Source organism: Polypterus senegalus, chromosome 2 (assembly GCF_016835505.1).
Source record: "Polypterus senegalus isolate Bchr_013 chromosome 2, ASM1683550v1, whole genome shotgun sequence".
Classification (NCBI taxonomy): domain Eukaryota; kingdom Metazoa; phylum Chordata; class Cladistia; order Polypteriformes; family Polypteridae; genus Polypterus; species Polypterus senegalus.
The window spans coordinates 235,366,938-235,439,026 of NC_053155.1; positions in this window are offsets into that span (position 1 = coordinate 235,366,938).

Here is a 72,089-nt window from a genome sequence, read left to right on the forward strand (position 1 = left end):
TTTGTATGTTAAAGTATTAGAATAATTAATTTCTTGAAACATTATTTGAGCTCTGGGGAAGGCTTTCTTGCTAGTTCTGATTAAATACTGGATTTGTTAGGTCATAGAGTCCAGAGAACGCATATCCCTGTTATTTGTGCCAACAGAAAATAGAATAGATTTTCCTTTTTTTTTTATAATTTTGCCTCCAGGATAGTAATCTATCTGTATGTTGTAATGGTGTCCCGTTATGTTTCTGAGGTTAGAATCCCCCATTGTGATAATAGGTTTATTCACATCCAGGATCCAGTCTTTATTTTTTCCAGCAGTTCTTCCATGATTATTGGGGAGGAGTTTTTGTGTTTGATTATAGTGTGGATTTATGGGTTCATCCTCTGTTATTGTGGTTACACATTTAGAATCCACAGTTACATCTGTATTATAGTACTGTTGTGACTGAATTTTTGTTGTTATTTCAGATTCATGACATAGTTGTGCTTGTACTTCTGTAGTTACTTCAGTTGGTTGAGACTCAGTGAATATTTCTAATTCATGAAACAATTATGGTTGTGTTTCAAAAGTTACTTCCAGTGATTATTTTTTTGTACTTTTGGGGTTATTTCTAATTCTGGGGATCCTTTCTTTAAATTGTCCTCTGTTTGTTTTTCTGTGATTGGGCTCTTGTCTAGTGTCGTCATGGTAGTGCTTAGACTGTTCGGTGATAACCCATTATAATGTATGATTATATCACCAATATTTTCCTTTATCTAATTCATCTGAATGACTACTGGGGCTAAAAAATTCACTATTCTGCTTTTGGGTTTCACTTCGGTATCTGGTGGTGGTATTATTTTTGTTTCATCAACTGAGATAAAAGAATAAAATTCTGCTGGTTTATTATATTTTACTGACATGTCTACAGTTTCTATTAGATCTTTTGGCAAAGCACTGGGATCCCCTATTTTTATCAAGGTTTTGTCCACCTTAGATTGCTGTTGTTCGTTTTCTTTGGGAAATGGTGTTAGGAATAAGTGTTTTACAGGGGTAGATTGGGAATTAGGTTCAGACAGGTAGACACTCAGGTCCAATTCCCCTTGCAATTGGATGCCTCCTTGCATTGGCTGATTTGATGGAGATGCTGTTGTACATGAGCAGAGACCGACATTCAGCATTATCTGGGTAGGGGTTGGGGTTTTAAACTCATCTGGTTTCTGTGGTTGTATCCTTACGTTAACTTTTGACTTCTTTTAGGTAAAGGAGTAAATTAGGCATTAGGCATAATGTTCTTCGTGTTGTTTCCTTTTCTGAGGGGTCCGAATGGCCGCTGCTAGCGTCTACACTGGTTCAGTGTTTCTCAATCTACATGCTTCCGTTAGGTCAGATTATCTCAGAGCACAATGTGAGCTACCACAGCTATGCTGATGACACACAGCTGTACTTATCAATAGCACCTGATGACCCCGATTCTCTTGATTCACTAACACAATGTCTGACTAGTATCTCAGAATGGATGAATAGTAATTTTCTCAAGTTAAATAAAGAAAACTGAAATTTTAGTGATCAGCAATAATGGATACAATGAGGCTATTAGAAATAAACTGGATACATTAGGATTAAAAGTCAAGACGGAGGTAAAAAGCTTAGGGGTGATTGTTGACTGTAATCTGAATTTTAAATCACATATTAATCAGATCATTAGGACAGCATTTTTTCACTTAAGAAACATAAGTAAAGTTAGACCTCTTATATCACTGAAGATGCTGAGAAATTAGTTCAGCGTTTGTTTTCAGTCGACTAGATTACTGTAACGCACTCCTCTCAGGACTACCCAAAAAAGACATAAATCACTTGCAACTAGTGGAGAATGCAGCTGCTAGAATCCTAACTAGGAAAAGAAAATCCGAACACATTTCTCCAATTTTAATGTCACTACACTGGTTACCTGTGTCATTCAGAATTGACTTTAAAATACTGCTTATGGTTTATAAAGCCTTAAATAATCTCGCCCCATCATATATATCAGAATGCCTGACACCTTATATTCCAAATCGTTACCTCAGATCCTCAAATGAGTGTCTCCTTAGAATTCCAAGAACAAAACTTAAAAGAAGTGGTGAGGCGGCCTTCTGCTATGCACCTAAAATCTGGAATAGCCTGCCAATAAGAATTAGCCAGGCTAATACAGTAGAGCACTTTAAAACACTGCTGAAAACACATTACTTTAGCATGGCCTTTTTATAACTTCATTTTAATCTTAGTTTAACTTAATCCTGATACTCTATATGTTCAATTTCCTCAAAATAACTATTCATGGTGGCTCTAAAATCGGTACTGACCCTACTCTCTTTTTCTGTTTCTTTTTCCGGTTTCTTTGTGGTGGTGGCCTGCGCCACCACCACCTACTCAAAGCTTCATGATGCTCCAACAATGATGGACGGATTAACAGGCAGAAGTCTACGTGACCATCTTCATCAAGTCCTTCCGTTAGAACCCTAAATCCAAAGAGGACTGTTTCATTTATGTTAGGTAGAATGCCCAGATGGGACTGGGCGGTCTCATGGTCTGGAATCCCTACAGATTTTATTTTTTCTCCAGCCGTCTGGAGTTTTTGTTTTTCTGTCCCCCCTGGCCATTGAACCTTACTCTTACTCGATGTTAATTAATGTTGATTTATTTTGTTTTATAATTGTGTCTTTCATTTTTCTATTCTTTAATATGTAAAGCACTTTGAGCTACTGTTTGTATGAAAATGTGCTATATAAATAAATGTTGTTGTTGTTGTTGTTCAAGTGGAGTTGGATCTGTTTAGACCCTCTGTTCTGAATATTAGACTGTTTGGTTTGAATATTGGGCTTCTTCTCTGGGCACAGGAAGTCCCTCAAGATACAGTATTTACACCTATTAATAGGACATTTACTTCTTGAATAATTTTTTGTGTTGTTTCCTTAAATTTGTTTTTTTCATTCTGTTTCTTTTGTTTTCTTTAATCTCTATTTTGTACAGTTTCTGTTAAAAAGGGCTCTTGATCCTTGCCTCTATATCTGTTCTTAATCCAATTTTGTGCTGTTTGTCAGCTTTCCTTCCTTTGTACTTCATTTTTGAACATATTTAAAATTTATTTTTTGATCATTTTGATTTTATTTTTGTAGTGTCCTTGTAAGATTTGTAAAGTTGCAGCTTACCGATTCTTGGAATTGGCCTCTGTAAGTTCCCGGACCTCAACGTCCAGAAAGGCTGGCTTAATGATGTTAATTAGTAAGCCTGTCTGTCTTTCGATAGTAATGGGTATCTGCCCTTGGAATGCTTCTTGTATAATTCCTAGATGTCTTTTAACTTGTGCCCATCTACACAATAGTTTAGTAGATCTACAATAGAGAAGGAATTTGCTTCTCTCTTTCATTCTATGTTTGAAAATATCTTGTTCTGTAGTTCCTCTCCATTCCTTGTCTTTCTATATAACTTTGTACTTTGTGTGGTTTAAATTGAGTGTTATATCATTTATAGCTGTGGTAATCACTTCTCTATTTGGATGTGTTGTATCTGTTGTTAATTTGTAAACCAGGCATATACTGTATGTACTGCTTGTGTTGTAGTTGCTTTTAAAATATTGTGAAAGGATTCAGTCTACACAGGAAAATTTTTCATTTTCATTTATGTTAGGTAGAATGCCCAGAGGGGACTGGGCGGTCTCATGGTCTGGAATCCCTACAGATTTTATTTTTTTCTCCAGCCGTTTGGAGTTTTTTTTTGTTTGTTTGTTTTTTCTGTCCCCCCTGGCCATTGGACCTTACTCTTATTCTATATTAATTAATGTTGACTTATTTTGTTTTCTTATTGTCTTTTATTTTTCTATTCTTTATTATGTAAAGCACTTTGAGCTACTGTTTGTATGAAAATGTGCTCTATAAATAAATGTTGTTGTTGTTGTTGAAAAGGTTTGGAGGGCAGCTGCCCGTATACTTGAAATAGGCTGCTGAATGTGAAGGTTGTAGTTCAAAATTGACATGGTCATGACAGATCCAAAATAGAACAACACAGATAGGCAAACATGGCGGTTTTAACACTAGAATCCCTGAAGCCTACAAAAAAACTGTTAATCCCTGCCCACCTTAAAACCCTTCACACCTCTCCACCAGCATCTCCTTATCTGCATGTGAGGTACCTGGAGTTATATAGGGTAAATAATACAGTATATCATTTTTTGGAATACATGCATTTCATGTGTGTTCCGTGTCTACAAAGATCTGGGTAAGTGTAGGATGAAAGAAAATGTGAGAAATGCAAGAAATGCTGAACATATACCTAAAGCAGAAACTTTTTCCATGTTTTACTAATATTAATGTGAAGTGTGCAATGTGTGAATGCTTTAGTCCAAATATCAAATAAACACGTGCACTTTTATTCAAGATTATAACCAAAGAAAAAAATCATTTGATTATATGTTGCTGTCAATGAGTTAAAAATTCAAGCTCAAATGTCAGTTGACAGGAAATTGATAGACATTCTTGAATGGTGTAGAGGTAAGAACTTCTGCCTTATAACTCAAAGGTACCGGGTTTGAGACCAGGCACTCCGTGTTTTGAGTAGTGAGCTACTATTATTACTATTACTATAATATAATAAAAGCATACATTTGACTTGAGTCTGTAACACATGGTGTAAATTTTGGCTACTTTTAAAAGTTAGCCCTTGTTTTTTTTTTATATTCAGTTTTATTCTCCCAGTGACATTCACATGGTACAACAAACTTGCTTCTCTATCTCTGATTTGATAGCATTTATCTCCATTCTTTTCACAACAGCATCATTGTGCCTGATGCATGCTCAGAACTATTTTTGTTGTACCGACAATCAAAGATATGATGTCCTGTGACCGCTATCAGACTGGACAAAGGCAGGACTGTAACAACAGACAGCTTCTTCACAGCACTTTTGCTGGCTAATAGACTGCTGCAGTCTGCTTCACACCATCAAGTAAAATGGGACTTCCACCTGCTGCTAAAGTTACTTCAGTACGTGAGCAATTTGCCACGCTAGTGTTTAGATCTAAAAGTACCATGCTTGATGGTGTATGATATCTTGAAATGCATTTGAGGTATCTGAAATGGATAGGAAGTTCTTTTGAGATTTCTGGAAATGTATTTGGTAGATCTTAAATTATATTATAGATATCTGAAAATAATATCAAGATATCTCAAAATAGGTTATGTCATTTTTAAAGGTATCTTAAAATGTATATGAGGTATCTTGAAATAAAATTCTCTGTATCTCAAATACATTTCATGATATTTTAAAATAGCTTCCTGTCCATTTTCTGATATTTCAATGGCTGAGCTATATAAACATTTTAAGAATGTTGGTAACAGGGACTTCAAAATGATGGCATGAAGCAAAACAATAGAAGCAGTCAATATACCAGCTGAGAACTTGTCATACCTGGCAAGGAAAGCTAAAGAAAAACAGAACTGTAGCTAGTCATATGAATAGAATCCAGAAGCAATTTATAAAAGTTGCCTTCCACAATAGCAAATGTGCTTCTGATTTGGTGGGAATAAAGACTCTACAACAGATATAAAAGCAAATAACACTGTAAATCCCATTCTATACAGTAAGAGACCAAACTGAAATCAATGACTTGCAATAGACCTCAATGAAATAATAGCATTGCGAAAGAACAGGAAGAGGTTATAACCAATGGAGAAGTGCAGCACTGATTTAAATTAAGATCAATACAGTATATGAAAAATAACTTGAAAGAATAAAGAGGTCATTGGACAAAAAATGGTTAGCACACATAATAAGCAAAAACACTTGTATTCTAGTAACCATTTAAAACTTTTCATAGTGATTGGTATCGTCCGATGCGAGAGATGGACGTCTGAAGTGGAGCTCCGCTAGCAGTGGTGCTATTTTTCATATTATTTGCTTATTATTCTGAGATATCCTGTATTTATTCAACCCGAGAGGGACCGCTACAGTATATGTAAACACATATAAACATGGCCAACAAGAAGGGGTCCAAAGAATCAAGACTAAAGCTACATCCAAGCTGCGATCAGCAAGCCCTAGTTCGAGATACGGCCTCTCAGAGACAGACCTGGATCAGATGGGCGAAAGTACAGACTCCTCGGGACCACGGTCCGCTACATCGTCGCCGGCTGAGAGCGAAAAGGGGAGCGAAGGTGCGATCGTGAGTGCAGATGTGGATAGCTCGCCGATTGGAGAGGATTACCTGAAACTGGAAAAGGCCGGGAGGTCCGCGGCTTCAGTTACACAATTACGCGGGACTGGAGCAGCGGGGACACCAGCTTCAGCAGAGTCTGCTGCTTCATCTACGGTACAAGAAGGCACATTTGAGCTATCTGAACTGAAAGTGTTGCTCGCTGAGCTCACGCAAGATATAAAGAAAAGCGAGAAGGCTAATGAGAAAGCAACGGCAAAGGCACATGAGAGACTGAAACAGGAATGAAACAGGAGATGAAACAGGCCAATGAATGGCTGCGACAGGAAATCCAACAGGCAAATGAAAGGCTGCGACAGGAATTCCAACAGGCAAATGAAAGGCTGCGTCAAGAGGTACAACTTGAACTTCGACAGGTGCTGGGTAAAATTGAAGAGCGCATTGAGAAAAACTCGGTTAAACTGAGCACGCTTGCTGATCAATTGGAGCATCTTAGTGAGACATTCACGAATCGGATCGAAATAGCCGAACATCTAGCTGCCAGTGCCGAGGAAAGAGCAGTAAATGTCAGTTCGGAATGTAAAAAACTCGGAGAAAAACTTGGAGACAGACTGGCTGCTTTAGAAGATGGGAATAGAAGGTATAATGTCAGAATTGAAGGCCTGCCGGAGAATCGAAAGTTTAAACCCTGTGAAATTCGAACTGAACTTTTTCTAAAATAATCGGGGCGACTTTAAAGCAGAATCTGAGATAGCAGCGCTTACGCGACGCTGATCAAACACCGTCAGACCCGACCAAGATCTTTTATAGTTCGTTTTGAACGATTATCATTTAAGTTAGAGGTGATGGAACTCCTCAGGAAAAAAAAAGGAAGATATTATATATGAAGATTGCCACATTCGTCTCTTCCTGACTTCTCTCCAGCAACAGCTATCAAACGCGCGCCTTCTATAATATTAAACAGCTGCTACGGCAAGCCAATGTCAAATACGGCCTCCTGTATCCGCAAAACTGAAAGTGGAATGGCAGGGTCATTTCTATGTTTTCGCTAGCAAGGAGGAGGCAGAAATGAATTAAGAAAGCTGATCCCGGACTATTCTGATACATAATTGTGAGTCATGGCGGTAAATGATAAAGCTAGGATTAATAATCTACTGTCTGATCTATTTGTTTTTAAAATACGGGTTTTTTATCAGCATATATTCTCATATTCTTATATTATTATTATTATTATTACTTACTTATTACTTATCATTACTTAGTATTACTAGGGCTAAATGTTTATGTTTTATTGTGCTTAATTACGTTTTCCTCCTCTTTTTTCTTTTCTAATTATTTCATGTGTACCCTAAATGAGACTGTTCAATATCATACCCTTGGTTTGCTGTTATTGCTATTACTGCATTAAGACTTGTTATGCTTGTTTTGGACACATCTTTAACACCATCACCTGGGTTTATTATCTGGGGATATCATCTTAATGCACTAAAATTGATGAAGATTATATATATATATATATATATATATATATATATATATATATATATATATATATTAAGTGCAAAATTCTTTTCTTTTTTTCTTTTTCCTCTTTTAAAGACTATATTGGTAACAGATATCTCTATCTTTTAACCTTAAAGCGCCACTGCATGGGGGCTTGATGTGCTTTGGACGTGCTCTGTCTCTGGGTATGTCAGAGGACTGGGACTGCATGAAGTGGGTTTTAGCCTCACCTGGGGAGGCAAAAAGGGAGGGTGGGGGGTTAAGGGGAAGAGAAAGAGAGCAGGCTTGATCTATATCTAATCTATCATCTCAATCTTTATAATTATAACTATCAACGTAATAATAAGCTGCATGGCAACAACTCTTGGGGGAATAGGAAATTAAGACCTAAACTATTTCACTTCCAGTTAAGACTATAATATGACACCAAAAACTCAGAATCAGTGTCTCCATGATGGGACAGTTAACTTCGTAAGCTGGAATGTTAAAGGCCTGAATCACGAATTAAAGAGAAAGAAAGTACTTTCTCACCTAACAGGTCTAAATGCTAAAATAGTATTTTTACAGGAAACCCACTTACTAAGTAAGGATCAGTTCCGCTGCAAAAGACTGGACTGGCCAAATGTTCCATTCTAGTTTTACAAAGAAAACTAGAGGGGTGGGAATTCTCATACATAGAACAGTACCATTTGTAGCATCAGATGTAGTATTGGATCCTGAAGGGAGATATGTGATGGTCATGGGAGACTTATCTAACTGTAAAATGATTTTGATAAATGTTTATGCACCTAATGTTGATGATAAGGAATTTATACAAAATTTATTTGCATCCATTCCCAATCTGAACACTCATAAACTTATAATGGCTGGGGACTTTAATTGTGTTCTAAATCCACTTTTAGATAAGACTTCCTCCACAGGGGAACGCAACTAACACCGCAAAGATAATTACAAAGTTTATAACTGATCACAACTTATCAGATCCCTGGAGGTTTTAAACCCAAATTCAAGAACATATTCTTTCTACTCACCAGTACATCATTGCTACTCAAGGATTGATTACTTCTTTATAGATAATAACTTCTTGCCTAAGATTAAATCTTGTAAATACGATGCTATTGTTATTTCAGACCATGCTCCGATGATCTTGGAGCTGAAATTACTAAGCCCCATACACTCACCCCAGCAGATGGCGCTCAATCCGCTTCTATTAGCTGACGAGAATTGTACTGAATTTATATCCAAACAAATTGAATTCTTTCTAGAGACAAATACATCCCCTGAGATCTCTGCAGGAATACTCTGGGAAACTCTTAAGGCCTTCTTAAGAGGACAGATTATCTCATATCTTTCCCACAGAAATAAATCCGCGAAGAAAGTAGCAGAGATAAAAAGCGAAATTACTAAAATAGATGAAGAACATGCCAGACTACCAAGCGAGACTCTACATAAGAGGAGGCAGGCTCTACATTCAGAATTAAACCTCTTGACAACTAAAGAAACCGAACAACTAATTTACAAATCCAGACATCATTATTATGAACATGGAGAGAAAGCTAATAAGCTTTTAGCGCAACAAATTCACAAGCAAGATGTACGCAACGCAATCTCGTAATTACTAACACGAACGGAGATAAAATCATCGAACACAAAAATATAATGTACACTTTTAGAGACTACTATAAATCCCTATATACTACTGAGTTTAAAGAAGACAATATACAATCTAATGCATTTCTGGATAAATTACAGATACCACAAATTGACGCTTTTAGTGTGGAGGAACTCGATAAACCTCTGTCATTATCAGAATTACTGGATGCTATAAAGTCACTCCAAGGTGGAAAAGCAGCAGGCCCTGACGGCTACCCTGCAGAGTTTTACAAGAAATTCTCCGCTCAGCTAGCTCCCTCCTATTAGCAACATTTACAGAAGCCAGAGATAACCAATCTCTTCCACAAACCTTTCCCAAGCACTAATCACTGTCTTTCCAAAACAAAATAAGGACTTATTACAATGTGCATCATACAGACCAATTTCACTTCTGAATAACGACGTTAAAATACTCTCTAAAATCATAGCTAGAAGGATGGAGAAAGTGCTCCCTCAGTAATATCACAAGACCAAACTGGATTTATTAGGGGCCGACACTTATCTTCAAATCTTCGACGCCTGTTTAATGTAATATACTCACCAACTAAATCAAACACCCCAGAAATATTATTATCATTGGATGCAGAAAAGCATTCGACATGATTGAATGGAAATACCTTTTACTATTTTGGAGAAGTTTGGGTTTGGCCCAACATTTGTGCATGGATTAAATTACTGTATACTAACCCAGAAGCTTCAGTTTGCATCAATAACATTTGCTCAGACTACTTTAAACTAGAACGTGGCACAAGACAAGGATGCCCTTTGTCACCACTGCTGTTTGCAATTGCCATTGAACCACTGGCAATACATTGTCGAAATACTGATCAGATAAAGGGGATTAGCAGAGAAGGACTGGAACAGAAAATCTCATTATATGCAGATGACATGGTACTGTATATATCGGACCCAGAAAATTCTGTGCCTGCAGTCTTAGCAGCACTCACAGAATTTCAAAAGCTCTCTGGTCTCAGAATTAATCTGAATAAAAGTGTACTCTTTCCGTGAATTCACAAGCATATAATATTAGATTAGACACCCTTCCTTTTATCATTGCAGAACAGTTTAAATACCTCGGGGTAAACATCACAAGTAAACATAAAGCTCTTTATCAACAAAATTTCGTGTCTGCATGGAAAAAATTAAACAAGACTTGCATAGATGGTCAACCCTTCATCTCACACTAGCTGGAAGAATTAACACTGTTAAGATGAATATTCTTCCTAAGCTCCTTTTTATTTCAAAACATACCAATATACATTAATAAATCGTTCTTTAAGCAATTAGATTCAACAATAACCTCATTTATTTGGAATTCTAAACATCCACGCATCAAAAGAGCGACCCTACAAAGACAAAAGGCAGAAGGCGGCATGGCTCTACCTAACTTCCAGTTTTATTACTGGGCGCAAATATACAGTCGATAAGAACCTGGACACAAATAGAAGAACATACACAGGCATGGACCGCAATAGAAGTAAAATCCTGCAGTACTTCTTTGTATTCCTTGCTTTGTGCTCCAATAAACACACGTTATCGGCAATACACTAATAACCCAATTGTGCTCCACTCACTTAGAATCTGGAACCAATGTAGAAAGCATTTTAAGACGGAGAAGCTTCTTTCTGTGGCACCCTGCAAAAGAACCACCTCTTTCAACCCTCACAAACATATGCAGTTTTTAATATCTGGAAAAATTTGGAATTAACTTGCTTAGAGATCTTTATATAGACAACGTCTTTGCATCCTATGAACAATTACATTCCAAATTTAACATTCCAGCTACAAATTTCTTTCACTATCTTCAAATCAGGAACTTTGTTAAACAGAACCTTCCAGATTTTCCTCATCTTGCACCCTCATCCACGCTGGAAAAATTATTGCTCAATTTCAAGGAGTTAGACTCCATCTCTACAATATATAAAATCCTTTTACAATCCCTTCCTTTCAAAGATCCAAGAGGACACTGGGAAAATGACCTCTCAATTAATATATCAGAAAAGGAGTGGAAAGTAGCAATGCAGAGAATTCACTCAAGCTCCATATGCGCAAAGCATACAATTATACAACTTAAAATTATATATCGAGCACATCTGTCTCGACTAAAACTCCAAAATGTTTCCAGGGCATGATCCAACCTGCGAACGTTGCAACCAAGCCCCAGCCTCACTAGGTCACATGTTCTGGGCCTGCACCAAATTAACATTATTCTGGACAAAAATTTTTAATTACCTCTCAGACAGTCTTGGACTCACAATCCCTCCTAACCCATTAACAGCTGTGTTTGGGGTTCTTCCAGAGGGTCTTAAAGTGGAGAAAGACAAACAAATTGTGATTGCATTCACTACACTGTTGGCACGCAGACTTATTCTGATAAACTGGAAGAACCCAAACTCTCCTCTTTTAAGTCAGTGGGAAACTGATGTGTTATATTATTTAAAATTGGAAAAATCAAATACTCAGTTAGAGGATCTGTGCAGACTTTTTCAAAACATGGCAGGATCTAATCAGTAATATTTTGAAATGTTTATAAAGCACAGAGAATTTGTTGATTTAGGTATTTTTAAAGCCTTAAATTTTACACGCATTTGGCTTGCTCTCTCTCTCAAGGGTGGGGATCGATCTGTTCTTAGCATAATTCTTTTTTTTGTAAAAACTTGATTGCTATGTATTGATTGTAATAAAATTAATAAATAAAAATTAAAAAAAAAAAAAAAACTTTTCATAGTAAATGAATTGTTCCAATCAGGGAACATAAGAAAAAAGTATAATACTGTGTATATCTCTAAATAATTTATATATAGATAGCAAAGATGGAAAGCCAAAAGCAACATCATATATTGATATTTACATAGTTGAGAAACTAAACCTCTAAGTGTATAGAATGTAGTGAAACGCTAAAACAAAGCACACGCAGAGAGCTCTGTGAGCAAGGAAGGGCAGGTGCGAAAATTAAAAGTAAATAAAGACTAATTAAAGACAGAGTCGGAGCTGTGAAAACAGAGCAGACCATAACTTAGCAACAAGAGACATTTTCTTAGATCATTAAAAAATAAATGTCAGAATTAACAGATTGTTCTTTCACGTGAAACCCTTTTTAAAGTCAAACAAGATATGTTATTTCTGAATACCGGATCTATCAAATATATCTGAAGATTCCTTCAAAAAAACAGTCAGCCACAGCAATGCCAGTACTTTTCATCCATCTTACCATTCAGTTCTAATAACACAGACTTCTACTTAAAGTCCCAATGTGCTGTATAATATTATAAATATAATACAAGTAAAGTACAAAATTAGATACAGCAAGATTACAAAACACAAATATAATGTTGAGCACAAAAAACCACTGGGCTGTATTTGTTCAGAAATACTGTGACAAGAACTGGAATGAAGGATGTGGTTGGAGGGAATCGGGCAGTGATGCATGAAAGGAGACCCAGAAGGATGTAGCCTTAGAAAGGCACAGGAAGGAAGAGCCAAATTTTATCATTAAGAAATCTGTCAATCAGTCTGCTAAGCAGGATTAAATGTTTAGTGCAGAGTGTTCTACCCTCTTATTGAAATGGGTGGCGTTCTTCATTTTAGTAATTTTTTCAACCCAAAAAAAAACAACTCAATTTTAATTCTATTTAGATAAAAAAATACGTAATCCAAATGCTTTAACATACTCTGCCACTCAGGATAATTTGACTATGTAATCATTGGTAAATGAATAGTAATTAGGTACCACTCACACTAATAAAATTAAGACCATCAATGAAGGAGCCTTAAGCAATGGAATTATTGAAAGTGTCAGTCTGCTCCTTAAGATTGTTGCAGATGTTTCTCATCAAGAGGTTATTTCTTTCTTACTTCTACAATACTTGGTAAAACTATAATAATCGATTGTACTATGACTAAAAAGTCATAAATCTTTTTTCAGAAAGGAGGCTGGTGACATGATTTCTTGGCAAAAATATGTTGTGAAAATTCTTGAAAATAGTATGGATGCCTTAATTTTGTTTTTGTTATTTAGTTTCTAACATTTCTAGTCAGTATACATAGTATTCTCATGTCTTTAGTATGGAACAGTCTCTGGAGTTACCATCATGTTGCTTTTATAACTATGGAAATGATTTATTACTCCAGGTACACTTACTTTTGGGAAAAGATATACGTAAAAATAAAAGCTATGGAAAAGTATATTCACCAAAGTGTAGCTAATGGATTTATCATACCATCTAATAGTCTAATTGGTGCTGGATTCTTCTTGGTTGAAATGAAAGATGAATCCTTAAGACAATGCATCAGTTACCAAGAGCTGAAAATATCACTGTAAAGAAGAACTGACCTCTTTAATCTTTTCCCTGCTTTACCAAATTACCCATTCTACGATCTTTATAGAATTTAAACTCTTTAAAGCTTACAAATCTCCACCATTGCTGGGAAAGTTTACAAATGAAAAAAAAAAAACTTTTCTAACATTTCATCTGGTACTTCTGAATATTTAGTGCTGACCTGTGAACTTCCAAATTCATACAGTGTTTGTTAGTCATTTGTGAATAATATCTCTTGTAAGTCAATGTTAATGGAAGGTTTGGATTGTATAAAGGCAAATGTGTGTTTGGAGATGTATGCTCCTGATAGAATTACTCATTGAAAAATTTGGCAAAATGTGGGGATCCAGTGACTTTAATGGTAGTCTCAAATAAAAAGAACAGCACACACTGAACAGGTACGCTGGACCTCCTCCTGGAGCCAGCAAGTGCCTGACTGATGGAGTCTGATTGGATTCTAAAAACCCCCTGGGAGTCCTGATGTCAACTTGCCAACCACAAGGTGATAGAAGAATGTCAGGTGTAATGCTAGTCAGTGGGCTTTTATGATGTGAATTTATTTATTTTTAACTAACGTTCTCCTTCATCTTTTTTGGTGTAAGTGCCACTTTTTTGAGGCTTGAATACATAGAGAAGAGAATTAAATTTTGTATCTTAGAAAATTATTCTGCCCTTCCTTCCAAAAAATTCTGTGTACTTTATAGATTTAGGTGTGCTGAATCCATTTCTGAAATTGGAATTTCTCTACCACAAACTTGATTCAGTAAAAAAAAAAACCGTTTTGAAAAAAATGCTGATTTTTTAAAATAAGTTCTGTTTATTGTATGGCGTAAGTATTTTTTACACTCAAATTTTACTTGAAGTAAATTCTAAGCTGACAAATGGCACTCTTCTTTGTTTTTAGTATTAGCTGAGGTAGAAACAACCAAAAATTACAAATTTGCTACATATTTTTTGTGCTTATTCAGTATTGTTTATCTCTTTTTATATCCCTTCAAAATAGCCAGGGACTGATATTTAGAAGGTTTAGAAAGATGCCTTTTTATTGTCCAAAAGAGAAAAATTGGTTGAGTAAATGTTTAGTTTATAGAAATATGAATGGTTCATTGATCCATCTAGTGTCCTGACCAAGTAATAGGTATGCCCACAGTAAAAGAAAACACATCCTTCCTTTTTTAATAATACTTTTCTTAGGAAACACATGTGGAAAACTATGAGTATCTAGTTGAGGAGCTTCTCTCTTCTAACCTAGCACCTGGGTGTATGCATTTGCTACTCTGTCATGTAGATCATGTGGGCAGTCTGATGATCATGAGTTGATGTTTCTGCAGGACATCACTTAAATAGACAGACGTTACTGTAGAAAGTGGAGTCCGTCTATGTTAGCAGACATCTGTTGGTCATTCAACGGTGAAACATCTTCAGAAGATTATAAGAGGGATAGAAACAACCAAGTGACTTCTTTTTGTAAGTAACAAATATATATATATATATAGACTAGCAAAATACCCGCGCTTCGCAGCGGTGAAATACTGTCTGAATATTTTTATTAATAAAAAAGTAAACATTTTTAGACTGAACGAAAATGTCAAAAATTAATTGTTAAGGATCTCTCTGTATACCACGTTGTCAGTTCGGCCCTCTGGTTGTAATATGACTAAGCTGTGTGCTGAGCTCACTCTTGAGCATGCAACATACAGTTGGCCATGTGAAAAGCAATCCCGCCTCAAATAAATGCCAACCTTTTGTAGTGTTTGTCCCTGAGACTTATTAGTTGTCATTGCGAAGCAGAGCCTTACTGGAAATTGAACGCGTTTGAATTAAAATGGGAGATTAGATGGTATAACGGGGATGCGAGAAATAAAAACTGTGTCACTGAGGAACTGCCAGTAAATATAGTTGCTTCAATTAGGTTGTTTTATAGAGATGTGACCTGAAGTCTTGTGCCGTTACAAAGTTTCGGTGGTTGTAAGTTTCTGCTTCCTTGGCGAAGGTCAGTAAACAAAGAAGACACCGCAGTGACACACAGAAGAGAACCCGTGGATTAAATAAAACCTACACAATAACTGTAACAATCGTAACAAATGAACAATAAAATAGAAGAGAACCCGTGAATTAAATAAGAAGGTTGCTTACGTTGGTGAAGCAAGGAAAAGCACTTTCTTATATGTGTTCGTTTTAAAACAGTGCAGAAGCTGTGAGAAGCTGCTTCCTTGGCAAGCTCAAAGCGAAAGAAGACACCGCAGTGAACACAGAAGAGAACCCGTGGATTAAATAAAACCTACACAATAACTATAAAAATCGTAATAAATGAACAATGAAACAGCGGAGAACCCGTGGATTAAATAAAAAGGCTGCGTCGTTGGCGAAGCAAGGAAAAAGGACTTTCTTATATATCGTTCGTTTATAAAACAGTGCAGAAGCTCTGAAAAAGCTGCTTCCTTCGCAAAGTAAGGAAACGACTGAAGAGACGGCAGTGACGCGTAAGTGTTCGCAAGGCAGCTGAAGCCCTGCATTATGGGATCTGTAGTTTATTGTGTTACCAGTGCTTCATATCCCGGGCCATTAATAACAATAATACAGTATATAAAATGATCTCACGGGCGGATATAATTACGCCGGGCCAGATGTTGCCTCGGGCCTTGAGTTTGACACATATGGAGTAAATAGAACTTGAAAAGATGTATTTTTTCGTACATCGAGCTCGCGTGCTATTGTGGTTTTGCTTGCATGCCTCAATAAGTCATCCTCCCCTCGCTCTTACTTTTTTACCGTTCATCTAATGAATACACTGAGTATGGCTTTACCAAAACAATCATTGATGGTGAATAAATCATCCATTATTCGAGTATGTAGATTGGGATATATATATATACTAGCAAAATACCAGCCATGCGAGAAGTAGTGTGTTAAAGAAGCAATGAAAAGAAAAGGAAACATTTTGAAAATAACGTAACCTGATTGTCAATGTAATTGTTTTGTCACTGTTGTGAGTGATGAGTGTTGTTGTCATATATATATATATATATATATATATATATATATATATATATATATATATATATATATATTACACACACATAAACATGTATATATATATACATATCTATACATATACACATATATACATACATATATATCTACATATATACACACACATATATACACACAAATACATATATATATATATAGCAAAATACCCGCGCTTCGCAGCGGAGAAGTAGTGTGTTAAAGAAGCAATGAAAAAGAAAAGGAAACATTTTGAAAATAACGTAACATGATTGTCAATGTAATTGTTTTGTCACTGTTGTGAGTGATGAGTGTTGTTGTCATATATATATATATATATTTACACACACATACATAAACATATATATATATATACATATCTATACATATACACATATATATATATACATATATATATCTACATATATACACATACATATACACACACACATAAATACATACACACATACATACATAGACACACAAATACATATATATATACATACATACACACACACATATATAAACATATATATACATATACATACATATCTACATATATACACACACAGCTATTTCATTATCAGTGCAATACGCTGCTTGTTAAACGGATAACTCCCGCTCTTACGTGCAAGTCTGTGGATATTATGAACTATCGTATTTGTTCAAGTTCTATTTAAATTTTAAATAGAAGGAATTTTTATTTAGTCGACAGAAATATCTTTGGTAGGAATGGTAAAAACAGACAGGAATATTATTAGTGAATAAATCAACTCAAACCTTAAACAACTTATAATATTTTGCTCTCCATAAAAATTTATCCTGTCTAAATTATACAAGTTAGAAATAAAGTAAGCGTTAAAAGAACAAACATTCACATTTCTTTACTCTTATGTAATTTTATATAAAAATAAACTTAGATTTTAAATATCCCAAAAGATTTTGCTCTCCATAAAAATATATCCTGTCAAAATGATACAAATTCAAATATGAACATGCTGCATAACAAAACTTAGAAATATAAATGAAATGTGTTCTTTTCAGCAATAACAAATCAAATCATTCAGTTTTCTTTGCTCATATGTCATTTTAGAGCTGGACGCCTGGCATCTTTTTTTGGCCACAGGTTCGTTTATGTTTGGTGTGAGGTTCTGTGTTGTGGAGATTCTCAGGATGGATTGCAAGTGCTCATCAGTGAGGCGACTCCTGTGTGCTGTTTTGTTAGTCTTTATCACTGAGAAGAGCTTCTCACACAGATATGTGCTACCAAACATGCACAAGGTTCGAGCCGCATGTAGGCGGACTTTTTGTTCTTGAAGTCACCAAAGCGGCGTGCAAACTCAGTGCTCTCAGTTTATCAGCAAAGTGCGTATTTGGGAACACCGTAGTGACGACTTGGTTTAACATTACTTGGCAACAGGGAAAGTGAGGCAAGGTGTACTGGTGCATTTGTGTCTCCCATAAAAGCAGCTTCACTTGAAATCACTTTGTGATTGTGCACGGGTTAAAACGTCCGTTGAAGTGTCAGATTCTTATTTAATTATGCTGCTTTCTGTATCTTCTGCATTGCATTCAGGTTAACCTGATGTTTTGTCTCATAGTGCCGTCTTAGATTAAATTCTGTAATTACAGCCACATTAGCTCCACAAATGAGACACACGGGTTTAGTAAACATATACTCAGCCTCCCATCGGTTTTTAAAGGCTCTATTTTCAGAATCAACTTTTCTCTTCAGCATCGTGTGAGCTAGCTTCGCAATAACTTGATTAACTCGGTAAGTGTTGGCAAGGCAGCTGAAGCGCTGCATTATGGGATCTGTAGTTTATTGTGTTACCAGCGCTTCATATACCGGGCTTTAATAACAATAATACAGTATATAAAATGATCTCATGGGCGGATATAATTACCGCGGGCGGATGTGGCCAGCGCCCTTGAGTTTGACACATATGGACTAAATAGAACTTGAAAAGATATATTTTTCAAATGTGATCGCAATTCAGATAGAGTTGGCCTTCTACAGCCTGCATGCCTCAATAAGTCATCCTTACCTTGCTCTTACTTTTTTACCGTTCATCTAATGAATACACTGAGTATGGCTTTACCAAAACAATCATTGATGGCGAATAAAGTATCCATTATTCGAGTATGTAGATCGGGTTATATATATATACATATATATATATATACCCGCGTATCGCAGCGAAGTAGTGTGTTTAAAAGCTATGAAAAAGAAAAGGGAACATTTTAAAAATAGCGTAACATGACTGTCAATATACAGTATTTGTTTTGTGAGTGTTACTGAGTGTTGCTGTCATCAAGGATTTGATTATCATTATTTCTTTCAATCAGGTTCGTATTTGTAGGATGTGTTGTGTTCAAATTACATTCCGTGTTTGTCAATCGTTGTAAAGATGACAGGTTTCATTCATCGATTAGTTTCTTACTGCATCAATAAACAGCTCGTCTTCTTCTTTATCTGAGACCTGACACACTGCATGCACGGTTTTTTACACTGTCTTCCTTTAGCGGGACATTGACTTTTCCAACGTGTGCTTTGTTTTGGATTTATGAATATTCTTGTATGTATGAGATGCTTCATATTTTTGCTGCCTTTTCAATTGTGTAATTCGGTTTTGTTCAGCGCTCTTTGGAACTGTTGCTTTTATCTGTGCACTGCGTCCAGTTCACGTGAGCCGCTTCGGTGTACATGCATCGAAGTTTCCCAGCTGTGCTGGTGCCATCTCGTGCTATGTCCATGGCTGTATTTAATGTTACCTTAGTCCTGGCACTTAAAACTTTCTCTCGCAGTTTCGCTGAGTTTGTACCAAACACCACCCTGACCATCTCATCTTCCTCTGCATAAGCACAGTCCTTAACCCGTGAATATTTAGTGGGAGTTTGCTATTGGATTGCAGCGGACGGACTGACCTTATATGGGCAGGCACTAAATTACAAACGCCAGCGTGCAGCCTGTCTATGAACTTAATTTAAAGTGTAGGTTTACATGCGTGCTTTGTTTCGAGTAGCAGAAGTCATGAATATGGTTGTATATGTCACTTTCGCTCGCTTCTTATTGTTTAAGCTGCCTTCTCAATTATATAATTCATGTTTTCTTCAGCGCTTTTTTTAGGTCTTCCTGGTTTTCTATGTACTGCGTGATTACGTGGGAGGCGTGATGATGTCACACGAAACTCCGCCCCCACGGCGTTGAAGCTCATCTCCATTACAGTAAATGGAGAAAAACTGCTTCCAGTTATGACCATTACGCGTAGAATTTCGATATAAAACCTGCCCAACTTTTGTAAGGAAGCTGTAAGGAATGAACCTGCCAAATTTCAGCCTTCCACCCACATGGGAAGTTGGAGAATTAGTGATGAGTCAGTGAGTGAGTGAGTGAGTGAGTGAGGGCTTTGCCTTTTATTAGTATAGATTATTTTTGTATTTTATAATTTTTAAGTGTAAATAATTAATTTTAAAGATATATTTAATTTTAAGCCTTCATCTTTAGAAATCTGGATGTGATGTGCTGCCAGATTTGGATTTAGCACCCTTAAATCTATAGAGAACACCTCATATTTTTAAGAGAAGTGAAAAAAAGTTTTTTGCAGACCAGTATTACTGGATGTGTATTTTAATACATTAAAATATTAGCATATTTAACTGTGTTATTATTTGTCATAGGCATCGCCATTTTGTTTACTGTTGCTATGGGTTTGATGCCTGAGAATGGGAATACATGTTGCATAATATCATATACGCAAAAGATTAAAAGGTCAGCACGATGCACTTCCTGGTCATCTAAGATTGCAGCTAGACCTTGAGTGCATTTATTCTGATCTTTGGCAGTGACTTTTTCACAAGGATTTCTAGTTATTTATTTTGGCTTATATAAAAGATAGAATGGAAATTCCAGTAACATAGTTTAGCTAGGTTAAAGATAACATCTCATTTTGTGTCCCTTCCATTAAAAATTCTGCTTCCTTTCACTGAGAGATAATAGTAGACAGGTAAGAGTGGGACAGATCTACACGTGCTAAACCTGAGCCTCGTCTAGTATGGCTGGAAACTGTATCTTGAAGGAGGTTGAAAATTACTGGCTCTATAGTCAAATTCTGTTCTAGCGACGTAACTGGGGTTTTGAACCAGATATATTAATCAGAGATGGTCTTTTTCTTTCTCAAGAGTTGGAAGTGAAGAGTATTGCCCTGCATGTTGATTGTTGACTTTTAGAGAAGACAGCTTTAATTGTCCAGAGTTTTTAGACATTTAGGGATAATACATTATGTGCTCAAATGGGTCCTATCAACTAACTGTGTGATCCTAATGGAATTCCTCATGGCTCGTGTAGAGAATGATACAATACCTGTAAATGGTGTGATTTGGAGGAAGAAGTAATGATAATAATAAAAAGAAGAATGAATTGTGTTTATAAAACATTTTTCTTGCACATAAACCAGTAAAAGCCTCAACAAAAAGTACACAAATTGAATATAAAATAGTATAAAAGAGCAGAACAAGTCAAAGTACAAACAATTTATAACAGGCAATGTAACTATACAACATAGTAGAAACATTGAAACAGAATAAAACATATGCAATTATGCAAATTAAATTCTAAATAAAAAAGACACAAAACTCAAAAGATGTTAAGAGTTCATAAAGCTAGTTTGAAAACAAGGTGTTAAGCAGTCAAGAGTGCTGTTGTTTCTAATGCCTGTTGGCAGAGCATTCCAAAGATAAGAGCACTGCAGGGAAAATTCCTCTCCTCCATGGATCTCAGTCTTCAGTGGGACTTGAACGGGTGAAAGGAAACAGCAGAATGGAGGAAACATCAGGGCATGTGTGTCTTGCCTAGTTAAGTGGTATAGTTAGGGGATGTGATATAGACTACTTCTTATGTAATGATAAGAGTTTTGAATGGATGTATGCACGAACAGGTAGCCAGTGTAAACAAAATGCATTCCAGAAAGTAGCAATGAATATAAACAAAAGGGATAAACATTTCCTGAGCCATACAGATGTCATACATTGATTTGTTTAGCCGGCGACAAATATTCAAACCTTAAACTTGTGATGATGAATTTTTCAAGAATAAATAAAAAAAAAACAGACCAGAGATGTGGTTCCCACACAAAACACATAGTCATTCACTGACGAGCAATTCCAAGAAAAGCAGGAGAAAACAGCCAACTCCCTACAGCACCAAATGACCATCAACACCACACTGAAACTTGGAACTGATGGTCAAATGGAAAGAAACTACCAAGAATTAAAACATTCAAAAATATTGTAGATGCAGTGTGAATGATTTGAAGTTCCTGTGAGGGGAAAAAAGTTTCTGGTAGAATATTGTGATGTGTGGGTCACCGACTTGCACAAGAGAGAAGAAAGTGAGTCCAGGTTCCAAAAAAAATCAGCTGTATTGTTGTGAACACATGAACATTAATAAAGCATGATTCAAATGGAAGCTGTCACTCAAACACTTGTAGCATGCAAGAAGGGACGATGATGTCATCCTACATTCGTTCCCTTCTCAGATCAAAAGAACAGAGAGCATTCCTGCACAAGCGAGGAGGCAGAAAGTGATCACACGGCCAGGTCAGCGGGGAACAACCAGAGGGGAACAGATGTGTTATGCAGGGAGCCTCTGAACTTGCAGTTGCCCCAGTAGTGGATAACCAGCCCCTGCCTGCATTAAGTGAGTGTTAGCGCACATAACAGCTGGGGGGTTGTCAGGGTCTCAAAAAATTTCACCACCCCAGCTTTGTTGACACTGGTGTGAATGAGCAATACTCTCCATTGGGTTTGGCCAGATGAAAGATGACATCAGCATTGACTTGCGCCAAACTGGGACAAACATCAAAATCAAATGACTATAAGCTAATAAACCACCTGGTGAGCTGTGAATTCATACTGTTCTGCCTGTAGAGCCTCTGGAGCAGGACGTGATCAGTCACCAGGTAAAACTGTCTACCCCACAAATAGTAGCCAAGTGCCTTCACCGCTCACTTGATAGCCAAACATTGTTTCTTATTGCTCAAGTAATTACACTCCCTGGGAAGTAACTTCCTGCTCAGTAATGTAATGGGATGTTCTTGCCCTTCAAAACACTACAAAAGCACAGCACCCAAATCAAACCCACTTGCATCTGTCTCTAGAATGAACTCCTGGAAGTTTGGAATGAAGACAAAGCAGACTTTAAGTCAGTGAAGGACCTTTCACATTTATCAGTCCAGACTATGCCATGGTTCTTTCTGCCCTTCTGCCCTTCTGAGAGGGACGACTCTATGTACAAAATTCGCAATGAAGCTCCAGTAATAACCAGTGAGAAAACCAAGAAAAGCACAAACCTGCTTCTGCATTTCTGGACATGGATACGCAAGCAACTAACCCACTTTGTCCAATTGTTCCCGACAGAGTACCCTAAATAATGCTTTTTCAATATCCCCAGTTTGCACTTCATAGTGTTAACTGTCAACCCAGCCAGCCTTAAACTGTCAAGCACTGCCTTTAGTTGGTTGAGAATATACCATGAATATTCAGTTAGACTTTACATAATACAAAGTGCATCTATTACTCATTTACTCTCATGTAGCAAAACCCTAGCAATGGCTTACTTTTGTCTTCATAACACTTCTAAAACAAACATCAGTTGTAAAGGCTAACCCCGACACAGACAGGCGTAGGACACATCTTCAAAGAACACACAATATTTATTTTGTTTTTTCTCTTGTGGGAAATGCCTTCCCACATTTCCCACAAGCCAAACACAGTCCCCAGCACACAGCACAACACAACCCTTTTCCTCTTCTTCCTTTTTTCTCCACCACTCCTCCAGGCAAACTTCGTCTCCCATGTCTGGCTCCCAGAATGGTGTCTGCTGGCTTCTTTTATAAGGTACCCGGACGTGCTCCAGGTGCTTGTTGCCCTACTTCCAGCAGCAGTTCTGAGTGTGGCAGAAGAGCTGTTCTCCAGGGCTCAGCAGCCGTTGCAGCACCTTCTGGCGGCACCTCCAGATCCCAACAGGGCTGTATCCACCTCCAACTCCCATGACGCTCTGTGGGAGTCCCAGGCATGGCTGCAACTCTGGATAGGTTGGCTCCACCGGTCCTTCTAGCGTGGAGGTGTCCTGGCCAGGCAAGTGTCCCAGCCATCCGTCTCACAGTACATAATTAATTCATCTCTGTACAGTGTGGTATGTTGGCATGATGGTAAATTACTTGTTAATATGAAGGAATATCAAGAATAATGTGTCTCAGTTAAGCCACCTCAGAACCCTGCAAAATGAAGTTTTGTTAGTGGGTCACATTGCAGGGATGAATAAAAACTTTACTGATTGTTTGTAAGAAGAGTTTGTTAAGGTTTTGTTACATAATAGTAAATGCAAACAGATGCATTTGAAATGGTGCAGAGAAGTTTGGCAGTAACTAAACTAAAGTGTTACAGAATATTCAAAAATTAAAAGCTATTGGTTACTCACTTTCCTTTGTGGTTTCAGGCCACTAGTCTGGTTGGTTCCAGGTGTATTATTTCTTATTTCAAGTGTGAATTGTTATTTGACCAGGTTTGAAATGGCTTGGGCTAGAGTACAACAAAACCTGAAGAAAAATTAGAATTTTGTGAAAAGTTTTGCTGCTTGTCAAATGTGAATATAAAAGCTTTGGAGATAACATAATTCAAAGTAAATCAACTGGGGACTTTTTCCAATTTTGATAAAACAAATTGAATTAATTAGGAATGGAAAAATATCCTTTTCTAAATAAAGGGGAAAGTAAAAAAGAATGCCCCGAAGGAATCCAGTTTGGAGCACTGCAGCATAATATTGTAAACCTAGAAGGTCAATGATGTTAAAATCTCAAGATTCTGGCCTACTAAAAATTCCAAGCATTAATAAAAAAAAAACTGTGGGAGGTTGAACTTTTAGATACAGAGCCCCAAAGCTATATAATGGTCTGCCTGGTTATATACAGTAAGATAGACCCTTTCCATCTCAGCTTTTAAAAGCAGGCTGAAGACTCACTAATTTTGTCAGACAAGTCCTGATTAATGGCACTGATTAACCATGCATATTGCATCTATGCTTGTTAGTCATTTCTATAAAAATATAAGTAATAGAAAAATTGTGAACCGTTACTAATCCTCCACTTATCTATTTCTCTTCTTGGTATCCTGCTGTGGCACTTGGTGCCACTTCTGTACTTCCAAGCTGTTTTCCTGCCCTTGAAAAGAGTTCTGAGATACTGGGAGCCTTGGAATTAATGAAGGGAAAAAACCTGATGGCCCAAAACAGACTTCACGGTAGAATGCCCAAGAGAGTTTGGGTGGCCAAGATCTGCAGATGTTGGAATGTGTTTGTTATTACTGACCATGGACCTACAAAAAAACCCAACCCCACTCCCCCCACCATAGTTCAACACTTAATTAATGGACAGATGCTGTTAAGTTCCATTTATGGAAGCTGTTTTGGAACTGTGTTTAAACAAGTATGTGTCTATATATATATACTACCGACAATGTGTGAAATTAGGCATTGGGTATTCTGTAGAATACCTATATGGATTTCCTGGGCATTCTATACAATACCTGCTTTTCACACTTGGCCAGTAACATATATAATAATTAGTTAATTAGTATTTTGTAAATGTGGAATTGTATTTGCTTGTAAACTTGTTACAGTACTGTGAAACTGCTCTCAGTGAAGACCACTGTACAAAGTTGAGTTGAATTAAATTTTGGGATCAAAGTTAAAAGGTCAGTGGAGAACCCCATGGCAAAAGACAATAGAGAAGGTCACACCACCGTCAATAATAGTTGCTAATCACAGAGTTTGTGCTACCACATGGTGTGCATTTATTTTTTGTTTTACTGGTTAATATTTGGACCTCCCCTGCTTTTCTGGGGTTTTGACGGTAGATGTTAAATTCTTTTATTTATTTCTATGAATCGCCTTGTTTTGAAGGGGTTAAAATATCATTATGTTTTCCTGCAACACCATCTTGGATTTCTTGAGGACCATCATTTTATGGTTAATTTTGTTAGTGGTTCCTAATGCATTGTAATATAGAACAACCAGAGATGTAACAGGTTACTGTGTAAAAGACAATGTGAGTTACTGTATATCCACAGTCTTCTAAAGCAAATCCGGCTTGTATGAAGCTTTGGTTATTTATGTTTTAAAGCATTGTGAGTTGACTTTCTTGTGTTGATTTGTCTTTGTTTTCTTGTTATACATCTTTTTCCTGGTCTTTTCCTATTCTGCCCATGTGGCCTGCCATTATCTTCCCAGTGGGAGAACAGTTCAAAAGGGCATGAACTTACATTGCATGGAAGGACACTCTTCATCTTTATGATGGATAGTGCAGGCGTGTATTGTAACATAGAGAGGCTACACCCGATATTAATATGAGTATGCTATAACACGTGACACTCTACAACAACAACATTTATTTATATAGCACATTTTCATACAAATGGTCTAGCTCAAAGTGCTTTATAAGATGAAGAAGGAAAAGTTTATATGAAACAAAAATAAGATTAGGCAATACTAAGGAACAAAGAATAAACTAAAATCAGATAGCTAAGAAGTGAGAGAAAAAAAATAAACTCCTGATGCACTGCAGAAAAAAAAATCTGCAGGGGGTCCAAGGCCAAAAGACCACCCAGCCCCCACTGGGCATTCTACCTAAATGATTTAAATGAGTCCTCCTGGTTTTCAGGCTTCACATGAAAGAATTTGGTAATGATCAATGTTCTGAATACTCCAAGTCATGTCAACTTGTGTGTGCACTCATGTTTTCAACAAACTCCAATGAATCTTCTACCCAAACCTCAGTCCCAGTATGTTCTTTTATTAACATTTCACTAGTTTACACATTATGTGTTATTAAAGTCATCCAATAATATTATTCTACCTTTAATTATAGCTAACTAGCTGATTACCCAGTAGCTTCGCTCACTGAGTGCAAGGGAATGAAAATAAAATGTAGTATATAAATTATTAAACAGTAAAACATTAACATGTAAGAAGTAAAGATACATTGAGCAGTACTGTAGTGCTTTCGGGTAAAATACATTTTAAAGGTGCTATAACACAACAGGTAAGTAGCACTATCAGCAGCTTAAATGTATTTAGATCATCTCTCGGTAGCGGAAACTTGTGGTATAGAAATTGCATTTTCTATGCGATCCTGCAAATTTCTGCCTGACAACCTTGCACTACGTGCCTGTGATTTAAGATTAAAATTATACTGAGAAATGTGGACGCTGCCCTTCCGTGCTTAATGGGCAGAAGGTCCAAACAATTCCCAAGTCCAAAACTTAACATGAAGAGGTCGGTACATCTTCTTAGATGTAAACCCTCCATCTTCTTAAAAGAATTAATCACAATAGCAACCTTGAATGTTGCGGGATTTTAATGACCTGAACCCACCTTAAGGGACAGTAAGTGCATGTGAAGCGCAATTTACAAAGAGAGTTTTGCTTCGATAGCGCCGATCACACTCATTCGCAATGATTTCCACTCTCCCAGGAGCCGACGGGCCACTCGAAGTGTCACAAACAGTGTGAGAAGAGAGGATGCCGCCCGAAACTGCAAAGCTCTCGACAGGGCAGAGCAGCCCAGCATTCCATGCCTGTGAGCGTCCACTTTGTTCTCATGGCCCCTCGCTGCTGAAGGCGGTGTCGTCTTCACATTGTTAATAATAATACATTTTATTTATATAGCACCTTTCCCATGCTCAAGGCACTTACAGAATATAAGAAAGAACGGCAGGTTATACAGTATATAGCAGAGTACAAACCAAATAAATAAATAAAGGAGATTAAGACAGTAAATTCAGAGAAAGCCTAACAGACAACATAATTGATGGTCTCGCACACACACACAGGTTACATGAGCATCTTGACAGAGAGGTAAACTGAGAGAAGGGGAATAAAGTCAAGTAGAGCTAAAAGCCTTCCTGAACAGATGAGTTTTGAGTTGTTTTTTAAAAGAATTCATGGAGTCAGCTGATCTAATTAATTTCGGTAGGACATTCCAGAGTCTGGACGCTTTACAGCTGAAGGCCTTGTCACCCATGGAGTGTAGGTTAGTGTGGGGCACAACAAAATTGCCAGAATCAGAGGACCTTACAGCTCGGCACAGTTAAAAAAAGATACAAAGCTGTTTTCCTCATCTCTTCTACTATCAAGTACTGCCAATTAAAAAAAAGTTATAATGTGGCAGTTTCCGCGACAGTCACGTGGACGAATAAATAAAACTTCTCTGTCAGAACGCCTGGTGGCGGACGGCTCAGTCCAGACAGGAGTGCTGGGAGGGAGCACTTCAATGGGATAGATCAGCGTGTTTGTGTTTACTTCTTTTCAATATCAGTAAAATAACTCTGACACAAATAAGAACAATTCATAAGGATGATATAAAAATGGCGTCCACAAACAAAGTGATTAGTTCCTGTATTATAATATGTTCTGTGGTCATACGTAATTTCTGTTTCGCGTGGTCATATGTAATTTCCGTTTCAAGCGCGAAAAGAATTTTATATATATAGATTTACTTAAAAAGGTTTGTTACCTCAACTAAGAATTAAAAAAGAAGGAGCAGGGACTGTAAAGTAATGATGTAACATGCTTTGTACAGTATTTTTTATTGTCAGATATCAAGAGTTTAATGTATGTAACATCCTGAAGCTATTTTAGAAAAACAACATTGAAAATCTCTCCAAGTTAACTTTCTTGGCTTGTAATGTGTGAATTAAATTGAAAGGTAAAATCTCCAGGTGAAACGTCAGTTTAATGAGTGATTTCTAAGGATAATAATAATAAATTCTATTTATATACTGCCTTTTCAGAGCTGTAATCCTACCTTCAGATAAACTGATGAAATTAACTAGAACTGCTTTATTTCCTAATGAATGGAAGTTTAATATGCAACATGGCATGACGCTTTGATATGATAGAATCAGTCGGGTATCTGAGACTATAAGATGTATCAGATTGCACAAACAGACAGCCCTCATGTTTCTGTATGCTGCCTATAGTTTTCAAATGAAATTGATTTTCAATCAGCCAGTTATTTTTCTCATAGAAAATGGCTTGCAGTTTACAAAGGCAAAATAGATTTGATTTAGCTGAAGACTGATGCACGTATTGAGTTCACTATGAATGGATTGTAGAACTGCTTTAATAAGTGACATAGAGATTAGCAGAAGTGTATCACTGCTGCAGGTGTTTTATTTAAGGTTGCTGTTATAATAACATTTTCACTGCAATATAATGTAGCAGAAGTTCAATTTATTTTGATTATACCATTTATCTGTTCTCACGATTTTGATTATACTATTTATCTATTCTCATGGTTTAAAGAGTTGTTGTGAAAACAGTTCGAGTGTTTGAATGTGTGCTAGAATGGTTCCTGGGTTTCACACATTGCTGCCAAAGCTGAACCCTGTTTTCCATCAACTAAATTAAATGAAGTGTTTAAGAAAATTGATATTTTAAAACAAATAAAAGTAATATATCAATAGTCTCAAAATTAAATGTGGAAATATGTTTGAGCAATTAACGTCTGCAGTCATATGCAGAGAATTAAATCAAAGTAAATAGAATGCTTTCATTATTGTAATTAGTTGCTTTCTTTCAGCAATTGTTCCTAAACTGAAACTGACAGGTTCTGCTAGGCTGAGTGGCCTTTTTGTGTCGAAAAGGTTTTTTTACATACTGTAAGTGGAAGACACAAAATATTTTTTTACTAGATGAAAATCTCAATAATGCTCCTGAAATCCATAATCTAATGAATGGCATAATAAAAACGGAAGAAATTCTTCTAGTTCTGACATTGTCTTATCTTTGGGGTATCCAAGTGTTCTCATAGATAAAATGGAAGAGATTACTTTGAGGGGAGTTCATTGTAGCATTTATTGTAATTCAAAAGCTCTGTAGAAGTTGTTACATGAGAAAAAATCCTTGAGCCACTCTGGAGGTAGGGTTCACGTTTTGAAGTTAGAACAACCACCACACGTTGAGAATGTCTTGAATGAAATGGGGTCAAATGAACATCCGTTACAAACATTAGAAGGGCTAGTGGCAGGTTTTAAAAGACACTCTAAACTGGCTTTGTTTTTATGTATTAGAAAAAATGATGGTGCAGGCGCCACCTTTGCTCCATAATCTTGGGATCAAATTGTATCCTTTACTCCATCAGTGTGGCATTTCTGAATATTTATGGTAAACAGCAGAAGTAAAGGATGTTGTTTAAAAGCTTTTAGCAACAAGATGGTCTAACCGAAGTGAGAATCTGTAATGATTCTCCTATCCTTTCTGAGGCCTTTGCCAAAAATCAAATTTAATTTTAGAAAAGCAGACAGTAAGACAGAGTAAAAAAAAAAAATTGACCTCTAAAACAATACAGTGCACATGGAGATCACAAATTAAAAAATAAATTAACAGATGGTGCCAGTTTAAGACTACAATATTTTGCATCTTGCAGGTTGTTTATTTTTATTTTCTTTTCACTTGCTCTGTATGTCTAGAATTTAAATGAATGTACTGCTCTTCAATCTCTGGTACAGTGACTGTAATCGCCTATTCTTCATGAAGATTATAAAGAAAGGAGACTTCCAGGTGCTTTCATCTTCTTGGTATACTCTCTATGGGTAACGCTTCTTCCCCTAGCCTGATCCTGAATGCTAACAAATAAAGCAATTGTTGAGGTTATCTTGAGGGAGGTCCATCACACTTTGCACCATTGCAGACAGCTAGTTGTCCTTTTAAGCATATCACCCGGTATCAGATTAGGAATTTAGTTGTTTCCCTTTTACATTTTCTTGCACTTGATAATGTCACCCTGTCTTGATCAGATACTCTCACTAACCTCAGTGTAACACTGCATGCTGCTTCTTTGTTTTCAGCATCTACGTATGAAATGTAGCCTGGCCTTGTTTTACCAGTACCACTCATCTTCTCATTTTCTGGCTTCTGGGACAAGTTATGTAAGAGGCATACACGGCAACAACAGTGCAGCTGTCCTATCAGGAGATACTTCTAACTCCCCAGTCAACACCCACCTCCCAACCTGACCGCTCAACTGAAGCAAAGAAGAAGAAAGTCCAAGAAACAAATGAGAGGAGAGAAGGAGAAACATTCTTCAAAAGAATGGAAAGAAGCAGGATTGAAAACTAAAAGAAAATAATTTACTGCAAAGGACTCTATTTAAGGGCAACAACAAGTATGAAAATTAACAATATATGAGTGAGGCACTGCAGCAGGGTCTAATCTAGATGAGAATAGGTTATTCAGTCCAACAAAGCTCACCAGTCCTATCTGCTTAATTCTGCCAGTTAGTTAGCCGAATTCTCTTTGACTCTATTTTCTCTAATTTAATGCATTTAAATTGTTTCAAACTTCTAAACGCCCTATAGTAAAGTTAACATTAGCTAGCAAACAGTGAGTTAAAGTTTAGCTAAGACTAAAATGTAATTTTGTCCATGTTCTAAAGTGAAAAATGGAAAATTAGCAGACCAAATAAAGAGATGAAGAGAACAACTCATAAATCTTAGTCATAAAAAAGGCATTCCAGACAACCTAAAAGACCATTGACAGAGATTTGAGAGTGTATCTACAAACTTGAACACAGAAGGTAGTGTGCCTCCATCTTATATGGCTGGGGAGTCAGACCATAGACCAGCATTTCCCAGTCTGTGGGCTACAGTGGCATTGCAGGTGCATGAGCAATGGCCATTCCAAACAAAACCTCACCCCACTCCGTCACTACTTTGATGATCCTGGAAGACCTCCCCAAGCCCAATTCTGCTGATTGTGCTTGATTCATCAAGGAGGAAAAGCATTGACGATCACACTTGATTTATCCAACTCTCTGATACCCTGGGAAAACTTTGGCAATCATGTGCGATTCACCAAGGGGCACCACTCCATTCCCATTCCCCCAAAGGCAATTGAACTAAATTCACGGTAGGGATAATCTACCGCTAGGTCGCGCTAAATTCATGGGTATTGAACGCACTGGCATGTGAAAAACTACAAAAACCCAAACTTATGACGATATACGAGGTGTGGCAGAAAAGTAATGAGACTGATTTTTTATTTACCAAAGTTTTTATTTTTTTCAAACATCAATGTTATCCCCTTCAAAGTAGTTCCCTTGGGCAGCTACACACCGATGGAGACGTTGTTCCCACTGTTGGTAGTAGTGCTGGAAGTCTTCAACCGGTATGGTCTTCAGCATGTCCGTTACACTCTTTTGGATGTTTTCTAAAGTCCCGAAATGACGTCCTTTGAGGACACGGACTGAGGTCAGGTGAATAAGGGGGCTGGGGAACCACAGGAATGCCTTTTGAGGTTAAAATTCTGTTATGGAGAGGGCAGTGTGACATGGGGCGTTGTCATGATGGAGCATCCATTTGTCTGCAATGTCTGGTCTCACGCGAATGACCCTTTTTCTGAGCCTTTCAAGGACGTCTTTATAAAAATTCTCCAAGCTTAACACAAAATTTAATGGCACAACGTTGCTCCAAATTCCGCAGTTCCATTTTGCGTGACGCATAACCAAAACACCACTTCGCTAATAGCAGTCACAAAAATCACGTAGTTAACGGAAGGAGTTGAAACTCGCACTGAGCTATGGGAGGGTACTGATACACGTGCTCTATCAAGGACAACAGCGCAGCGTTGCCAGATCGCTTGCAGTGTTGCCAGCCTCATTACTTTTCTGCCACACCTCGTATGTGTTAGATGACACATTCTTAATTTTTTGTTAAGATTCAGCAAAATACAGAACCTGCAGAGCAGTGGCAGGAGGACAAAACAGCTGCTAGAGTATTAAAGAGACTCGGAGAGAGCTTGGCAGGTGAGACACAGTGCAGCATTTGAGCAGCTTGTGCTTTTGTGTCAGGGAGTACACCATTTTTGTGTAGATGCACTGAATGTTCAGGCAACTACAATGGCCTAGTCTGGACAAAAGTCAAAGGTCAGTTTTTGATCTCATTCCACTACTGCACTGACCTGCTAACTTTATGAGCAAAACACAGTGGATATGTATAAACAGGAATATTTAAACTATAACTAATCTTTTTCAGCACTTTGTGACCTTAGAAGTCAGTCATACTGAACAGTGGTCATTCAGGTATGTTGTTTTGTTTTTCCTAGACAACATTTTAATGTGTTTTTCATAAATCATGCTCATACAATAAATAGGGACATTTGTACTTTAATATACATATGAACACAAGGTGTGGCAGGCTGGTGTCTATGAAGGCTTTAAGGAAACAGACTGGAAGACTGGCCAGGCTTCTTAATTTAAGGGATTTAACTTTCTTTAAAGTCTATCATTCATCATTTTACAACTATTGTAGCATAAACCTCCAGATTTGAGACTTTGATTGAAGGTTCAGAGTTTTGAGCTTCATAAATCGGTAAAAAATGCATGCGGCTCAAATGTAAATGAGCTGTCAGTGTTTGGGATCATCAGACCATTATAGGTTAGTGCGCTTATACAGTGTTTTCAGGTTGTCCTTGTGTTTCCATATTGCCTATTCAATAACCTTCTCAAGGTCATACTTGAGTATGTATTGTATAATAATTCATGACCCATATTCTCCTACAACATTCCCAGACATCTCCACAGCATGGGATATATTCATTTATGAATTTTAAATCTTTCTAAAATATATTTTGGATCAGTTTATTTGCCTTGCTATATGAAATTCCTCCATGCGCTTCCTTCCTAATGACTTTTCCTTGGTTTCCGAGCTTGTGAGTAACACATTCATATCACAATTTGGTTCCTCTCATATGTTAAGTCTTAAAGGAGTTGGTTTATCATAATCCTAATAATAGAGGTTTTGTTTAAATGATAATGAAGAGCTGCAACAAGCTTGGTGGATTCATACAGCAGCTATTTTCCTCAATACAGCAGATCAAACAGCACTTTTAAAACTAGTTAACCTCTGTCTGTTCAATTTATTTGCCAAAATTTAACAACAATAAAACAATGTTTTTATTGCTATTGAATCAATTTCTTTCTCATACAGTATAGAAAAGTAGGTAGTATGACTGAAAAGAGTTGGGATTTGAAACCCCATTAGTGATCATTGTAGAATATGTGCAAAACACTGCTGGTGATGGCCCGAGCACACACTCAATGAGTTGTCCAACTTTCATGGCCATTAGATGATCATTATGTCAATAGTAACTTCCTTTTAAGGGCAGGTAATGTGGTGCAGATGGACAGGTAAAGCTGGTTGGTTATCCTGGATCTTTCGACGGTATTGAAACTAGGGAACAAGTAAATACAGGGATCTCTATGGATTTTCTGCAGTTCTCTTCCATGAACCGTCTTGATTAGTCCTAGTGGGCCTGTGTGAATGACAACATCCTTGTCAGCGGGCAAAATGAAGCAGATAAGATGTCATCTGTGCTGTAGAGTATCATACATGTTGCAAAGCCTATTATGTCTCTAATCTTTAGCACAGCTGACTGAAAATGGTTAATTTTTCAAAATCCTAGCATTATTGCATTTTTGAAAATCTAACACATGATCAAAAGTACAGATCAGACATTTTTATGAGTGGCTAAAACAAAAACATACATATGTACTGTAACTGTCCAACAATCTATGGAGTTAAATGTATAGAAAATGTCTTTCTGGCAGCTTTTCCAGGTCAATTGCCTTCAGCTGCAAGTCAAGTTGATTTCATTGGTATTTTTATAGGGCTAGGCTTTTTGTTTCTTTGTGATATTTTGTTTTGATAAAGCATACCATATTTTTATTTACAATGGGCAAAGGATGTATTTTATAGCAGGAATTCTATCACTAGTTTTCATCATACCATAATGTATCTGATACTAAACTTTAACTTTAAGTGGTGTGGCACAGAAAGCATTGCAGCTGCATTACAAGTCTTGACAATAGCAGTTTATCAGATTATACAGGTTTATATCATGAAACATTTGCCTTCTTTACCTGAAATAAATACTTTACCTTGGAACATGTGCCTTCCTTACCAGGAAGATCTCAGGAGACAGGGTGATTGCTCACTGGGCAAGTGTGAAATATGCATGGCCACGTGTTTTAGTGTGGTGTCTTTTATCAGCCCAGAGGACATGCCATTTTCTGGAATGATGAGTAAAAATGGTCCCAGTGTGAGTATTTATGTGTGTGCCCTGTAATGGCCTTCCGTCACGTTTAGGGTGGACTGGCACCTTCTGCCATTTCTTGTAGGGGTAAGTTTTAATTTTTTTTTTATAAAATTAATATTTTAGATTTATATAATACTAGGACTGCGGTGGGTTGGCACCCTGCCCAGGATTGGCCCTGCCTTGTGCCCTGTGTTGGCTGGGATTGGCTCCAGCAGACCCCCGTGACCCTGTATTCGGATTCAGCGGGTTAGACAATGGATGGATGGATAATACTAGGATATGTAAAGTAAGTGTACAGTTTAATTACTAACAAAGCATGTGCTTATTCTTGGAATTATGTCTTTGTCCAAAATGATGAATACATATATATATATATAGTAATCCCTCCTCGATCGTGAGGGTTGCGTTCCAGAACCCCCCGCGATAGATGAAAATCCGCGAAGTAGAAACCATATGTTAGTATAGTTATTTTTATATATTTTAAGCCCTTATAAACTCTCTCACACTGTTAACATTATTAGAGCCCTCTAGACATGAAATAGCACCTTTTAGTCAAAAGTTTAAGCTGTGCTCCATGACAAGACAGAGATGACAGTTCTTTCTCACAATTAAAAGGATGCAAATAGATCTTCTTCTCTTCAGGAGCAGAGAATTTCACAGAGACAGAGAGCGCTCGCAAAGAAAAGCAAACAATCAATACGTGTGCTTTTAAGTTTGCCACAGCATTTTTTAGAGGAGCGTCAGTATCTTCTAAGCAAACAGCCTCTGTGCAAACAGCCCCTCTGCTCACATCTCCTCCGTCAGGCGCAGAGAACGTCCGAGAGAGAGAGAGAGCGCGAAATTAAAGCAAACAATCAAAAAATCAATAAGTGTGCTTTTGGAAGCACCGCGATAAAGCGGTCGGCATTTCTTAGAGGTGCATTCGTATCCACTAGGCAAACAGCTTCTGTGCAAACAGCATCTCTGCTCACAGCCCCTCCGTCAGGCGCAGAGAATGTCAGAGAGGGTGAGAGAGAGGCAGAGACAAGCAAACAATCAAACTCCGCGCGGGATGTATATCTTATAGCATTGAGGAGTTTTAGTTAATATGTAATACATGCTCTGATTGAGTAGCTTCTAAGCCATCCGCCAATAGCGTCCCTTGTATGAAATCAACTGGGCAAACAAACTGAGGAAGCAAGTACCATAAATTAAAAGACCCATTGTCCGCAGAAATCCGTGATCCAGCGAAAAATCCGTGATATATATTTCGATATGCTTACATTTATAATCCGCGATAGAGTGAAGCCGCGAAAGTCGAAGCACGATATAGCGAGGGATTACTGTATATATATATATATATATATATATATATATATATTGTGATAAGTTAGTCAAAAAGACAAGCATAAAGGTTTGGGGAATGGCCCAGTATAATGATTTGTTGGTCAAGGATGTTCACTTACTACGCCATGCACGGACAGAATAGCGGACTCCAACTCACTTTTCTGTCTATCAGATAAATTCCCACCGAAATTAAGGGGTTGATATTCTTTGAAAAGGGAGCGTGGCTGACCAGAGGGAGGCTCTACCTCTCTATCCTTCCATGTTTTCAGCAGGTTGATATGATAAACACGCTCGCTTGGCCGACAATTAGGTTGTTTAACTAAATAGTCAACAAGCCCTTTTCTCTCCTTAATTTCATAGGGCCCTTGCCAATGAGCCAATAATTTAGAATGCGAAGTTGGAACGAGCACTATAACCCGATTCCCCTGGAGCGAACTCACGGAGGGTGGTGTTACGGTTATAATAACGCACCTGTGCTGCTTGAGCCTTTTCCATATGTTCTTTTAGTACAGGCCGAATTTTGTTTAACCTATCGCGTAATTGAGCGATGTATTCCAATATATTTGAGGTTGAGAGGACCTCCTCTTCCCATCCCTCTTTTAACATATCCAATAAACCTCGGGGCTGTCTTCCATATAGGAGCTCAAAAGGAGAAAACCCCGTGGAGGTCTGTGGGACTTCCCGATAGGCAAAGAGGACGAGTGGGAGTAACTGATCCCAGTTCCTCCCATCCTCGCTAACTGCCTTGCGTAGCCTCTTTTAGGGGTCTGATTAAATCGTTCTACCAGCCCATCAGTTTGAGGGTGATAGAGCAACGTTTTAAGATGTGTAATTCTGAGTAATTTAGCCACTTCCCTGAACGTTTCTGAGTTGAAAGGAGTTCCTTGGTCAGTTAAAACCTCTTTGGAATTCCCCACCCTAGAGAAAATCCCTACTAACTCCCGTGCGATTGTTTTTGAATTGGCTGAACGCAAGGGAACAGCTTCAGGAAAACATGTGGCATAATCTACAAGTACCAATATACTGTATATTTATGACCTCGTAGCAAAGTTTCAATGGGTCCCACGAGATCAATTCCCACTCTTTCAAATGGCACATCAATTAGGGGAAGAGGAATAAGGGGACCATGGTCTTTCTTAGGAATCTGACGAATCTGACACTCTGGACATGAAGCACAAAATCGTCTGACCTCCTCATTAATTCCTGGCCAATAAAATCTAAACTTGATTCATTCTAAAGTTTTTTCGGTCCCCAAATGGGTTCCAAGTAAATGCAAACGAGCTAATTCACACACCTGACGACGGAAGGTGCGTGGAATTAACAAAAATTCTTTTATAGCACCCTCATGTTCTGCCACTCTATATAATAAATCATTTTTTATGACAAAGTAAGGCATTCGTGGTACAGACTCTGTGGACCCATGTCCATTTACTGAAACTACTGCATTTCTCGCAGATTTCAAGGAATCGTCATTCCATTGCTCCCTTTTAAAGGATGAAGGTGTAAATTTAAATTGGGACGTTAAATCAGTAATAGGATCAGGGTTTACCGCAAGGGGCGGAGATTCGAGTACCGAAGGACTTACAGCAGGGGGAATACCTACTGTAGTGCCTGAGGTGCCTTTGTCTCTGTTGTCTATGGGATCAATTTCACTATTTTTGGTGTTATTACACGGCATGAAGGCAAACGGATTAGTTGAATTAGCATCCATTATCAGGCCCTCATTTATTACAGGAGCAGTTTCTGTTTTTCCGCTATTATTTTGTGACCGGTCTCGTCCTAAAATTACTGGATAGGGAGGGTCTGTCATTACGGACACTGGTGTAGCCTTCATGACGTCACCTACCGTAATAACACAGGAAGCAGCGTGATAATATCGGGTGTCCCCATGTATATATTTTAGGCTAATTCTATGATTTAGCCATTGTCACAGAAAAACAAAACGGCAAGCAACAATGGAAATGTTACTCCTGGAATCAAATAAGGCTATCACTTTATAACCATTCACAATCACTACCCCTGTACATGGAGAAGATAGAGGGTTAACAACAGCACAATACCTCTTTCCCTTTCCCAGAGAACAATCCATTGGCTCCGGTATAGGGCAGGCAGTGTAGATGTGTCCCAGCAATCCACACTTGAAACATCGCGGATGGATGACGGCTCATTCTTTCTTCTTAGCGGAGACGTCAGACAGTTGTCGGATGGGCTCATTAAAAGGCACACGAACCTGTCGGGTTTGGTGAGAGAATCATTCTGATCCGCCTGATTTACGGACACCCCAACGTCGATCTACTACTTCTACTAGACTATCCAAGGAGGTTACCTCCTGTTTGCAGACCTGCTGGGCGAGATTATCTGGTAGTGCATTTATGAAGGTCTCGATGGTTAGCAACTCAGCCATTCTTTGGGCACTGTTAACATCTGGCCTTAGCCAGTGGCCCACTTTGCCAAAGACTTAGTACACTTGAGTACATATGACTCTCTCGGGGTCAAATTTCCATTCACACCACTCCCTCGCCTACTGTGCCGCAGACACACCGTAGCATTTAAAGATTTCCTGTTTCAATAGATCGTAATTGGATGCCTGCTCCTCAGACAGATCATAATAGGCCCTCTGCGCTTCCCCCTTCAGATAGGGAGCCAGAATGTATGCCCATTGCGATGGCGGCCAGGCATTCCTTTTTGTGGTTCTTTCGAAGATAAGAAAATAAGATTCTACGTCATCTCCTTCAGTTAAATGAGTAAGCAGAGGTGGTACTGACCATGGCGTCTCCGCTCGGACTGTCGCTGCAGCCCGTGCCTCTGCTTCCCAATCGAGTTTGGGTATCTCCCAGCTGAATCTTTACTTGCTGTATTTCGGCTGTGAAAGTGTTCAACACACTGTTTAGTTCTTGTCCCTCTGACATTTTCCAAGACCTACTTGGCCAACTATGCCAATTGTGATAAGTTAGTCACAAAGACAAGCATAATGGTTTTGGGAATGGCCCCATATAATGATTTGTTGGTCAAGGATGATAAAGAAAAACTTTTATCAGACATTTGACAAGCGTGATAAGGTTCAGTTGGTTTATATATGATGGCTACAGGAAATGACGGAAGCAGGAAGTGATGTCATCTGTAGGAGTCGGAAGTGACGTCATCATGGTGGGACCGGAAGTGACGTCATCTGTAGGAGCCGGAAGTGACATCATCATTGTGGTGCTGGAAGTGACATCATCTGTAGGGGCCAGAAGTGATGTCATCATGGTGGAGCCGGAAATGACGTCATCGTATTGGGATTTGAAGTATATGGTGAACCGATTGAAATATGGGTAGTTGTGGGTATGGATTGATTATTTTTCTTCCTTCGTTCGGCAGGGTCAGAAAGAGAGGCATTAGTACCATCATAAAAACCCCATCCTGTAGCCATTCACTCACCTCAGGACCTTTTGATTGCCTCCTATTCGCACATGTGTGACTATATATATATATATATATATATATATATATATTGTGAGAGCCATCCCGACCACAGACAGACGGACACCGTTCTTAAGTACACCACCCACAGTTTATTTATACTCTGTATAAGTTCCAACACAGTCCCACACAGCACACAGTGCTCCAGCACCAATCACGCTTATCTTGGGCTTCTCAATGGTCCTCTTCGGGCCGCCTTTCCTCCTTACTCCCAAGTGCTGCCTTCTTCCACCCGACTCCGACTCTCTGACTATTGGAAGGCAGCCCCTTTTATGCTCACCCGGATATGCTCCAGGTGCCTCTTGATGAACCTCCGCAGGCACTTCCTGGTGTGGTGGAAGTGCCGCACAAGCACCCGGAAGCACTCCGAGTGACCCTGGAATTCCATCCTCCAGCACTTCCTGGTGTGGCGGAAGTGCTGGCTTTCAGGGCTCTAGGATCCACCAGGTGCCCCCTGGTGGTGGCCATGGGCCCCTAAAGGGTTGAGCTTCCCAGCTCGGTTCCCGTGACCTCTGTAGCAACCAGGGTGGCTGTCCTCTCCTGGCTGGGGGGGAGGTACAATCCCTCTCCCGGTCCTTCCGTCCTGGGTGCCTGCGACAGTGCCCTTCCCTCAGCTGAGACTTGTACAGCAGAGTGACCAGTCCCGCAAGGGCTGATCTTTCACAGTGAAGGGCCAACACACTCCTGTCCAGGGTCCGATCCTACAACACAAACCCTAGGCCAATGTTCGGTGTCTCTCGCTATGCAACGCTCAACCCTCCAACTGGCACTCGTGAGTCCGGCCCCCCGTCTGATATTTCTCCGTGCACCCACCATCGGGACGCTACACAGGTGCGCCTGCACCCCTGTCCTCTCAGCTGAGTTCGAGGCTTCCCTCTGCACCCACAGAGGACGGCCCGTCACACTACATGGGCTCCCACGCTCACTTCTCTTTCTGTAGGATGAGCCAGCTCACCTCCTCCGGGTCCTCCTCTTTCTCTGGGGCGCCCTGATGGTCTGAGTCTCCCTATGAGAAAGGAAGAGACCCCATGCCGTCTGTACCCCTGTAGAGTTGCGTGAGACTGACGCTGACTCTGGGAGTACGGCCCTTAGACCCACAGCACTCATCAGCCGACGTCTTGGCTCTGCCTCCACCTGTTGATCAGCCCTCAACGTTGTGTCCAGTATCAGAGGTGCGGCTACTTGATCACTGAAACCTAACGATACCAGGACCTTTTCACATGCCCCTCCATTTCCCTTTACAGCACAAGTATTACCTACCTGCACCACCACATCCCTTCGGCCGGAGAATCCTGTGCCGTGCTGCTTAGTCCACTGCCGCAGCATCTTCAGAAGTGCAATCACCTTCTCCTCCAGCTCATCTATCAACTCACAGAGGGCACGTATCACCTGGAGGAGCAACTCGGAGGGCCAAAGGCAATCCTCCGGTTTGCGCCAAGCCACAAGCAAAAACAGAACATCAGCCAGTGGTGGACTTACCAGTTGTTCGGTGCACTGGCTGTGCACCGCGAAGCCTCCTTAGTCGGGTCCTCCTATGGCTCGGTACGGACATTCGTTGGTCCTGCCTCTGACCAATCATCGGCAGGAAAGCACCACACACCATCCAAACCCTCGCTGGCCTCGGCACTGGCACTCGTGACTCCGGCACCCCCTCTGATATTATTATATATTATCTGTCTCATCTCACAACATTTGTCATGGTGGTAGAAGAGATAAAGCACCAAATTTAGATGTACAACATTTTTTATTATGTTATAGAAAATCATATGTGTAAGGGGATGTCTTGAATATTAAATACATACTAAGCCTTTCTGGGTTTCATTTACAGTTTTTCAATATTACTGATTAATGTGGTGGATAGGTGAGTGTTCAATGACAAGAAACTACATGCAGTGCATCTAGTGGTCACTTAAATCTGTGGAACAAGACCCAAACCTACTAACAGACTTAGAAAACATAAAGTGGTTATTTTCTTTGTATAATGTGGCATATTAACAACTAAATATAAGAGAAATAATGAAAAAAGTGTGTTAACGATGTTTGTCGTAAAGCTCCATGAAATTTGGATCAGTACTTGGTCTGTCTACTGCCTGACTGGAGTCTGTGTCATTTTCACATATTTGATTGTTCCCATATGTTTTTTTTCAAACTACACTTTCCTAACATGTCCCAAAAATCAGTATTGGCAACCCCACATATTCTCAATGTAAATAAGTGTGAATGTTTGCGTGAGTGCTACTTGCAGTAAATTGGCAATTCAGTTCTTGTTGTTTCCTGCCTTGTGCTCAGTGTTGTTAAGAAATGTTTTGTCTCCTTGGGAACCTTTAAAAGTAATGGAAGAATTATCATAGCACAATAAACCTGTTCATTGTTTTCCATACATGAACCCTACCCCGTCACATATGAGTGTACCGTACTGATGGTATTGCTCTTATTTTGGCAGAAAGCTTGTCATAACTAGCAGATATTTACAAATAAATTATATTTATATGTACAAAATGAGTTTCATGGCTGCCAAGAGGTTTAGAAGCAACAGAGACACAGGCAAACAAAATAACTTGTGGTGTTAAAATTCCTAACATACCCCAATACTAAAAAAGCTACGTGCCAGGAGCCATAAGATAAGTCCAAAACGACTTCGCCTACCTGAATCTATGCAGTCAGCTCCAAATTACAAATTTCAAAGAATGGTTTAAGCAGCATAATGGAGTATCATGAGAGCATAGCTTTCCACAAAGCAGAAGGACCTACTGTGGAGATCTGTTCTTATAGTGAGGTCTTGGGACTGCTATAACATATCATTATGACCGCAGGATGACATCCAGTTAAAAGTGCTGGAAAGGTCATAGCTGATATTTATTTACTCATTTTTTACATAAGATCTGTACATTAGAACAATCTAGACAAGAACAGGCCATTCAGCCCAACAAACCTCACCAGTCATCTCCAGTTAATTTTTCCAAAAGAACATCAAGTAGAGTTTTGAAAGTCCCTAAAGTCCTACTGTCTACCACAATACTTGAAAACTTATTCCATGTATTTGTGCTTCTCTGCTGTCCCCGTGTTCATGATGAGCTCATTTTAAAATAAGTCTTGATCCACTGTACTAATTTTCTTCATAATTTTAAACACTTCACTCCTGTCTCCTGTTAATCTTCTTTTGTTTCAACGGAAAAGGCTCTTTTCATCCTTCCCCATAATTCATCCTCTGTAGCCTTGGAATCAGCCTAGTTATCTGGACTTCTTCTAGGGCTGCGATGTCCTTTTTTGTAACATGGAGACCAAACCTGCACACAGTACTGCAGATGAGGACTCATCAGTGTATTATACAGCTTAAATATAACCTCCTTGAACTTCTACTTCACACATCGTGCTATATAACCAAACATTCTGTTTACTTCTTCTTCTTCTTAATGGCTTCTGAACACTGGAAGATGATAGTATCGTGTCCACTATGACTATGACTTCTAAATTCTTCATATAAGGTGTAATTAACAAAGGTGTAATTAATGGTGTTTAGCTTTGTTGTCTTAAAGCTTAAATTGTGAATTTATCCCTTGGGATTAATAAAGTATCTATCTATCTATCTACTGTATCTATCTATCTACAGTATCTATCTATTGTCACACACGTGCGCTTAGGAGGCAGTCAAAGAGCCCAGAGGTGAGTGATTTATCGACGGATGAGGGATTGAATGACAGTATTAATGCTTCTCTCTCTGATCTTTCAGAACTAAAGAAGATAAATAACTCGCACACAGCTCCAACAATAACACTTACAGAAAATGGCTCCTCAACATCACTTCCTACTCCTTTTGATGACATCATTTCCGGTCCCATATCAATGACACTACTTCCAGCCCCAGGCTGATGATGTCATTTCCGGTTCATAACGATGACGTCACTTCCGACAATTCCCCATTTTCTAAATCTGTATAAAAGCCACCCGAAAACCACCATCTATGTTGAATGTCTGATGTTTTTTCATCTTATTTAACCCATTTAATATTGCAACCAAAGCAATATATTCGGGGCAATTCCCCTAACCTTTGACGTGGTTTGTCAAACTTATTACACTATCTATCTATTTATCCAATATTCAAACCTCCAATTGTGTATTCATGCCTAACATCTTTTACTTCCTATGTGCAATATGCTTGTGTTACATGCTCTGATTACAGAGTATCGGCGTATTAGTGTCCCCTTTGCTTTAATAATAAGAACATCAGTTTTAGTCTACAATTATGAACCAGTTCATCAATTCAAGGGACATCAAAATCTATTCTGCATGTGCAGGTAGGGCTGAAACATTTCTCACTGTTGTCAACAAGTATATTCTTTGAACATTTTCATTGTAGACTTTTAATTTAAATTTTCAAATGGGCTTCCAGGCTTCAGAAAGTTTAATGACTGGACATGAAGAGGTTAGCAATACTGCCTTAGCGTTGTAAATATACAACAGGTTGAGAAAAAGGCAAAAATTCTCAGAGAAGTTTGGAAACATTTTATTAAAACAATTGATAACATCTTGACTTGCGAAAAATGCAAGGCTGGTTTAACATTCCATGACAGTACAATGTGTATGCATGGAACAGGAAATTCCCAGGAGTGGAAAAAACTCCTTAAGCAGAACTGGTCTTCCCATCCTTGTCCCATGTTTAGTCACAGAACTGGGGTAACTGAACAGTAGAAAACTGAAACCTGGTTAGCAATTAGCTATTTTGCTACTTTCAGGAAATTCAAAACATAAACTTTTTCATTATTGAGAAAGTAGGTGCGGAGGTGTGATTAATTTATAATTTACCAATACAAATGCATGGTATTCTGTGGTGTGGGAGTTGTTGTAACAAGTATTAGCTACCCATAGTTCAAATGGTCAGAGTCTTTTTTTGGAAATAGCTAGGCTTAACAAAATCACTGAAGCTCTCCATACTCTATTAAATTATACAAGTCATTAGAGCAGATATTTGAATAATCAGATGTATTTAGCAAATGCAAAATTGCAAAAACTTTCACTTAATTGTCTAATATTCCAAAGTTAGCAGAGTCGCAGTCTACCTTAATATGCCATTGACAGCAAATTTGTTTGCTTAACCAAGACCATAAGGATGGCAGCCTTTTCAATGAACAATGGAAGACAAATAGATAAAGCTTGCCATTGAATCAGAAATGCATATGGGGTACTTTGAATGCAAGTTTCTTTATAGTCAGTAGCCCACCCTGTCATAGTGCTACATCCATGTGGGTTACATAAAATTATTTAGCCTAAAAACAAATAACCTATTCACACATAGCTTAGGTTGTGACCTGCTGTCATACATATGACAAAATAAATATGATCCAAATAGGCAGCCTGCAGTGGGCTGGTGCTCTGCCCGGGATTTGTTCCTGCCTTGCGCCCTGTGTTGGCTGGGATTGGCTCCAGCAGACCCCCGTGACCCTGTGTTAGGATATAGCGGGTTGGACAATGACTGACTGAAAAATAGACAACAGTATTAACGTGTTTAAATCATACTGCAGCCCTGTGTGTATTATTTACAAATGATCATCACCCGGTTCATCTTAGCAGGCAAACAAAGACAAACTGGCCAAGCTTGCAGCGGTCTTCCTTTGTATTCCTGAATTGCTATCACAATTCGAGTGTCTCTTCACTGCTGTAGGACACGTTTGCACAATGAAAAGAGCAAGTCTGAAATGTGAACGTGCTGACATTTCCTCAGTTTAATATAAGACTTTTCTGAAACTCCCAAAAACCATTTTTAAGCTGACCACTGTTCTGAGTTCACAGTGGGATTATCTAGAGCATATTTCACTTTGAATGTATTTGAGTAAGTATAATGTTCTGTGCATTTCTTTATCAAATATATGACTGGGGTCTGTTTAACACACTTAGGGCATTATGAAAAGTTCATGGCTTGATAATATTTTAACAACAGTGCTGAAAGAAATCAAGTCTGCTTCTTGTAACCCGTTTCTAAAATGGGAGTAATGGGACAAGTACTTAATGAATGAAAAGTTGCAAAAAAACTTGTTCAGGAAGATAAAAATGAAACCAGTAGCTACAGCAGTACGTCCGAATTAGTTCTAATGAACAACTATAAAAAAAACTATAGTCAGAAATAAAGATAGAAGAAAGTGTATATAAAGAAAAATCTAATGTGCAATATCTCAGCATAGAAAAGCCAGGATTCACGCCTAAGACTCTTGACCTGTGGGGAAGGAACATCTCTGGTTAAATTATAAGTTAGTATTAAAACTTCATCCATAATTTCAGAGGTAATAAAACATTAATTTATGTTTTCAGTGATGAAATGCTACTTTCTGATTTCTCAAGAGAATGCTATATATACAGCATATATATATATTATTTTTGGTTTAATTTTTATATTCAGCATAATTTGCCTTTTAGAACCTCAGATGGAATCAGAGTACAGAGACTGTCTGCTTAGACTGCTAGCCTTGCAAATGCATTTTGAATTTTTTTTCTGCTCTGCCTGGGGCTGCTGTCATAACAGAGGAGTGTTGACCGTGGTTTTGCTGTAGGTTGCCAGGTGTAGCTGGGAGCAGTGAAAGACTGATTGTTAGTCATGTTATAAAAAAGACTAAATATTCATTCACTTAAAGGTGTAGTGTTGCTTTGGCATGACAGAAGAAAAGATATATTTAAAGAAAATAATGTACAATAATGTTATTGCTTAAAGAAAAAAGCAAAGAAGGGAATGTTATTTACTGTGTTTTTGTTTTATTTAATATTTTCTGTCAACTACGAAGAAGTGTTGTAATGCATTAAAGCTCCGATTAATAATAACTAAATATTATAACATCCATCCATCTTCTAAGCTCACTTCTCCTGAGCAGCATCATGGGGAAATCCCAACAAGCACAGGCTGCAAGATAGGAACAAACACTGGACAGGGCGCCAGTCCATCACAGGGTGAACACACAGGTACACACAAAACATTCTAAAACTCGCTTGGTTAAAATTAAGGATTGCTTTCTGAGTTCTGGAGCCTTGTAGTACTTTGTAGTGATCTGGAATTGCCAGCTAACCAAACATGTGTGCCTTTGATGATGTTGGAGTTAGCAACAGAAGGAAAACCCACACAGACACAGAGAGAATATGCAAACATGGATAACAGTCAACCTCAGAATTTTAGTCTATAATTTGATATGCTAAACCTAGGCTGATTAATATAACACACACTTTCATAAAACTGTATTTTATTAATTTTGTAAATAAACTTTCCAGGTTTGCTGCCACATCCCAAAGATATACAGATTGGATTGTATGATGTTAAGGATTTAAAGACAAAGGAATGTAAGAATAATTGGAGTCCCGAAGTGTAAGCCCTGCTTGTTGCCATTATGACTCAGGGTTCTCAGGGCAGAATCCAAAAGGGGTGGACTGTGAGTGAAGATGATGATCCTCTTCCAGGTTGTTGACTTCCTGGCTACACAAGACAAACACTTTCCAAATCCATTCCCTGTACCCCCTTTAAAGTGATCATATGTATGACAATGAGCAGGTGTGAGGGTTTGAGTAGATGTGCTCTGCTTGTCTCCTGACCTTTTAGTGGTTTCATTGGGAGAACATACAAATAGCACAGATACAATGTTGTAAGCAATATTTCTCATGCCCTCTTGACATTTTGTTCTAACCAATGAAAGGTTAAGTGTTATTATTTTTCTATTATAGTAGCACAGTGACACAGCAGTTGTTGCCTAACATCTCTTGGGTCTTGGGTAGTTATCAACTCTAAATTGGCCTGGTATTAGAGAATATGGGTATTTTGTTGAAGGTTGGTTCTTATCATATCCCTGCAGATCCAGACAACTGGAGTCCTGAACAAGGTGGTTACCTTAAACAATGGAATATATATTGTGGCACACACATGCATATGTAGAGCATCCACACAGTGCTGCTAAGGTAAGCACAATGACACCAATGCCTGGAAAAGCATGGTCACTAACATTCTCTCTTTTTACACCTCCAGACCAGAGGACAATTCTCAATACGATCACTGGGTCAAAACTGAAAGTGACATCAGTGGTCCCACCACTTCTGCCTCATGGGCTACTTAAAAAAATGGACATCAGAAGTCAGCCTTCATTTCCAAACTAGACAGCAGAGAGAGGCACTGAAGGACGTAGAACTTCACCAATCCCTTTTTGGACATTTCTTTTTCATTTTGCATTTGCATTAAATGGGGTCCCAGTTTGTTCTAACACTTCAACATCTTTCTCTTTTTTATTTTGTTAAAATATGCTGTGGCGGCACGGTGGCGCAGTGGTAGCGCTGCTGCCTCGCAGTAAGGAGACCTGGGTTCGCTTCCCGGGTCCTCCCTGCGTGGAGTTTGCATGTTCTCCCCATGTCTGCGTGGGTTTCTTCTGGGCGCTCCGGTTTCCTCCCACAATCCAAAGACATGCAGGTTAGGTGGATTGGCGATTCTATATTGGCCCTAGTGTGTGCTTGGTGTGTGTTTGTGTGTGTCCTGCGGTGGGTTGGCACCCTGCCCAGGATTGGTTCCTGCCTTGTGCCCTGTGTTGGCTGGGATTGGCTCCAGCGGACCCCCGTGACCCTGTATTCGGATTCAGCGGGTTAGAAAATGGATGGATGGATGGAAAATATGCTGTATATATTTACATATACTGCACATATACTTTATGTCTGCTCAGTTTAGCTCTATATATAGCATTTCCACACAATTATTTTATTTTTCCAGATTTTAGGACCAGCATATAATATCCATCTCCAAACATACTCTGCATTCAACACACCACCTGAAAAGTCAAATGTAATCAGTTCAGTTAATTTTTGAATAGTGCTCCTTGAAAAGTGCGGGCTCGGAATGCTCTCAGGTAAAATACAACTATGGATTTTATAAATTAATAAATTCAGTATTAGTAGACAACACGAAGCTTATTTGTTGAAGTTGGTTGCTTACCACAAGGAAGCTGTAGGCCGCTAATGGAATTTAAAGACACTGAAAGGTCTTCAAAGCAAAAGACAAAACAACAAATCATCCTTCACTTAATACTATTTTTAGTTAATTTTAAGATTATGTGCCCAATAATGAAAAAAATATTGTAGATAGTAAGCAGTTAGTTTGACTACAGTATGTCATAATGCTGGAATCAGAGCTGACATATACCATCTCCAGCAAGATGCTAAGAATGCTTAATTTAATCATTACTGCTCTTCTGAACCCCTCATAGATGCTTACTGTCTGTTATTCTTGGTTCTTCATCTACAAACTGAGTATGATATACAATAATCTAATCTACAGCACACTGTACACCTGATGACAAAGTCAACAATAAAGGTAAATCCTATTTTCTTTTCTTTTGGTTCAGGTCTATAATTTATATGACCTTAGGATAATTGTATTTCACAATCACAACCACAATCACAGCAGTTATTCCTATGTACTTTGCTTTGCTTCTAGATTATCATACCTCAGAGAGTCATTTGTTGAAGAAGGCTTTCTTGGCCTTAGTTAAAATAGTTGGCGAAGGCAGCACTGAATAATTCAAATCAGCACAATTTTAAAAGTCTATTAAAAAGTGGTTTGTTTGTTTTTCTCAAATAGACTTAAATTAGATATATCAACAGTACATTTTTTTAGCCTTTTTAGCAGTGAAGTTTTTATCTTCTGCATTTTAATGTATATGTGATGATGACACATGATATTAAGCGTCAGCTTTTCTTTTTATTGCAATAATGTTGCCTTCTCTCAGGTTTATTTGTAATACCTAAAATCTTTATGTTTCTACTGCATTGGGGGGAGTCTTCTTTTATATACAGCATATTTTTTACTTAACAATGGCAAATTCAGAATAGCAGAAAGTGTGTGCTTCACGTTGGTCTTTGCACTAGAGGCAATTGTGGCTCAGAGGGGATGCTTGTGAGTAATGAAACCAAAAATATATTGAAAAAATTGAAGTTTTCTTATAAAAACATTAAAGCATGTAATCAAGCTTTAAATAAGATAGACAATTATATAATAACCTGTAACGTCACACTGCACGATAAATACACTTTACTGAGAGTGTTCTAGCTATTCTCACGTGATCAGTGTCTCTTTGTTGTCGCTGGATGGCGTTTTGTTCTGCAATTCTAACACGTTTCATCACTGACTGCCGATGTCGATTAGCCTCGTCCTCTGTCTCATTTGCTGTTGTGATTCTCTTTCGCTCAGTCTCAGTATGCCTTAGTTGTATGGTCTGTTCTTTGCTCTCAGTTGCTCAAGCAATTGTTTTTCGCTATGCATCAGTCGGTCATAAATGCTGAGTGCACGCTTCATAGTTTTCATACTCTTTTTCTGTACATTTAGCAATCATTTGTTCAGAGGTTGATGCGCTTGCTGCTTCCTGAGCAGCTCTTCTATTCTCCACCGTACCGGCCAGCATCTTCTTTTTTTTCGTTGGCATCTTTTCATGTTAAAACTGATTAATCAGTTTTTGTGTTGTAATTACTTAGTACGTTTTCCTTAATTTTTCACTTAAGCTGGCACTTAAGTCTTCAATCTGCCTCAAGAATGATTAAAGATATGAAGAAGTAGGGGAAGTGGCGGCGAAGGTGGTAGGGATGAGAACAGGGCATGTATGTGTGCGCTGCACGGCCGCCCTGCTGGCTGCTGCCAAAAGTTGATTCTATAATAAAATAAAATAAAAATAAAAAGAGGAATAATTCCAAAACTGTTCGCTTTTAATATAAAGCTGTAGTGCAGAGTTTCACCATAGTACAGTAATCCCTCCTTGATCGCGGGGGTTGCGTTCCAGAACCCCCCGCGATAGATGAAAATCCACAAAGTAGAAACCATATGTTTCTGTAGTTATTTTGATATATTTTAAGCCCTTATAAACTCTCCCACACTGTTAACATTATTAGAGCCCTCTAGACATGAAATAACACCCTTTAGTCAAAAGTTTAAACTGTGCTCCCTGACAAGACAGAGATGACAGTTCTTTCTCACAATTAAAAGAATGCAAATAGATCTTCTTCTCTTCAGGAGCAGAGAATTTCAGAGAGAGAGAGAGAGCGCTCGCACGCAAAGAAAAGCAACAATCAAAAAATCAATACGTGTGCTTTTGGAAGCATTGCGATAAAGCGGCATTTCTTAGAGGTGCGTCCGTATCCACTAGGCAAACAGCTTCTGTGCAAACAGCACCTCTGCTCACAGCCCCTCCGTCAGGCGCAGAGAATGTCAGAGAGGTGAGATAGAGGCAGAGACAAGCAAACAATCGAGCACTGCATGGGAAGTATATCTTATAGCATTGAGGAGTTTTAGTTAATATGTAATACATGCTCTGATTGGGTAGCTTCTAAGCCATCCGCCAATAGCGTCCCTTGTATGAAATCAACAGGGCAAACAAACTGAGGAAGCGTGTAGCATAAATTAAAAGACCCATTGTCCGCAGAAATTTGCGAACCAGCGAAAAATCCGTGATATATATTTAGATGTGCTTACATTTAAAATCCACGATAGAGTGAAGCCACGAAAGTCGAAGCACGATATAGCGAGGGATTACTGTATATGTGTACTAAATTTCAGGCTACAGGTTATTTGATTTTTAACCTTGACCTTCCTGGGTTGACCTTTGACCTTGGAGTTCAATCATCACCCCGAAAGCGGATAGTAGATGTCATCTATACTAATAAAAGGCAAAGCCCTCACTCACTCACTCACTCACTCTCACTCACTCACTCACTGACTCATCACTAATTCTCCAACTTCCCGTGTGGGTGGAAGGCTGAAATTTGGCAGGTTGATTCCTTACAGCTTCCTTACAAAAGTTGGACAGGTTTTATATCGAAATTCTACGCGTAATGGTCATAACTGGAAGCAGTTTTTCTCCATTTACTGTAATGGAGATGAGCTTCAACGCCGTGGGGGCGGAGTTTCGTGTGACATCATCACGCCTCCCACGTAATCACGCAGTACATAGAAAACCAGGAAGACCTCAAAAAAGCGCTCAAGAAAACATGCATTATATAATTGAGGAGGCAGCGAAACAATAAGAAGCGAGTTCTGCTACTTCGGAAACAAAGCACGATGTAAACCTACACTTTAAATTAAGTTCATAGACAGGCTGCCGCTGGCGTTTGTAATTTAGTGCCTGCCCATATAAGGCCATCCGTCAGCGGCAATCCAATAGCAAACTGCCACGGGTAAATATTCACAGGTGAAGGACTGTGCTTATGGAGAGGAAGATGAGATGGTCAGGGTGGTGTTTGACACAAACTCAGCGAAACTGCCAGAGAAAGTTTTAAGTGCCAGGACTAAGGTAACATTAAATAAAGCTATGGACATAGCACGAGATGGCACCAGCACAGCTGGGAACCTTCGATGCAAGTACACCGAGTGGCTCACGTGAACTGATGCAGTGCACAGATAAAAGCAACAGTTCCAAAGAGCACTGAACAAAAACCGAATTACACAATTGAAAAGGCAGCAAAAAATATGAAGCGTCTGATAAGCATATTCATAAATGCAGCTACTGTGGAAACAAAGCACACGGTGGAAAAGTCAATGTCCCGCTAAAGGAAGACAGCGTAAAAAAAAACCCGTGCATGCAGTTTGTCACATCACAGATAAAAGGAAGATGAGCTGTTTATTGATGCAGTAAGGAACTAATCGATGAATGAAACCTCTTATCTTTACAACGATTGACAAACACGGAATGTAACTTGAACACATCGTACAATTACGAGCCTGATTGAAAGAAATAATGATAATCAAATCCTTGATGACAGCAACATTCAATAACACTCACAAAACAATTACTGTATATTGACAATCATGTTACGTTATTTTTAAAATGTTCCCTTTTCTTTTCATAACTTCTACTTCTCCACTGCGATACGGGTATATATATAAATGTATATCTATAGCCCGATCTACAATACATACTTTAGCATAAACAAGCGGTGGCGCAATTGTAGAGTCTTTGCCTCTAACGCTGACATTCGAGGTTCGATTCCCGAGAGGGGATGTACTGACTATGTACGCGCTTCCGATTCATTTTACCTTCCCATCTCCTTGGTTTGGGACGTATGAAAAATATTAGGTTAACGCAGAATCATGTTACGTTATTTTTAAAATTTTCCCTTTCTTAGCACAAGCACAGTTGAGAAGCTTCGATGCATGTACTCCATAGCGCGTTAAAAATAACGCATTTAATCACACTTTCAATTCCAAGCAAGCGGGAACTTTTGTCAATGCATGATTTCCTGGTACATCCATTACACTGATGCACACATCACAGCTACAAAAATGTTAGAGTCGGAATAAAGCGCGTTCCTACGACTGATCATTTCGACTACCCGAGAAGCCTTGATAAAAGCATGGTTTTGTGCACACTGAAAAGCAAGCAAAATTAGATGCATTACAGAAAGCGGACTTTGTGGCTCTTACTGGGGATCATTGGACTTCCGTGACCGTTAGTAATTCTAAATACATCTAATTACAAAATGTTCAATGATCACACTGTTTTAGCCTAATGTACAAAATAATTTTGGCTAATGTTACTCAGAGTTTAAAGAGTAAGCTGGTCAAATTACCTTTTATGTTTCTGACTTATTTTTTAAGAAGAAAACTGCACTTTATGGTGAAATTTTGGTTATTATTATTTAAAGACAATACTATTCTGAAAATGTACTTAAAGTACTTAAACTACCACTTTATTTTTAAGTCTGCCCAATTTTAACCAGGGATGATATTTTTGTTTCTGTTTTGAATTCAAATGCAGTTTAAAAGCTTTTTTTTCAGAAATTAAAACAGCTTCAGTTTACAATATTCATGTCCATGTCTATTATTTGATTCTGTCGCCCACTAAAACCGTTTTAAATAAAAAAAAAAAAACATTTGCGATTTGGGGCAAATTTACGTGTGCGATTACATACGATTAATCAAGATTAATTCTTACACAGCCTCTAATTAATTGGATTAATTTTTTAATCGAGTCCCACCCTAATATATATATGTAGATATATATATGTAGATTTGTATATATGTGTATATACAGTATATATGTAGATATGTATATGTTGTATATACAGTATGTATATATGTGTGTGTGTATATATACAGTATGTGTATATATATGTATATGTATATATATGTATGTGTGTGTGTATATATATATATATATATATATATATATATATATATATATGCCAGCAACAGTCATGACAATTACAAAACAATTACATTGTCAATCATGTTACGTTATTATTAAAATGTTTCCTTTTCTTTTTACTTCTCCGCTGCCAATCGCAGCTATTTTGCTATATATATATATATATATATATATATATATATATATATATATATATAGATAGATATGACAACAACACTCATATCAATGACAAAACAATTACATTAACAATCATCTTACGTTATTTTTAAAATGTTTGCTTTTCTTTTTCATAACTTCTTTAACACACTACTTCTCCGCTGCGAAGCGCGGGTATTCTGCTAGTGTAGAATACGTGTGCCAAATGTCAGATCAATAGTTCAAACAGTTTGTGAGCTACAGGTGCTTTAAAATCCTGGACAGACAAACGAACAGCCACAGTAGCGTATTATATAAGAAGATAAAAGTAGGTGAAAAACTAATATAAAATGTCCCGTGGGCTTTTCTAAATTAGGTTATTTCTCCAGATTAATCTATAGGGTGACGAATACACCCAACAAAGCACAGAATTCTCCATCCAGCACCTCCCAACATTCGTCATCATCTCTGGCCTCTCTTCCTATTTCCAGTTTTGTACTTGTCAATACCTGCTCTCTCAACTGCAAAATCAGCCCCACTGAAAAGCAAGAGGAATTATTTAGGCCTCGTCTGGGGAATACATGTGAGGTAGGATTCTGGAACACTTCTCGGGACATGAATGATCCATGAATCTCCTGCTTCCTTCTCTTAGAAAATTCCCCTTCATTGTTCCAAGAGTCTCTATTTCCCTGAACCTCAATCAGCCAATACAAGGCCAGGCAAAAGCTACAGAGGCCTGGCCATTATATAAATACAAAGCTGGCATTTGTTGATATTTGTTAGTAGTAAAGCTGCTGTGAGTGGAGTATTCTTTGGTAGCACATCTTTTTTTCACCTCATCTGTAATTGTGTAGAGAAATGGGGCATGCAGTTCATGCAAATGATTGCTGCAAGCAGAAACGGCCCACTGTATAAGTTTATGCTGCAGGCTCGCAGAGAAATGGGGCTGATGTATTACTCTTTATAAAAGAGTTTTAATTCAGTACACAGTCTCCATCCTGACCAGTTTTTACATAATACATATAACCCAACATTTGAGACCAGTTCTTAGTATGGAAAATGAGAGGAGTACTAAAGGGCAGACAAGAAGGATGAAGACCATGTCTTATCATATATAAAGAATATTTTAAATTGGACATCTGCTTGTACTGCTTTCTCTTTTTACTTGTTTTTGGTAGGGACTGAATGCTAAGCTTTTTTCTGTGCATTAATTTCAAAAAATGCTGCTTGTGTTTGCTGTGTTAATCCTATTTGTATGATTGAGTTGTATTCTGTTGTAATGATTTGTTCTCAAGTAAAGAGATAAAAAAAACTAAATGAATGGTTGTGGTGGAAGAGTGGCAAAATCAAATTCAGGCGAATGGATGTATCTGACAGAATGTCTTCAGGAATACTGATGCATACAGAAAGGCACTTCTCTGACTCCAACACATCACTTCTTACAAATTCCAATAACAAAGCACACTAAGGCAATTCAGCATCACTAATTACACTCATTTAACAGTATATCAATCAGGAGGAGAGAGCCGATGTCCTCATTAAAATAAATGAATGTGCCAAAGAAAATGTTGCAATCTGGATTTGAACGTAAACTAGGACTTCCTTATATATTTTACATATTTTTATATAAATCGACTCCAGTTTTATTTATGCAGTTTATTATATTCATGTATATTAAGATATGGAAGAAGCTGATCCACTGTGGCAACCAGTAACAGGAGCAGACAAAAGAAGAAGAATTATATTCCTATATATTGGGGAGCCTCAATCCTATAATTTGCAGCAATTAATAGCATTGTTATGAATTGGTTAAATACAAGTTTGCATTAAGTAAATAAAAAATCACATTAAGCAACTAATTATCAACATTTTTCATAATGCTGGAATGTTAGAAAAAAATCATTTTGCTAAATGTGGAATAAAATACTAATGAAATATTATCACACATTTAGTTTAATCATTAAAATAAAAGCAAATAACAGCAACAACCATTTAAAACCATTAGTTAACTTAAAAATGATAATTTCAACAAATTATTGCTTTTATAAAATACATAACAAGTGAAAAATATAAATGAATTTCTTACTGCAAAGAAGTCAAGTGTAATGACCACTGGTCTTCATTAAAATCATAAAGAATGCCCTCTGCAGCTATACAGTTATTGACAAGTCTCACGTAACAAATCCATGCCTGACATGTTCTTTGGTAAATTCATCAAATTCAGAATGGACTGCTTGAAGTAGGATGGCATACTAATTAAGCTGGTGATTGTGAACCAAATACTCCCACACACATACAACACAATGCAATTCTTGTGTGCTGCTAAACTGCTTTACAACATGCTACACAGGACATACAGCACATTTACCTACATGCTGTATGCAACCAATATGGACTACATTGTAATATTGTAAGGTTTCTAAACTCTTTTGGGACTCACCCTAACGGGATGGCACTCTGAAGAAAGTCCCGAAGACAGCCTATCTGTTGCTGGGGCTCCAGTGCTGTAGTGACTTGCAGCAAAAGCAAATCCGAGCCAACCACGTTTGTGCTATGATCACCTGCTGTCGATGGGTGATGCAAGAACATTATAAATGCAGGGAACAGGATTAGATGGCCATTAACCTGGCCAAGACCCAGGCTAACTGCTGTCTCTGTGTATAGGAGAGTGGTAGATCACGCTACAATAAATAGTTTCAAGTTGAATAAAACTGGTTTTGCTAAAGTACTGAGAATCAGACTTGTGTTTTGGGGTGCAAGATAGTGACTCACATGTCACAATATGTTAATCGGAAGATGTTCAAGTGAATTTGCTGAGAACTTGAAATTGCATAAATGTATACGTGAATTAACTCTTAAATGGACTGGCACAGTCCAGGACCATTTCCTGCCCTACACCTAATCTTGCCAGGACCACTGGCCACTCATAACTCCTAATTGGATTAAGCAGGTTTTGAGAAGGGCAAAGTAACTTAAATTTCATCTTAAAGATTACCTTCATTTGAAATGGAAGCATACATGCTAATGGTACTAACGGGACTTGAGTTGTCAGATGCTGATAAATGACATCCTACCCATAATACATTTAGGCTATGGCCAAAGAGAAGTTGTTCTAAATGACAAAGATTACACCATGCTGTTATGGCACCTCTTCTTGTGTACAGTCCAGGACTTTGAGAGTCTGAGATGAAATAAGCAAGTTCACTTAATGAATACCATAACATGTCTGTAGTATTTAGATTGTCATTCATTAAACTATATATCTTTTCCGAATAATGCAGATGGGGAGTTTAATAATGTGAAGTCATTTAAAAATAAGATTGCCTAATGGAGAAAACCCAGACTTTGTCAAAACATTCCTACACCACATGCTGCCACTTATTAAATTAGAGAAAAATGTTTGCCATCTTGAGACTCTTTATCTTTAAAATGGCAATACAGTCACACATGCCAGCCCTTCCTTCATGGCCCTCTTTGTCACTTGCTGGTTCATCTGCCCTCAAAGGGTACAAGAAACGGCATGGTTCTCCCCAGGTCACGTCTCTGTCTTATTTGTGCAGATAACCCTGCCTATTGCATTTCTGGGCATCCATCCCACATACAGGGCATGGTATCCCCTAGCTGCTTCTATGTTTCCACACTGGCATGAACTAGATATTTCCTGCTGCCAATTTGCCTCATACCCATTCTTCGAGGTTTCATCTGGGATTTACTCCTGCCCTGTGCCATCTTGTTGATGCCACTGCCCCGGCTATCTCTTGACATAGGAATATGTAGATTTAGAGTTGTACATTTTAAATATTTTATATATTGTTTTAAACTACAAAGTTAATACAAAAAATTGACAAGGAACCCTTTTCAATTATTATTCGAGTTTGAAGATACATTGTTAATTACAGTCATGACTAAAATGAAGGGATAAAAGCTAATAGTGATAGGACAATGTCATACCAAAAGCACATTATTCATGGCTTTATGTTTATTGGTTTATGAACATCCTGGTTTGAACTTTATCAATAACTATTCACTAATTAGCTACTGAAGCACTTGGCACTTAAATCAAAGAAATGAACAGAAGTAAAATTTGGCATGTGTTATGTTTACCTACAGTACTAATGCATTTTAGCACTCCAGTAAGCCATTAATTGAATAAATGCAGTTCTAAAATGTTTTACTCCCACATGCCAAAGACGTGCATGTTATGTCGCTTGGCAGCTCTTAATTGGCCCACTAAGAGTGAGTGTTGGTGTGTGTTTGAGTGTGCACTGTGATCAACTGGCACTCTGTTCAAAGTTGGTTCCTGCCTTGTTTATTATGCGGCAGGGATAGCCACTGGCCACCCTCAACCCTGAAGTGGACTAAACAGATTTAAAGGTATATGAGCAATTATATTCTTATGTCATTTTTTCATTTTTTTCAGTTCTAATACTCATAGTACAATTCCAAGCAATTGCCCAATAACACAGTAATAAGCACAGTAGCCTCATGCGTAGAAAGGACAAACTCAGTTATTGTGTATATAAAGTTTAGTTTTTTCTCTTTGTACACATTGATTTATCTTGAATGTTTTATTATTTTTTTCCTCAAAGAATGTAACTCTTAAAGGACCCAGTGTAAATTAGCTATTCTAACTATTTACTTCCTTATGCTTTAAGTGCCAGGATAGGCTCTCCCCTAAAATGGAAAAATGAGTTTAGAAAAAGTCTGAATTAGCTTAGGCCACCCTGATCTGGAGTGTTCATAAGACATGTAATGATTTACTTCATGAGGTAGAAGTACATGGGCGGAGTGGTGGCTCTGAGGCTACAGAATGGCACTGGTAATCGGAAGGTTGCTGGTTCAAATCCCGTAAACGCCAAAAGTGACTCTACTTCATTGGGCTCTTGAGCAAGGCCCTTAACCTGCAATTGCTCTGTCCAGGGTATGACGTTAATCTGCACACAACATCTGAGGGTTGGTGGCAGAATTGGCACTCCAGCCACCATAAAATACCTCACACAGTTCCACTCCGTCTAAACTTGTGTGGTGCTGAGGTGTCACCCGTTACATGGCTGCACTCGGGTCCTAATCTGGAATCCTGTATTGGTTTGTCATGTGGTGGGTGCAATAATCAGTACATGCTCCTAACCTCATAGAAGTACATAACAAACAAGAATAGTTGCATCAGATATTTGAAATATTAAAATGTGTGCTTCGTTTTAAATGTTTAAAGTCTAAACATTTCAGATTATTTTAAAAAATATGTCATTCTTCATCCTCTGATTGAAGTCCATAGAGGACTTGAGCCCTGGTACAGAATCAAAAATCAAAAACAACATCATATTCATAATCACTAACCTTGAAATAGTCTAAAACGATACCCCACATGCTTAAGTTTGAAAGTTGTCATTTTTAAACTTCTGGATGTGGTCCACTGGTAAAGAATCAAGCATCAAAAATATTATCATGTTTGTGATCAGCAACCTCAGAAAATAATAAAACAACACTTCACATATATTACCAATACCCATTTTTTCTAAGTTTTGTGAAAAAAAGGTAAATTTGACCCCTTGTATCCCATTAGAAGAGTGTTTCCCTCAGTTTGGTTGATGTGGTATGCACAAAAGTCAAGTCTGTCTGCTCATTGTTGCTGAAGATACCTGTTGGATTACTGTTTATCATAAGTGTGTAAATTCCTGTATAAAATATGGTCCAAAGATGGCTTTAAAATACAGGCTTTTCAGGTTTCGAGGGGTAAAACTATGGGGGGGACCCCAAAAATCTCAACATCTTGCATAAATAGACATCAAGACGAGTCGAGTTGTGTCATATGTTGGGTTTTCTCATATAACTGAGTCAGGAGGCAACAGAGAAAATAAACTGAAGTGATTTCAAAACATAGTAATTCTTATGAACAGATAAATAAAAAGTAAACTACATAATACACTATATAACAAAGAAGACTTACTAACCCAGCACATTGCAGGACAGTTAGCTCAATTAATATCAGTTATAAATTAAATTATCATAGAAGACAAAATGAAGAAGAAGCTAGTCTGCAGAGGTGGGGAATGAATATATTGAGGTAATATACTGTAGTATGCTATTGCAGAATAGGTCGTATTAAAAATGCAAAAATACTACTTTTGAGATTTGGCATTTTCAAGAATATCAGCTTTTTCAGTATTTTCAAAAATATAAAAAGATTATGTTAAATTTATTGTGTTATGTTACAATATTTTATAACTGAATTACTGTCCATAATAAGGCGCTATCAATTTATTGTTAATACTCCATAAAGTTGCCTCAGGTGCTTTTTACTTAGAACTACGTGTCATTACATTCAATTCTGTGGCTATCTTATTTATGACATACAGATGGAGTGCAAATTTACAGCTGCTGAGGTTCTACATAGCAGTGGTGGTGACTTTTTGTCAAAGTGCAGCATTTACAAAATAAAAAATAATTTAATTTCCAAATAGTTAATTTGATTTGCTATCAACTTTATTAAACTTTTATACATTAGATATTGTAACTCCACATTTCAAAAATGCTTTTTATATAATTTGTCCAGAGTTTATAAGAGAAATGAAATTTCTGAATCAAAACGCATGCTGTCTGTAAGACAATGCATCAAACTATATATTGAAACTGAAAATATTGTAAAATAAATACATTTCAATCAAAGATGTTCCATTGAAGAGAGAATAACTAACAACTAACATCTAAGAGAAATGAAAAATGTCACAAAATAGGACAAACTTAATAATAATTTCAATATAACACATAAACTCTTAAAATGCTGTTTGAAATTTTCTTCTTGTATCTTCATTAATTTTTTTAAATTTTATTGCTATTAATTTCAATTGAATATTCTATCATTGTTTACTCCAAGGGAGCAACTCTTCTTCTAGTGACCATCATTGCCAGCACATTAAATGTCATCAAGGACTTTAAGCCTTCTTTGTTCAGTTGCATGTTGCTTGTTGTATCAGCCACAGTTATAAAAACTACTGCTTCGAGTTGAGTATGGGTAACAAATTAATGTGAGGGTCCCAGAAATACACAGAAAGCTAACACAGAAGAAAGGGCTAGCATGTGAGAAAGAGATTAAAATAAAAATTCACTTCAATTTCTTCTTACATATTACATCTCAATATACAAGATTGAAGATTGTAGACCTTTGCAAACATAATTAAAGCACAAAATACATGTAGGGACTGCACGGTGCTTTGATCAGGTGGTGGTGGCACAGATCACAACCACAGAAAACCGGAAAAAGAACAGCAGAGAATGTATGGGTCAGTACGGATTTCTGAGCCACCAAGAATGATAATTAAACGCATATACAGAATATAAGGGTTACACTAAAATGAAGCTCTGAGAAAGCCATCTTTAAATAATGGGGTTTTAGCAGTTTTTTTAAAGTGCTCCACCGTATTAGCCCGGGGAATTTCTTTCGGTAAACTATTCCATATTTTAGGTGCATAACAGCAGAAGGCTGCCTCAACACTTCTTTTGAGTTTGGCACTTATTTGAGGATCTAAGGTTACGATCTGGAGCGTTAGGTGAGAGGCATTCCGAAATATAGGATGAAATGAGATTATTTAAGGCCGCCTTCCTACTCAACAGAGAACAACATGCCTCACCCAGACATCAAGACCACAGATACTCCAAGGGGGTGTGTCGTCATAGAGCAGGTACTAAGTCACTTGTAAGTGCAACAGTGACACACTTGTTTGGGTTGAATCCAATCAAAGACAACCAGGAAGTGCACAATGTGACTCTTATACTCTAGACCGAGATATGTTACAGATATGCTGGATACTCCCAGTTGACCTTGATTACTGAAGGCACAGCAACCATCCACAAATACTTCTCAAAATGGTGGCACAAATAAAAAAAAAAATGGTGTTGCAGGAAAATTCTATTTATCTCTTTATTATAATAAAAAAATCCTGGGATGAGACGTGACTTTTTCAGAGAGATACTTTCACGTCCTGCGAGACAAGACTTTGTGCCAAGAGATTTAACCACGCCCAGGGCCGGAAATAAAAAATAAAGAGTAGATGACAAAGTAGAACATTGTAAAGAATTCAAAAATGTTGGCACGATATACTGTACATGCAGAGCAAGTTAGAGATAATGAAAGTACTAAAATTTGAAAGTCTCAAAACCTGATATTAAAGATCGCATTAGCGCAAACAAATGGAAATTATTACTCGCTGAAATAACGAAACTGCGAAAAGAAATCAAATATATTGTTCAGATTTAAATTTTAAGACATGTAGATCATCTAATTTGTGTTGCCATCAGGGAAAAGTATTGCTTCTTCCCAATGAAGAGGCGTATCCGCCAGAATTAAAAAAATTTGTTGTTTGATGAAAGTGAAATCTACATACATGAGCGGCAGAGATGCGAAGTGGCTGGCGCGTAGCGCAGGCCTCAGGGGGTGGCAAGCGAAGCGAGGAGGGGGTATAGCCCCCTAGTTTTTTAAGATTGTTAAAAATGTATCAAACATCAAAATAGATGTGACCATGTGACTTGTTGACCTCTAATAATAATGGACATTTATTGTTAGAATTCATTACATTAACCAGATTGAAATTGCTTTTGCTTTTTGTGTTTTAACCACATCCATATTTTATGTACATTATGCTTTTTGTAAAATATGTCATTTCTATGTTAAGTGTAAACCTGTTACCATGTTCTGAGTGTGTACTGAGTGAGGAGTGCTATACAAAAATAAGTTGAACTGTACTGATCAGGGCAAGTCAACATTAAAACAAGCATGTGAAAATGCAAAATAAAATTTCTTTGTTTAGCCAAGTCCATGTTATGAAGGAGTAGCTGTAAACCAATCAGAAGTCAAACTGCAAAAAACAGCACAGCACAAGCAAATGCGTCCAAAACACTATGCAAAAGTAGGATCCATAAAGTTCAAAAACAGTACATAGTAAAAATAAATAAATCAATCAATCAATAAATAAATTAGGTCTAGTTTATGTATGTTTTCCACCAACTATAAGATTATTGTTAGTCCTGGGTGGACTTAAACTAACTTTCGTTATAATCTCTAAATTTTGTCATTTATTTGGTAAATTCCTGGGCAGTTCCTATCAATCTATATATGGATTATAAGGTTTTAAGACTCAAGGAATTTGAATTTGAAGATTAATTTATTTTTTTTATCACATTCTCTCACAATGCTGTTTTTGTTTCCCATATGGTTGCTCTGCGTTCTAGAATTTCAAGAAATTCCCCAGGATATGCTCATTTCTGACGTCCATTTTGTAACGATACAAAGATAACCCTGGGTGATTTTTGGGTATCTGTCCTTAACGGATAAACCTTGTTTCACTGCATCACAAGATCTTTATTTATTGTTGTTGACTTCAAATTTTTTGATTGCACCTTTGGACCATTTTTATAACTTTCGATTCTTCTGGCCATTCTCGTTTCCTTTTTACTGTGATTCAGTACATCTGTTTATCCAGTGCCTACTTCAGGATTTTAACAGTGTTCTCGCAAAAGTGATCAGGCAAATTAATGTCAAGATTTTGGGTCATTTGATGACATTTAGACTGTTTAAATTTTTGTTTATAATTTTTTAACAATTTCATTCAGTACATTTTGATTATTTTCTGCTTCCCTGCATCCATCCTATATTTCAGCTGACAGAATGCAGGTGAAAGGCGTTTAGCCTGATTTTATTCAAGCTGAACAAGAGTGTAGTGTATGAGTTGAAATGTAAAGTGGGATTTTTAGAGCGTTTGGTATAGTAAGCCTTAACTCCCAGGGAACTAACCTGGGTGAGCTGGGTGTGCATGGGATAAGTGTGCTGAGTAATAATAATGTCCTGCAATTTTTATTTGTTGTACTTAATTTCAATGTGTTTTGTGAAACTGTAAAATGTCACCATTCCAGGGGTGTCTTGGTTTAAATGCTCAAAGGGAAAGAAAGGACTGCAAAGATGCTGTCTTTTAAAAAGTCGACACTTTCAAAAGAAAACTCTCTTTCTCAGAAATAACACTCTCACTTTGTTTTGACTGAGAACACAAAAAACCCAACTGGAGGATGTTTACCTACTAGTGCTGTTACGGCCGCATGACGATATAACCCACACATGTTGTATGATTCTAATTGTCAAAGGGATGGTGATTCATGTCACTCGCTGAGTTACCTTCCCTTTGGCACCCTGGGAGAACATGGCATGCTCCCATTCAGGTGACATCTCTATCTAACGTATAGTGCAGTATTTCCTTTCAGGTCTTCCTTCACGCCTATAGAAAATATTACTTTCTTATGTCTCCTACACTCTTACACTGGAATGTGCACAAATCATCGTGCTGCCAATATAGCTCTCTCTATCTTTGTCTGTGTGACTTTTGGTAATTTTATACCTTCATAGAAAGGCCCTTTCCGTGGAAGCCTCTTACCAGCCAGACACTCCTTCATCACTGTTAAAAATGATTGAATAGTTTAACTAAATATGTAAAGTAACAAAATGAGCACTTGTAATTTTTAAAGACTAGTAGTGTGTAGCATCATTAGAATATCAATGAAAAGATGTACAGTAGATGTATGAAGTTAACTAGCAACAACTTAAACTATACTGTTTAAGTACATATATTGAAGGCAAAGGTGAAGGACCTACAAGAAAAAAGAAAAAAAGTGTTTGAAACTGCCTGCCTGTTAAAGTCGAACATCCTGACATCATTTTCACCAGCACATTTAAATTAGAAAATGAGATAATATTGGTATAATGTTTAAATTTGTATTTTGTTCTCTGATAGCATATAAGATTCACCCACAATACTTAATGATTAACTATTTTGGGACTTTACATAATACTTAATACAGAGGTGTGTTTCTGGAAAATGCCATTTATCTGAATGCTGATTGATGTAATTGAAATTCTTCATAGTCAAACGAAAATAAACCTAGCTGATTAAAGGAAGCTTTCTATTTGATTTCTTCAGTCTGCCACTGAACAAAGCACATGGGGCTCCACCAGCTGGTGTAAATAAAGGACATCCATGTTGGAGTTCATTTATAATGATGGATCAAGACTCCTTTTTGTTTACTGAGTGTTTTCTGCACTAGGCCATTGTCAAGTTCAAGGACAAGGTTATTATAACGTATACAGAGTACTGTCAATTACAGCAGTCACCAATTTCTGTACATATTGACAGGATAATTATAATGTAAATAGTCTGAGAACAGAGGATGATAGCCTAAAACAGCCTAGAAATGGCACAGTAATCATATTCTATAATATTTTTCATACAATACAAATTGTTTTAGTATTTATTTACCTATTTTCAACGATAACTTGAAATTTGCTTTTTGGCTGCTGTTATTGGCTCAGTTAAGTCACTAGTAATTAATCTCCATTGATTGATAGCTAAATGCCGTCTATTTTCAATATATGGCATCACGGATGCACACACAGGTAAGACGACTTATACCACTGCCATATCTTTTGTTCTGTTCACAGCATGAAGCCCCGTCCCTTGCAGGTGCAAGCTAATATAACCAGGAAGGCAAGACGAGAATGGTATTTTTAAGACCCAAGACAACATCATAGACTGAACTCTCTACACTTTGTTTTTGCATCCTGCAGAATATGCCTTATTGCCATTTATAAGGGTTTGTTTTGCCTGCTTGGCACCTCAAATATTGAACTCATATCCAGCAATTTTTTTAACATACAATGAAAATAGTTATTAGTATAATGATTGCAAGGACAAATGCTAATTGCAATTTCCTTTTTAAATAGTCCAGTTGTATTATTGACAATGAGCCTTTCACTTAAGGAAGCACAAATTACAGATTTTGCATAAGATGTACTTCCAGGTGGCATGGTAATACAATGGTTAGAACTTGTGCCTGCTGTTGCTTCTAATAAAATAATTGGTAATATAAAATGTATTATACTAGTAGTTTCTTTTTACTTTGGATTTATTTGTCAATGTTAAAAGTACAATATCTTTAAGACTATTGAAATTGTATTCAATGGTGGTCATAGGTTCAGAAGGTCATTACTGTCATGTGTCTTGGGTACAGTGAAGTTCTTACTGCATGTGGTAATCAACATACAACACATGCTCACTCACATCATGATTAATGAATATTCCTGCCTAATCTCAAAACTTCTTTCTTCTTTACCACAAAACTTCTGTCTTCTTAATGCAGCTGTTACAGTATTCTTTTTAAAATTTTTATCAGATCCAAAGTGCACATTAAAATGCTAATATTTTGCTGAAAGGTTTTGAGTTTCCATTCATATAAGAGTATAATATACATAATAAAGGCATCTGTTCATTTCTGTTGGGGAGTGTGTGTATTCCCTTTTTGAATCCACCAGCTTCGCTTCTGCTTGTTCCCAATACACTTTGATGTACATGCATACCAGATGCAAAATTCTGATGTTATTACAAAAAGAAAAACGTCTATATCATATATGTGATGATGTATAATATATATGTATGTTTCTTGGGTATTGCCATGTTTAGCATTGCTGTCTCATAGGTTCAGCATCCTGGGTGTGAATCATTGATTATTTTTATCATTATGTGCTAGTTTTTCTGTGATTACTTTAGGGTTTTCCTGTCACATTTAGATTGACGACTGAAAATTGGTCCAGTTGCCGTGTGGGAGTGGGACATGTGGCAGACTGGGATCCCATTCGAGTTGGTTCCTGCCTTAGATTCAGGACCTTGATGCTTGATGTCAGTCAGTCATTATCCAACCTGCTATATCTTAACACAGGGTCACGGGGGTCTGCTGGAGCCAATCCCAGCCAGCATAGCACGCAAGGCAGGAACAAAACCCGGGCAGAGTGCCAGCCCACCGCAGGGCATACACACACTCACACACCAAGCACACACTAGGGACAATTTGAGGATCGCCAATGCACCTAATCTGCATGTCTTAGGACTGTGGAAGGAAACCCACGCAGACACGGGGAGAACATGCAAACTCCATGCAGGGAGGACCTGGGAAGAGAACCCAGGTCTCCTTACTGCAAGGCAGCAGCGCTGTGCCACCATGCTGCCCATTCTAAAGATTAGACATTTACCCCATATGTGTTAGTGTGGATGTGGCAGACTACTGATTACATAATACTTTAGTGTGATGATTCACGGAGGGGAAACCCTGACTTGTGCTTAAATGCCTTTCTTAGGTTTTTTTGTTCATTTTTGTTTTTTTGTTTATGCCAGTATTATTACTTATGTTTATTATTATTTGTGTAAGTATATATCAATCTGTTTTGTGTACTATTTAGCTACTATGTGTTTACCTTGTCCTGCTATGTTTCATGTGTTTTGTGGCTCACCTGCCTATCATTGCATAGAGACTGATCCCGGCCCTGTAAAGGATGGGAAAACAAGCAGTCCTTTGCGGTTCATTGAATGCATTTAGTAGAATTGGTGAGTTCTTTTATGATTATTTCCTTGTTTATTCTCTGGTTGTTTTAACCTCTTGCTCTGCTTCCCGACTTCTCTTTGGATTTGTGATTTTTGAGACTTGTTTCTCAGGGGATTCTGTATTGTGTTAAGGCACCTCTTTCTGGGTCTTTTATGAGTCTCTGAGCTGTTTCTGCTTACAGCATTTTTGATGTATGAATCTTTTCTTTTATAAAGATTCTTCTTTTGCCCTTTTTTGGTTTTGTGGACCACCCAGGCTGGCACTGCCACCTGAACCTGACACAGACAAATGTGGGACACAAGTTCAAAGTACACACAAGTTTTTATTTTCTTTTACTGCATGGGAAACGTCTTCCCCCATTTTCCATGCTTACAACACAGTCCCAGCACAAGCACAGCATATACATAATAGTCTTCCTTCACTCTTTTCCTTCTCCTTCACTCCTCTGGTCAAGCTTCGACTTCCTCCTCCCAACTCTAGCTCCACGAGTAGTGGCTGCTGGCTCCTTTTATAAGGCACCTGGAAGTGCTCCAGGTGCTTGATGACTCATTTCCAACAGAAGAACTGACCATAAAGGCTCAGCAGCTCCTGCTGCAGCAGCCCCTGGCGGCGCCTGCGAAAGCCCTGTGGGAGGCCGAGGCACAGCTGAAACCCAGGGGGGTTGCCATCTAGCATCCTAGAAGAAGTAACGCTCTGGCCAAGCTTGCTCCCCCAGTTGTCCCGGCCCGCCAAGTCACAATATCCACAAATTTGTACAGACACAATATTGTGTGATGCTGATACCTAAAACCCTGTGATGTTTCACATCGCACAATTCTGGATGACCTTACCTAGTTACTGCCTAGCAACCAAGTAAACAAAAAACACAATATAGCAGCACTCATAACAGAAATCAAATTGCAATATGGATAAGGTAATTCAAATCCAGAAATAAATAACGACTATATTCCTTGACATCTAAAACATAAGTTTGTAGTCAGGGAAACATGCAGAAAAATGTTTAAAGCAAATAAAAAATTAAAATCATAACAAAATCATAACAATTACAACTAAAACTGGATTTAGACATAAGCTAAATCAGCTACAGAATCATTCCTCATAGTCTGAAGGAGACTCTCAAAATTTCATAATTGTTTTCTTTTGTTACAGTGCATTTTTAAAGTTTTAACGGAGAAATTCTTCCCGCATCCTCACACAGGTAGAACTGGCTATACGGCTTCCACTGCTTTGGATTTTACCATGCCTAAATCCAGCCCCACTGGCAACCCTGCGTTAGTTTAGATGTGTTTGGAAAAATGGGTGGATGAGCTATACTGTCATTTTTAAAATAGTTAATACCATGAGATTGGGAGTTTGTAAATGAGAACCTAAATCCTGAAATTATAACAGTAACAGTTATTTTTGTTAATCCTGGAACACACAACACAAAGAGATTCCTTGAATTGCTCTGAAATAGGAAATCTCTGCTCCTCATAGTGGTAGTAACCACAATACAAGTGATGCACACAGGAAAGCAAGGGTACAACTGAAGATATTCCTGAAATGCAGGCATGAACTGCTTTTTTATGTTAGTTCTAAAGGTAGACTGGTTTAATTGACTGGTAAAACATATGCCGGCTGGGAGCTTTTTTTTACTCTCTCTCTCTGACAGTCAATATGGTGTCCCTGTTATAAATGGCTTTATTGGTTAATGATGACCCCTGCTGAGGTAGAAGTCAATAGACTGCAGAGAGCTGGAACAGAATGGCGTGAAGTTTCATTGGGGGTGGGGTGGCGAGTGCAATTGAAGTGCTGTTTATTAAAATTGACTCAAACAATGAGCTCCTGTGCAGGAGTGCAAGCATCATGGAGTGGAAAAGAATTTGCAGCTTCATCTGAAGACACCAGTGGTTGAAATGAAGCAGGAGCTAAATTGTACCAATTTGTCTGAAGGCATGGTAATCCTGCATTTTTCTTGCCGTTAGGTGTAATCCCCAGTTTATATCACTGATGTATACAAAAGACTGTAGGTTGTCTAAATTCTGTTATCCAGGAGCTGGTGTGAAGGAGGACACTGCGCCCTGCCCCCACCACACGACAGACTCCATAGTTCAGCTCAGATATTAGAAATTGGCTGCCTAGCTGTGTGCTATACCTCCCACCACAGCCAACTGCTCAGCCCGGTTACCTTGGAGAATGACCCCCTACCGTGTGCAATCAAATGCAGGCACCGCGCTGCAGCACCAAGCTGAGCTGAAATCTCCATCCTATTGGCAGTGCTGGAATGCCAACTCTCAAGAGCCTCATTTGGACAAGGCAGCTAAGCAACCACAGTAGCTACAGCACTAAGCCTTCCCCTGGCTTACAAAAGAAGCTTCATAGCTTGATCTACAGTAGTCTGCTGCTTTGGTGTGAGATTTTATTTATTGCTGTATAGTAAATATTCAGTATAATTAACTACACTGTAGACATTTACTGTAGCCTTGTGGTCAAAGCATGAAAGATTGGGAAAACATAATATAGAGGATTTATACCCTTAAATTTGCTCTGATTTAGAGCTGACATAATTACCCAAGTAATTTATAGAAGTAAGTACTCAGTTTTAAATAACTGTTTACCGACAGACTTTAAAAGATCACATATTAGGTGCAGACGTGCATCTTTAATGGCTTTTGTTTCTGTTCGGTTGGCAGGGTAGAGGGAGGATGGGGGCGTTTGTGGCAAGACTGTGGGTGATGCATTTATCATTCATTTGCAGTCGCCTTTTCCCTGACTGCACACTGAAGCCAAACACACAGCACAATTGGTTACTTTCACTTCAGGGCACAGAGGCTTTGCCTTCAGCAAACACCTTCTATGTTCTCCCTGGCAACCTAGATGGAGGCTGCTGCGATTTGTCAGGCTAAATTTAAACAAAATCACTCCCAGCAAACAAGAGCTGCCCATTCCACTCAAGCTCCAGATGTTTGGTATTGATCTCTCTGTGGAAGCACAAGGAATATTTTTGTTTGCTTACCTCTGAAAAAAAAAAGACTTCAGGCTACCCTGTGACTTTTTTTTCCAGAATGTGTTTGTGTGTGTTTCCTTCATTAAGTGTGCAATTTATGAGGGCACTGAAGCTTCCCGCACCTCACTTTATTATCCATCTTATTGCTAAAATACCCCAGTGTTTGTTCTGCTTTTTCACTATGTATGGCTTCTCTTTGCTTCTTTGCTGCTTTAGTTTTGTTGTTGTTGTTGTTGTTTTTACTTTGTGTTTAGTGAGGTTAGCTATGAAATTTTTTTTACAAAAATTCAATTAATGTGAAGGTGTCAAGTACTAAAACTGCAAGATACCCCCACAATAGATAAAGGTACTTGTCAGTTATGTTACCTTCAATAAAAGAGATGTCCATTTCTTCTCATATATTATTTTTCTTTATAATTATCAACTTAAATATTTAAATTAAAAATATAGAATTTAGAATATGTCATCCAATGCACTTTACGTATTAATCATAAGAAGAAGAATCTGGATGAGATACTGGGACAGCTTAGCTATTTGCTAAACAAAGGGGCTTGATGAAGTGAAGGATCACCTCTCGTTTGTCAAATTTCTTACATTTTTATGTTCTTATCTTTCATCTTTGTGGGTTAAGGAATGTCTTTTGATTAAAAAGCTTATTCATTATGACTGCAATTTTAAATAACATATGGTTCATTTACCATAATCATGGCATTAGCTATTGATGCTCATCTACTTTAATACAAAATATAAAACCATCCAAACAGTTAAAATAAAGTATTTAAAATGATATGCAGAGAAATAAAGCTGACATCATTGGATATACGCAATGAGTGATCACAACATCACTAAAGTCTTAGTAAGATGTCACCAGTCCCATGCACGTACCATACAGTATATGGAGGAGACGCCAACAAAGTGTTGTCCAAGATGCAGTAAAATACAGAATAACATTTGTGCCAAAATTATAATAAAACATGGAAATTATTAAATTAACAATCACATGAAAAAGTGCAACAATTTATATTGACAAGCCATTAATTTAAACAAATATAAAGTTTGGTTCAATAATGTAGTTTTCTTTCTTTTATTTGCAGGTTTTATTTGAAAACAACCATTTTTTTGAAAGACATATTTTCTAATGGCTGTTTTAATGCCTGCTCTGTATATTTCAGAATGTTTTATTTAACATGATGGTTTCGAAATTTGTTAGTCAAGACCTATAAGCTGTTTTTATTGGCTTATCATTTCCTGTCAACTGCAGGTACTTTTGTCAGATTGTAGGTGGTAGGCATACAAAGATCTTTATTGCTCTTTTTCTTACATTCAAACTAGCATAAACATCACGTCAGAAAGGTTTGCAATAGTTAGTTTTGCAGACAGAATCTATAACAACAACAACAACAACATTTATTTATATAGCACATTTTCATACAAAAAGTATCTCAAAGTGCTTTACATAATGAAGAAAAGAAAAATAAAAGACAAAATAAGAAATTAAGACAACATTAGTTAACATAGAAAAAGAGTAAGGTCCGATGGCCAGGATGGACAGAAAAAAACAGAAATAAAACTCCAGACGGCCAGAGAAAAAAAAAAAAAATTCTGCAGGGGTTCCAGGCCACGAGACAGCCCAGTCCCCTCCGGGCATTCTACCTAACATAAATGAAACAGTCCTCTTTGTAGTTAGGGTTCACACGGAGTCACTTGATGTTAATGGTCATACAGACTTCTGGCTTTTAATCCATCCATCATTGTTGGAACATCATGGTGCTTTGAGTAGATGGTGGTAGCACCAAAAGGATACCAGAAAAGGAAACAGAAGAGAGAGTAGGG